Source organism: Nuphar pumila, chromosome 10 (genome assembly GCF_984573655.1).
Source record: "Nuphar pumila chromosome 10, dmNupPumi1.hap1.1, whole genome shotgun sequence".
In the NCBI taxonomy this organism is placed as follows: Eukaryota; Viridiplantae; Streptophyta; class Magnoliopsida; order Nymphaeales; family Nymphaeaceae; genus Nuphar; species Nuphar pumila.
In genome coordinates, this window is record NC_143258.1 from 104,718,794 (window position 1) to 104,790,882 (window position 72,089).

General features: G+C 37.5%; 2 protein-coding genes across 2 annotated transcripts; one reads left to right on the plus strand and one right to left on the minus strand.

Moving 5' to 3' along the window:
- The first annotated feature begins 14,668 nt into the window (after window positions 1–14,668).
- Window positions 14,669–16,365, plus strand: LOC149827749 (phospholipase A1-Igamma3, chloroplastic-like). The gene has a single exon (XM_090018237.1). It carries the CDS (start codon window positions 14,670–14,672, stop codon window positions 16,152–16,154), a length of 1,485 nt encoding a protein of 494 aa, XP_089874363.1. The 5' UTR covers window position 14,669; the 3' UTR covers window positions 16,155–16,365.
- A 14,823-nt stretch (window positions 16,366–31,188) lies between these two features.
- Window positions 31,189–52,176, minus strand: LOC149827750 (ATP sulfurylase 1, chloroplastic-like). The gene is made up of 5 exons (XM_090019593.1): window positions 51,631–52,176; window positions 32,837–33,242; window positions 32,487–32,747; window positions 32,325–32,411; window positions 31,189–31,654 (listed from the first exon to the last, which is right to left on the minus strand). Exons 1-5 carry the CDS (start codon window positions 52,161–52,163, stop codon window positions 31,514–31,516), a joined length of 1,428 nt encoding a protein of 475 aa, XP_089875719.1. The 5' UTR covers window positions 52,164–52,176; the 3' UTR covers window positions 31,189–31,513.
- Between the last annotated feature and the right edge of the window lie 19,913 nt (window positions 52,177–72,089).

Genomic DNA, 72,089 nt, shown 5'->3' on the forward strand with positions numbered 1-72,089 from the left:
AAAGCTCAAAGAACTCAAGGATCAACTACAAGAGTTGCTACATATTGGTTTCATCCGTCCATCAGTGTCACCTTAGGGCACACTGATCTTGTTCATGAAAAAGAAAGATGAGTTATTGCATATGTGTATCAACTATAGGAAATTAAATGCAGTGACAATAAATAACAAATATTCGCAGTCAATGATAGATTATTTATTTGATCAACTACAAGGTGCAACTTATTTTTCTAAGTTGGATCTATGTTTTGGGTATCATCAGCTAAAGATTTGAAAAGAGGATGTTGCTAAGACAACATTTCGCTCAAGATATGGTCATTATGAGTTCCTGATCATGCCCTTCGGGCTGATGAATGCCCTAGTTGCATTTATAGATTTAATGAATCGAGTGTTCAAACCATTCTTGGACAAGTTCGTGGTGGTATTCATGGATGGCATCCTTGTATATTCGGCCAGTAAGGAACAACACACAGAACACTTGAGAATCATTTTGCAAATACTTAGAGATCACAATTTATATGCTAAGTTATCTAAGTGTATGTTCTGGCTTGGTCAAGTCTCATTTTTGAGATATATTATCAGTAAAAAATGAGTGATGGTAAACTCAGCAAAAGTTGAAATGGTGACCAACTGGCATCCACTCAAGAATGCTATAGAAATTTGAAGTTTCTTGAGATTGACTAGTTATTACAGACGCTTTGTCGAAGGATTTTCAATATTGGCAGCTCCCATGACTAAGCTGACAAAGAAAAATGTGAAGTTCGAATGAAATGAAAAGTGCGAGAAAAGCTTCCAAGAGATCAAGAAGCGATTAACCACTACACATGTGTTAGTTTTGCCTTCTGGCACTGGAGGTTTTACCATTTATAGCGATGTGTCGCATAAAAGATTGAGTCATGTCTTGATGCAACACGAAGGGTTATCGTATATGCATCATGACAACTAAAGGTGCATGAAATAAATTATCCAACTCATGACCTAAAGTTGGCTGCAGTAGTGTTCACACTCAAAATATGGCGACACTACTTATATGAAGAACAATTTGATGTATTCATTGACTATCAAAGTTTAAAATATTTGTTCTCTAAAAAAGAAGTAAATATGAGATAAAGACAATATTTGGAGTTATTCAAAGATTATGACTTTGAACTAAAGTATCACCCATAAAAAGTTAATATAGTAGTTGACGCACTCAGTTGAAAAGCAGAATCAGTCGTGAGACTATCCATATCAAATCTACTGGTGAGCATTGTAGAACAAAAAGTAGAAATGAAATATCTTTCAGGTCGGTTGATGTTTGTCCAGACGACCTTAGAGTCAGAAATTTGGTACAAATTCAAAGAAAAGCAACTCTTAGATCAAGAGTTAGAAGGAATCAGGTCAACAATGATTAATGGTGAAGATCAAAATTTTAAAGTAGACAACCAAGGTATGCTAACATTTCAGGAACGTGTTTGTATTCCTAAGGACGAAGAACTTAGGAAACAATTGCTTGCTGAGGCACATCATTCTAGGTATTTCATTCATCCTAAAACTACAAAGATGTACATGGATTTGAAGAATAATTTCTGATGGAATGAAATGAACAAGGATGTTGTTGAGTTTGTCAATAGGTGCCTAATATGTCAATAAGTAAAGATTGAACATCAGAGGCCAGGTGGACTATTGCAACTGCTACCTATTCTTGTATGGAAATGAGTAGATATCACAATGGATTTTGTCACAGGATTTTCTAAGATAAGAGAGGGATTAAATGCGATTTGGGTGATTGTCGATAGACTGACTAAGTCTGCTCATTTTCTTGCATGCAAAATAATGTGTTCTTTTGAACAGTTGGCTCATCTTTTCGTAAGAGAGATAGTAAGATTGCACAGAGTGTCATACTCCATTATTTCTGATAAAGATTCAAAATTCACCTCCAAGTTTTGGCAAAGCTTTCAAGAAGTAATGGGGATTCAGTTGAAAATGAGAACCACTTTTCACCTTCGGACAAATGGGCAATCAGAAAGAACCATCCAGACATTAGAGGATATGTTGTGGGTCTGTACACTAGAGTATCACAACTCATGGCATAAAATTATGCTGCTAATTGAATTTTTCTATAACAATAGTTTCCAAGCCAGTATTGGGATAACTCCTTGTGAAGCCTTATATGGGAGAAGTTGTAGAACACCTCTATCCTGGGACCAAGTAGGTGAAAGAAAAACCTTAAGACTTGAGTTGGTGCGACAAATGGAGGAGCAAATCAGATTCATACGTGAAAGACTTCAAGCAGCTCAGACTCATCAAAAAAGTTATGCAGATAAGAGGCGACGTGAGTTGCAGTTTGAGCTAGGTGATCATGTCTTCTTAAAGATATCACCGTTTAAAGAGGTAATGAGGTTTGGAAAGAAAGGCAAACTAAGTCCAAGATATATCGGGCCATTCAAGATTTTGAAAAGGATAGGGTCTACAACCTATCAATTGGCATTACGCCCATCGCTTTCCAAGATATAATATATTTTATGTATCCATGTTAAGAAAGTACATGCTAGATCCTTCATATATACTGGATACAGTAGAATTAGTGTTGAACATCCAAAAAGATTTAAGTACTCAGAAAGAACCAATTGAGGTATTTGAATTTAAGAAGCACACGCTAAAAAACAAGGTTGTTCCAATAGTCCTGGTGAGATGGAAGCATCACAGTAAGGATAAGGCTACATTGGAGAATGAGGCAGATATGCGCGCATAATTTTTTCAATTATTTTTTATTTTTTTTTGGGGATGAATCTTCTTATAAGGGGGGTGAAATTGTAACATCGTCCCTGTCGTGAGGCGATTACTGGAGGAGGGGGAACCGCCACCCCCCTTCCTCTCCCACGAACTTGATCGTGGGAGAGAAAAGGGGGAGTGGAACAATTCCCCCATTTTTTTAAAGAGCGAAAATGGGGTGGGAGGTAACTAACGCCCCCACCCATGGATATAAAAGCTATGAGAGGCTCCTCCTTTCCCCATTCAAATCCAAACTCAAAGAGAGAGAGAGACGTTGGGCAAACGAGAGAGGAAGAGAAGAAGGCGCGACTCCACCAACATGTAAGTTCCTCCCTCTTACCGTTTTCTATTTCTGTTTAACAACCCATTTTTCATTTAACGCAGAGGTCACCAACAACCTGAAATTGTCGATGAGTTGCAAGGGTTCAGGGACAGAAAGAACCCTATCCCTGCCATTTAGTAAAAAGGGGTAGTTGAGGGTTTTCCCCTTGCTGTCACCAACAGAAAGAAAAGATGGAAGGGGGTCGACAACCGCAGGCGATCGGCGATTGCCAGTGGTGCCATCCCTTTTGCAGGAGACTGTAAAAGTTTGGCAACAGTGTGGTTGCCAGAACTGTCGCCCCTTTTTCAATGGACCTAACGACAGTCTGACAACAAGCATTGTCGGAACTGTTGAGGGTTTCATCTGAGGCAGACTCGGTCTGTAATTCTGCAGACCAAGTCGGCCAACAGACTCGATTTGCACTTCTGCAAACTGAATTGACCTCCGGTCCAGGTGAACCAGACTAAGTCTGGTCAACCTGACCAAGTAGGTTTAGTTTGGGTGTGCCTAGACTAAACCAAACAAAAAAATATTCGACAGATCGACTCATTCTGCACAAACCGAGTCGGGTCTATGTAAATCGATAGACTAAATCAGGTTTGTATTATTAGACAGACTGACTCAGTTTAGAGAGATCGAGTCTGGATCTATGTATGGTGATAGACTGTCTCGGTCTGTTTGGACCGAGTTGGGTTTGAATTAGTTAGCAGACCGACTCAGGTTTGTATTTGTGGATCAATTCAGTCTAGACTAAAGTTGGCCTAATATAGGTCAGACCGACTCAGTTTAGACTGAGACAAATAAGACTTGTAAGGTATATAAAGATTTGTGTCCGCGTTATTGATTGGGTGCGGTGGAAAAATCGAGATAGCGAAGACTTGATTTTTTTATTACGAATTGGATCCTAGTTTGAACCCAAAACTTAAGTCAAATCACAAACACCCAAGTGAATTCAAAACTAAGTGGACTTAGTAGAGTTTAGTCCAAAATCTAAGAATGTCCAGTGTAGACACCATACATGTGTCAAACTATCACAAATAAGTTTGGATCGAGTATACCGGATCCAAGATTCAATTAGAATTTTGGTTAAAAACCTAATTGATCTATTTTGAAAATAGTGTGGATTTGGATTCAAAATTTAATACGAAGTTGACATAGTGTAAAGAAGTGGTGTAAAAATGAAATAGATGTTATTATGATTGGTTAAAAAAGTAAAAAAGACCATTTTTCCCTTGGTATGCCTACATAGTAAACAAAGCATAACTTGGTACTTCGAAGTCAGATTCAGGTGATTTTTCAGTACTTGAATTCTACTGCTTGAGTAGAATTCATTAGTAAGGATGTGAGGACAAACTCTAAAAGAATGGAGTCAGAGTTTGACATTTAAAAAAGGGTATTTTGGTAATTTTGATAATAATATGAGGTATTCATTAATTTTAGATCAAAGATTGCGTGAGACTAAGAATTGTAATTAAGAATTCTAGGTAAGTAAACATTTACAAATTCCTCCTTAGTTGATTAAAATACATGCTAGCTAGTTTAGGCATCTTTTAATGTGGTTCCAAGTGCCTTAAGTATGCTAGTTTTGTTTATTGCGAATAAACAATGTTTTGCATGCTTAGGAATTTATAAAGTTCAAGTGTGATGCTTAAACCTGATCATGCATATTTCTTGATTTATAAAATAAATATGGCATGACATGATTGCATGTAAGAGATTGACGTGTTATGTGAGAATTGAGGGTAGAGTTCCAAAGTCTCAAGGTAGGTATTACGCAGGAAAAATATCATGTTTATGCCTTGAGAGGGACATTGTAAGTGTCATGAATTAATCTGTGGTGGGTTGTCATCCTTAACAATTCAGACATGTGAACAAGTGTTAAAAGGTAGTTTGTAGATATACATTGATGAATGTATAACACACTTACTTCAAGATGTGAATATTGAGAGAAAGTAATGCATAGGATGTCCACATAGAATATGATGAAAAACTTTACTAAAAGGCATGGTCTGGGGCAATGTTAAGGTGTGTGCCTCGTAAGTAACTTGAGAATATCTCAGACGTTCTTAGGTGACCCTTAGGGGTTAAAACATTGCCCACTAGACACGTGTAGGATGTAGCATGAACAACAAAACCTTAGGGGCAGGTATAGTTCCTTGAGACACCTTGGGGGCATGTATAATCACCCTGGCTCTTTGGCTAGCTACTGATTGAGCTTCTTCACTCGCGTCTTGCAACCGTTGAGCAACTGCAATACCTGTGTCAGTAGTCTGGGCCAGTTTAGACTACGTTGTTGTGAATAATTCATATATCTGGCCAACAGTGTGAACTCTGAGTTGTCCACATGAGTTTCTACGCCCGAAGCGGCTATGTCTGAAATAGCTGATTAGAGTAGAAGATGTGTTTGAAAATGATAATAGAGATACAGTAAAACAGAGGGTAAAACTCGTAAATAACATGTGTGCATAAGTAACAAACTAAACTAAGACTAGGAGCTTAGAGCTCACTATAGTTGTAATGGTCGTATCTATTTATAAATGAAATCTTATTGGGTTGTAAACTCACTCCCTTCTTTTGGTAACAATTGTAAGTTCAGGAACTATTGTTACTCACAGAACCTAGTATCGGACTGCGACTCTACCACATCAGAAGTATGGATGACCTTTTACTTTTTATTTTGCTTTTGTCTTTGAATGATTATGATATTATAAATGAATGTATGGACCTTTAATTATTAAATAAAAAAAATTCTGGTATGATTTTGAGTTGTTTTTAAGATTATTGAGTGTTTTCTCTCTAAGAACTAACGTCCACGAACTCGGGCTTGAGAGGCCACATATCAGGTCATTACAAGAAGTTTGTCCGTGAGACTAGAATTATCGATAATCCACCATGCGTTAATGAACTTCCCATGGGAGTCACGGATCACGTAACCCACTTGCCATATGTAACGATAGATGTTGAAAATATTGATTTTGCTCCATTATGCAGTAGGGGGAGTCCACTGGCCTGCATGGCGCCACCTCCAAACAACAGGTTGATCTACATTTTTACATATTCTCAAACCATGTTCTTTAACAACAGAGAAACATGATTTTTTTGAATCTGATGCACAATGAATTTTCTTTCTTAAAAAATGATGTGGTTGTGAATGCCCCAGATTTTCAAAGTAGTCATTTGAAAGGCCATCAATCAGGCCTGGTACAATGGTTTGGAGGACAATTGGCACCGACCCCACCTTTGAAATGATACTTGGATAGATCCGTATGGGAGACACCATTGTCCAAACATACACTCTTTGAGAAACCGAACATAAAATGAAGAGGTGGTAGGTTGTCTCCTCTATTTTACTACATATATAACTATGGTTCATCATGTTGAAACCTAGTCTTCACATAGGGTCTTGACACGACAATGATAGCTACCCTCAAATAGTGCCTCTTACACCAAATCTAGTAAGGAGATATTTGGGGTGTTGGGCACGAGTTAACTAAAACGCTGCTTTGGTGGATAGGGAAATTGCATTTCCCAGTGTTATGTTGTCACTACAAGGATGCATTCATTAACGTATGTTATTTTTTATTCACCTCTCATGTTACAAAAAGAACAGAAATGAAGAGAACGATTAACAAAAACAAAAGCATCGACAAGTGTGTTGTGCCTATCGATGTGTCTATCTTTCTCTTCACAGTAAGAGTGGAGAGTGTAGCAGTGTGTGCGGCTCCTTCCATGGCGGATCTCCACCATAGTCTTCCAGCTTTTGCGCCTCCAATTCTCTCCTGAAACGCAGTGATGACACCAAGGCCAAGGAGGACGACAAGGTCGAGGCCGAGCCCTACCACCACGATCGATTCTGGGAGCGGACCCACTCCTTCATCTCCTCGCTGCCCTACGACAGGGACCAACTCACCTGCTTCTACTTCCCTGAGCTCTTCTTCAAGTTGTGGCTCCCCGTCATCTCTGTCAGCATTTTCTTTGCCTTCGCCTTCGTCTCCATCCCCATCCTCTGAAACCGCCTTGTGAGCCCTCGTTCCCCCTTTCCTTTTCGTTTTGTGTGATTCGTGGAATCGAAAATTAGACCAAATTTGATTGTTTCTTTTCTCTTTCTGTGTGAATTCTTGGGTTTTTTTTGTTATGATTTATTGATCATTCTTTGAGGTTTAGGGATCACATTCTTTGTGCATTGCATTTTTGCTCTACGAGATTGTGAGAGATCTGAGTGATTTTCTCTTTCTTGTTAAGTGTTTTTTTGTTATTGATGAATGATGGGTACCGCCTTGTTGGGTGATCTATATGCTTATCTTTTTATGCTTGGTGGAAAAAAATTAGTTCCATTATTTTTTGAATATTTTTGTGCTTGTGTGATTATTTACTGTTTTGATTCTTTTCTTTTCTTTTCTTTTCTTTTTATTGTTTGTATGATGTTTGGTAGGTGGCTTGCTGTTGAAGTGGATGTTGGTTTTAATCTTTGTTCTTTTAGCGATTATGTTATTTATAATCATTTTGTTTTTTATTGCTAGTATACATGTGTATTAATTAAAATCATTTCTAGTGTTCTGAACCGCCATGTTTTCACCCTTTTGTTTCTAATGTATATACCTCTTTGTCACTCTCGAGTGTTTTCAAAAGGTCTTACGACTTAAAAACCTTGTGTATTGGGCCCCTCTCTCCCCCTCTTTATATACTTTTCTTTCAAGTATCTATAAAAGAAGTTTTATTCATCCTTGTCTCCTTGCTCACTTTATGTTTGTGCATGCACGCACTCTTGCTTTTGCTCCTGCACATATGTTGTGAGTTGCTTGTATGCTTAAAAGGCCTACTTTCGGTGTTTGTGATTACCCAAAGCTACATCACGGGGGCCTTAGCTTCTAAGCTCATGACAAGTTGGTACCAGAGCCTTGTCGATATTGGGATTGACAATGGCGTCGAAGAAGAATGTCATGACTCCTTCAAGCAGTATGGTTCCTCCTAAAGAAGACTTCATGGTCGATGATCGGGTGTCAGCCATCTCGCGTGATGTTGCCGAGCTGATTGGGACAGTGACCAACATGAAGAAGTTGGTCAATGAGACTTGTGCTACTTTTAAGGATCTCAACACAAAGATCAAGACAACAGTAGAGGGAGTGAAAGACTCTGTAGAAAGTCTTGCCACTAGATTTGATTATTCAATGAGAGTTGGTTCAACATTATGGTTGCCGAATTTGATGTTGTCTGATAGAAAAATGATCAATTGGAGCGACAATTGAGGACTGTCCCAGCTGGTGGTACTACAACGCACGTAAATAGGCCATGTTACACTCTACCTGAGCCTGCAAAGTATAAGGACACTCGGGACTTGAAGGATCTCGAGAACTTTATTTACGAAATTGATCAATTTTTTAAAGTTGCAAGAATAGATGGAGACACAGATAGATTGTGCACCACAACAATGTACTTTGCGGATGAAGCAACTCTTTGGTGGAGACATCACTTAGGTGATGTTCAACATGGAATGGTTGTCATAGTCTCTTGGGAGGACCTCAAGAGGGAACTACACGACTACTTTTTGCCTAAAAACCAAGAAAAAATAACCCGCAAAAGGTTGCTGGCATTGAAGTAGACAAGGTCAGTTCATGACTATGTCAAGGCATTTTCTTCGATAATGTTAGAAGTCAAAAGGATGAATGATCAAGATTGGTTGTTCTATTTTAGTAACAGGTTGCAAGGATGGGCAAACAGGTTGCAAGGATGGGCAAACATAAAATTCATTTTGCACGATCCTTCAACGCTAGCTAAAGCGCTAGTGATTGCAGAGAAGCTTGTTGAGCTTGATAGGAACAACACAACATTTCAAGGTAGACAACAGGAAAATGACTATAACAATCGAAGGAACGATCATGAGCAAAATGCTGGCCATGAAAACCAACAGAATCAAGGTCGACAGGATGGCCAAAATAATAATCAGAACAGGAATAACTTCAGGGTGGTTACTATCATCATCGTGATTATCGTATCTGCCATGGTGATCACTAGGCCGATACATGTTCCACCACGATTGGAGATAACTGCATACCCCGAGCTACAAATGTCATTTAGGGTGAGAAAGTTTATCAACCTGCAGAGGCGCCCACTATTGGGGCAATGCAGATGATGAATGCAGTGAAGGTGACAATTATTACAGAACCAGTCGTATGCAAAAAACTAATATACTTGGAACTTTTACTCAACGAAAGAATCACCAAGGCATTGGTAGACACAGGTGCCACATATAATTTTATCTCGCATGAAGAAGCAGAATGGTTGGGACTATAGTGGGAAAAGAAGGAAAGCCGCATGAAAGCGGTTAACTCAGAAGCTAGAGCCATCTATGGTGTTGTTCGTGATGCGCCAGTGCAGATCTATAACTGGCCATGAAGGATCACGTTATCAGTCACACTTATGGATGGTTTCAATGTCATCTTCGGGATGAAATTCTTGAGAAGCAACAAGGCAGTGTTGATGCCTCACCTCAACACTATCAGCTTTAAGAGTGATAATCAACCTTGCATGGTTACTACGATATCGGTGAAGCCTTGCGAACACTTGGTGTCTGCACTCCAGTTGAAGAGAGGCATGCACAGTGGTGATGAGACTTTTCTTATCACAATCCGTGCCACAGATAAAGTGGAATAAGTCGCTAATGTCCTAGGGGCCTTAGTGCCCGTATTGGATGAGTTTGGTGATATTATACCTGCTAAACTGCCAAAGAAGCTACCTTCGAGGCGTGAGGTAGACCACCAACTTGAGCTAGTGTCGGGTATATGACCACCCACAATGACTTCCTTTCATATGGGAAATTCTAAGCCACAAAAATTATGTAATCAATTGAATAGCATGCTTAAATCAGGAATCATCCAACCATCCAAAGCTCCCTTTGGAGCGTTCGTGCTGTTTCAGGCAAAGCACGATGGGTCAAAGAGTCTGTGCTTCGATTATAAGGCACTGAATAAAATGACTGTGAAGAACAAGTATCTGCTTTCTTTGATCATAAACTTTTTTTATCAGCTCAGAAAGGCAAAAGTCTTCTCTAAGTTGGACCTGAGATCATGCTATTGGCAAGTCAGAGTTGCTGAAGCTGATGAACCAAAGACTACTTGTGTGACACAATATGGGGCGTTCAAATTCCTTGTTATGCCATTTGGCTTGATGAACGCGTCTGCCACCTTCTCAACCCTGATGAACAAGATTTTTTACCCACACCTTGATAAGTTTGTTGTGGTGTACTTGGATGTCATAATGATGTATAATGATTCTATCGAGCAACATGTTCGACACCTTCAGATTATGTTTCAGACTCTTAAAAACCACAAGTTGTATGTCAAATAGGAGAAGTGCCTATTTGGTTAGAAAGAAGTTCACTTCCTTGGCCATATTGTGGGAGGAGGCACATTGAAAATGGAGCATAATAAGATTGAGGTTATTCAAGATTGGGAATCACCTGCTAAGGTTTATGAATTAGGCTCTTCGTTGGGACTTGCCAATTATTATTGGCAGTTCATTAAGGGATATTCGCAAATCATTACAGCACTTACATATCTGCTGAAGAAAGATAGACCATAGCTATGGTTTGATGCATGACAAAAAGCTTTCGATAGGTTAAAGTGAGCCCTAATAGAAGAACTCATACTAAGATTGACTGACTGTCACTAGCCGTTTGAAGTGCAGACTGATGCATCTGACTTTGCAATCGGAGGGGTGTTGCTCCATGAAGGATATCTCATTGCATTTGAGAGTCAACAATTAAATGATGTTGAGCTTTGATACATTGTGCATGAGGGTGAGATGTTGACGATCATGTATTGTCTTTGCACATGGATGCACTATTTTTTGGGGTCGCAATTCATTGTGCAGACTGACAATGTTGCGACAAGCTACTTCCAGACTAAGAAAAAGCTGAGTCCAAGATAAGCTTGCTAGGAAGATTTCTTGACAGAATTTGATATGATCCTTGAGTACAAGCCTGGCAGGACCAATGTTGTTGTTGACGCCTTGAGTCAGAAGATGGAGCTTGCGACTTTCCTTGCTTGGGACGATAACATTAGCCAACCGACGGGTGACCTTCTTGAGCAGGTTCAACAAGCTTTAAAGAGTGATCCAATGACCCCATAGCTGATTGTGTTGATAAATAAAGGAAAGACGCAGAGATTTTGGTTGGAAGATGATTTGCTCCGCTCAATGGGCGATCGTCTATATATCCCACTACAGGATACTCTGCGAAGACGCATGATGCACGAGTAATATAAGACCACTTGGGTGGGTCACTCAAGACAACAAAGAATATTGGCGTTGCTAGAATGCACATTCTATTGGCCACAGATACGCGACGATGTGGATGCTTATGTGTGGATTTGCTTGATCTGCCAACAAGACAAACCCATCAACCAAAGACCTGGTGGACTACTGGAGCCCCTACCTATGTCAAGCCGTCTGTGGGAGTGCATAACCATTGATTTCATTGTGAGTTTGCCAAAAGCATAAGGTTGCAGTTCTATTTATGTGGTTGTGAACAAGTTTTCAAAGTATGCTATCTTCGTGCCTGCCCCTGCCACCTGCTCAATTGTTGATACCGTTAAGTTGTTTGTGCAAAATGTGATCAAGCATTAGAGAATCTCTGAGAGCATCATCAGTGATCGAGATGCCCACTTCACTGGCAAATTTTGGCGAAGAGTATTTCACTTGATTGGGACAAACTTACATTTCAGTACAAATTTTCACTCCCAAACCGATGGGCAAACATAGATAAAGCATGCTGAAGGAATATTTGTGGCACTTTGTCAGTACCAATTAAAGGAATTGGGTCGATTTACTTGATGCGGCTCAATTCTGCTACAACCTCCAAAAGAGCGAGTCATCCAGTCATAGTTCATTCGAAGTTGCAACCAGACAACAACCGAAGACTCCGCACTCGCTTGCCGTGCGAGGACATGACAAAGCGCATTATGCATACATGTTCATCAGTAACTGGCAGAATCAGACAGAATTAACAAAGACATGCTTGAACAAGGTGACCAAGCACATGAAGAAGTGGGCATATAAGAAATGTCGGCCAACAAAATTTTGTATTGGAGACAAGGTGTTGGAGAAGCTTTTTTTCGATCTTACAACTATCTTTCAGGGCCACCACTGAGGCCTCATTCACAAGTATGACGGCCCCTTCACCATCACCAAGCGCATTGGGAACTCGGCATATCCACTGAACTTTCCATCAAACTTTCAGGTGCATCTGGTCTTTCACATATACAACCTGAAGTCGTTCCACGAAGATGAAGAAGACCCTTAACAAAGCATGCCTCAACATGCTCCCATTCTGCAGCGCACACCATCAACGATCAGCGTCCCAGGTAGGGAATCAGAAGTCATCCTCAACCACTCCAACAATTATCTTAAGAAAGTCAAAAAGTACCTAATGCAATGGAAAGGCCTGTCAGAATGTGAAGCCACTTGAAGGAAAGCTGCCAACATGTTTCAGCTTTATTAGCTTGTGAAGGATTACCATGAACAATTGGCGTTGAAGACAACACCAACTTAGGCGGGAAAGCGTGTTCTGGACCATCGTGGGGGCCTTCACTTTTAAGCATGTGATAATTGATAAGAAATACAATTTTACTTGAAGGTTATTATGTTCTTCAAATCCAAATCCATATTGAAGGCAAAAATTCATAGTTTTAAACATAAATTCGTAATTTGATTCATATTCAAGCAAAAAAACCATAATAAACTTGTTAAAACATGTAAAATGAAGAACAAAATGTGTCATACGGTCCAAAATGAAGTAATTCAACGAATTATCCATGACTGTTCAAGTTGTCTGCACATCGTCATAAAACAACAAACATTTGAAATATAGCATCTAAGTACAGTCCAAACAAACTTTGAACTAGAAACAGTTGTTAAAAAAAGAATTTTGTTCATTTCGTCCAACCTTGGACAAGCCATCAAGCATAGGTCCCAACAAAAAGGCTAATTGAACCTATTTCATTATTCTTGAACCTGAATCCTATCGGATCTGCAGACGTAACGAAGAGTCACCTTTCATAGAAGGGACATAATTCAGACGGATTTTAAATAACATTACTGGATCGTGAAAAGGGTTGAAGACAACTGGTTACGTCAAGAATACAAAACGATATGGATTTGATCAAGATACAAGTCAAAGCACAGCCGTACTAGTGCACGTCAGGCTACATTATTTGTCCACAGCAATGTTATCAGTATCGGTATCCGATCGGCTATTTTTTAATAAATATAAAAAATACAAACAAAATTTAATATTATTTTTTAAAAAAACACCTTAATGGTTTTGACATGTGTCACGTTATAATTGACACATAATAAATTTTATTATTTTTGGGCCGATACAGAACAGAACGATTCACTTGAGTATTGGGTTTCGGCGATACAGCTGAATCGGTGGCCAAAACGATACGGGGCCGATACCGATACTGACAACATTGGTCCAGAGGTTCAACCCATGTACGTGGAATGCTATTCCAAAGCAAGAAGCAAATACGTACCGGTACACGTACGTCTTAATATATTATTTTTCTGGAAGTTTCCTAGCCGTCCGTCTAACCTCGAACGTTTGACCATCCAGCCAACTGAGTACTCTTATTAAACTGCACTAATCGAAATTGGCTACGCATATTCATCTTGACTCGGGCCAACATAGCCAAGTCTTACATGGTTCAGTACTTTTGAGAATGAAATGGACACAAGATCTTGTATAGGAGCATGCATGATTCTGATACACAAACCAATCGAATCCACTAGGCACAGTCGACGCATGGTGCCGGCTTGGCTAACTTTAAGGTGATGATAGATCGACGACGTGAATTTGGCTCGAGCTTCTTCGAACCGAATCAAGAACACGACCAACTCAAAAAGATCAAAATTGGTTATATATGAGCCATGGTCAGACCTACTTAGCCTGGGTGCAGCTCGGCCAAGTCGGTTATACTTATCTTTACCAGTTTCAAAGATAGAGACTATATATGGACCAAGTTCGTGAATTCTGGTAAACCGTCAAAGGTCTTGCCGTGAACTCAACGGGAACCTACCCAGATCGTTGGTTATCCTGGTTCCTGAACCCCAATTCCCAATATGGTCTAATTTTCTAAAAAAGCATACAAAATAAAAAATAAAACACTCCCCACGTGCTGGAGTTCATATGTAGGACCCCAGAAAATTGCATGGACCAATGTTGAAATCGGTCTGAATCGGCGAATCGATCCAATGACAATTCAAAATGGCATCTACCATCAGCACCAAATGTTTTTTCCGTGCAAACAAGTAACATTACAGCACAACTTTTATGACTAGAGGATGACTTTTCAGCTTGTCACGCCTATAAGTTAGCCTCTTGTGCTGCACCAATCATCATCAGAAAGAAAAAAAGGGAAACCGTCTTTGATCCTAACAAACACTTCTCTCACGGGCCAAATCAATAATTCTTCCTTCATTTCTTCACCAGCATCCCTGAATCCTCCACAATAACCATATTCTTTTCTAGGCCTGCCCCTTTACCAACCTGAGCACTCAAGAGCCACTTGTTATCATTAATTGTTTGTTTCCTTCACTCATGGCTTCCTTTTCATCATCTAGCTCCCTCACAAAAGCTGATATCACCTCTACCCCTTCATCTCAAGTTTACCCTTCACCAGCCAAATCCGTTTCTTTCCCTTCCTCAACCACACCTCCTGATGTCAGCCCTGCACAATCCGCTGTCTCCCAAGCCATCTCCACTATGAGCCAATGCAATCAAAGTGGAGCAACAACAATGAAGAGCATAGCAGAGGTGTGGAGAGAAATCCATGGTTCTAATAACTGGGAAGCATTATTGGACCCCATGGATCCATTGTTGCGTTCCGAGATCATTCGCTATGGCGAATTCACTCAAGCTTGCTATGATGCCTTCGATTGGGATATGTTCTCCAAGTACTGTGGATCTAGCCGGTATGACTCAGCCTCTTTCTTTGAAAAACTCGGCATGTCGGATCGTGGGTACCGGGTCAATCGGTATCTCTATGCTGCAAGCAACCAAAACATAGGGAAATTCTTCCGGCAATCCAAGCTAAGCAAGGCATGGAGCGCCAAGGCTAATTGGATTGGCTATGTTGCAGTTTGTGATGATCCACAAGAGATCAAACGGCTAGGAAGGCGTGACATAGTGATCGCATGGCGAGGAACGGTCACACACATGGAATGGATTGAGGACCTCATGGATAAACTCCAACCCGCTAAATTTGGTAAGGCAGACGACTCCATCCAAGTAGAGGCAGGGTTCTTGGACCTGTATAATGAGAAGGAAGAGTGTGATTCACCATGTCAATACTGTAAATACTCAGCTAGGGAACAAATATTGTCAGAAGTCAAGCGATTGGTAGACTTGTATAAAAATGAAGAAGTGAGTATCACAATAACAGGGCACAGCCTAGGTGCAGCCCTGGCACTTCTGAGTGCATATGACATAGCTGAGATGGGACTCAATGTTAGACCTGATGGGACCAAAATACCTACAACGGTGTTCTCCTTTTCTGGGCCCAGAGTAGGCAACACTAGCTTCAAGGAGAGGTGCATGGACCTAGGGCTTAAGGTACTTAGGGTGCTCAATGTTTATGACAAGGTACCAAAAGTACCAGGCCTACTCGTGAATGAAAAGTTTGGAATAGAGAAGTTTGTGGATAATTGGCTGGGTAATTTCCCATGGAGTTATGCTCATGTAGGTGTTGAGCTTGCTCTTGACCATACAGTATCACCATATTTGAAGGAATCAGAGGACATAGCCAACTTCCACAATTTGGAGATGCTTCTTCACCTTGTTGACAGCTATCATGGGAAGGGTCGTGGCTTTGCATCATCAACTGAGAGAGACGTAGCTCTTGTTAACAAGAGCTGTGATTTCTTGAAGGAGGAGCTTGAGCTGCCACCCAATTGGAGGCAAGATGAGAACAAAGGATTGATCAGGAACTACGACGGGCAGTGGATCATGCCGCCACGGCCTACGGCTGACGGGCACCCTGCAGACACTCACATTCATCTGCAAAAGGCACTAAGTATGCCTTAATGGTATAATCATGACATATTTGTTCATCCATATGCTTGGATCGTGTTAGAGTAGCGCATTAATAAAAGCAAAACAAGTTAGAACTTGCTTGTAGTTGTAGGGTCCATCAATATCATTTAGGGTACCGTGGCAAGGACAGTTCCTTTTGTTTTGTCCGATGCACCCGCATCGAATGTGATGTAATAAACATTTTCCTTTTTCTTTAGGCAAATCCACCCATCTCAAATGTGATGTAACAATTTCTCCCTCTTGTTTATGCAAATGCCCCCACCTCAAGTGTGATATAAAATTTCTCCCTCTTGTTTATGCAAATGCACTCATAAGTCATAACAATTCCTCCCTCTTGTTTATGCAAATGCCCCCACCTCAAGTGTGATATAAAATTTCTCCCTCTTGTTTATGCAAATGCACTCATAAGTCATAACAATTCCTCCCTCTTGTTTATGCAAATGCCCCCACCTCAAGTGTGACGTAAAAAACCAAATTTGATGTGTTCAGTTGAATATATTAAGTATAAACATGATACGTGCATGACAATTTAGTAGAGTTCGGATCCAAAGCAGGTTATATGTCCCCCCCCCCCCCCCCGAACAGGGCAGTTAGCTACATCTCATGATCGGGGTCCCAAAGAGCACCACGTATGTAAGCATGTGCGTCTCGTATCCCCATGTTTGTCAGCATTAATTAGCGTTGGAGTTTGATAAGATTGCAAAGACTTAAGTACCCTATCCTCCATTGGTGCAAAAAAAAAATGACGGTTCTTGAAAAGGAGTGGTTGTAAAGACTTAAGTGCCCCGAAGATGATTATTTAAGACACAGTCTCTGCACTGCAGGATTATCCGAGAAAGAAATCTCCCCTGGATGAGGCCATGAACATCAACCCTCTCACTCTCTCTCTCCCTTCTATTTCTGCTTCTGTGCACATCCATTAGAAGATCATATATTGCTCCATCAAGCACCGACTGACCTGTACATTGACTCTTGTGGAGCCTAATTCAGAGTTTTTACCCTTACAGGAGGAGGGTTTGGGGGCTCCTCCCAGTGTGGGTATCATCATTCAACTAAATGAGTTGTAGATCCTGATTCAGAGTTTTTACCCTTACAAGAGAGGGGTAAAACCTCATCTCACTCACTCTCTACTTCTGTGCACATCCAACAAACGATCCAACATTTCTCCATCAAATATCGACTGACCTGCACACTAACTGTAGCATCGTTCAACTTGATGAGTTATGGAGCCTGATTTAGAGTTTTTGCCCTTACAGGAGGGGGGTTTGGGGGCTCCTCCCAGCGTGGGTAGCATCATTCAACTTGAAGAGTTGTGGAGTCTGATTCAAAGTTTTTACTCATTCATATTTTAAGGCATTAGATCTCATTTTTGAACATCCGCGCATGTGCAGTTTGCTTTCATCATGTTCAGTTGCTTTCTAGATTACACTTTGAATTCTGGTGCATTTTAGATCTATCGATTTGTATATAACCAGAGCTCATTTTAATTTGAATTTTTTACTGAAACTTCATGCATATGTCTTCATGCTCTCCACCAAAAATCAGATCATTCTGAGTTTGTTTGACCCACTTTAAAAATCGAGATTCAAAACCTGTTATTTTGCACCGTCAGGATTTTAGCAGAATCAAGACCAACTTGCGGAAGTGATTTCTCCCTAACCAGAGATGATCTTTCCGATCCGTAAAAAGGGTTGTTTTCTAAATTGAATCTAGTTTGTTCATACCAAATTTCAGCGATTTCTATGGTGTTTTCATACCAGTTTAGGGTCAAAAACCATAACCCTGTCACCCTATGTCATTTTAACGGCTCAGATTTTGATCCATTTTGTTTGAATTTTATTTTTTAATGGGAGATCATTTTTCAATTCTGTAAAACGGGTTCTCTTCGTTTATGTGTCTAGTTCATCCCTGTAAATTTTCAGAATTTTTCATGGTCAATTACTATTTTATTTTGATTAAATACCAGAACCTTGTATCCAGATTTTATAAATGTTCTGATTTTGGCCCCCATATCATGACTGTTGTAGCACTTCTTCAACAAATCGTTATTTGATTGGCAATATTCTTCAGCAAATTGTTGTTATGATTTTTTTGAGTCTCTACTATGATTTGTAGTATTTTTGGGTCTCCAACGAGCCTCACAATGATTTATAGTGTTGTCCGATCTTTTAACTATGATTTATAGTGCTTTGGGGTCTCCAACGAGCCCCACAACGATTTATAGTGTTTTTCGGTCTTTTAACTATGATTTATAGTGTTTTCGGGTCTCTAACGAGACCCACAGCGATTTATAGTGTTGCTGGACCTCGCTATAGCGATTTGTAGTGTTTCTCGCTAAACACTACAGCGATTTGTGATACAAATCGCTATCCGAATCAGGACCAACTTGTCAGGGTCATATCTCCCTAACCAAAGATCAGATTTCAAATCCGTAAAAAGTGGTGTATTCGTTATGAAGTCTAGTTTATTGTTGTAAATTTTCAGCGATTTATATGGTCATTTGATACCCCATTTGGATCTAAAACCAAGCCCCTATCAGTTTGCCTTATTTGAGTGACATAGGTTTTTATTTCATTTTGTAAGAGTCATATCTCTCCAACGGAAGATCATTTTCCAAATCCGTAAAAAGGGTTTTTTTCCTCTATGTGTCTAGTTTATATTTGGAAAGTTTTATAACTTTTTATGCTCATTTGATATTTCAAACTTGTTAAAAATCGAGACACATAGAGGAAGTTTCAAACTTTTTAAGTTTTATAACAATTTATAACATGTCTCAGTTTTTAACAGATTTGAAATATTAAATGAGCATTAAAAGTTATAAAACTTTACAGATATAAACTAGACACATAGAGGAAGAAAACTCTTTTTACGGATTTGAAAAATGATCTTCCGTTGGGGAGATATGACTCTTACAAAATGAAATAAAAACCTATGTCACTCAAATAAGGCAGACTGATAGGGGTCTGGTTTTAGATCCAAATGGGGTATCAAATGACCATAGAAATCGCTGAAAATTTACAACAATAAACTATACTTTATAACGAAGACACCACTTTTTACGGATTTGAAATCTGATCTTTGGTTAGGGAGATATGACCCTGACAAGTTGGTCCTGATTCGGATAGCGATTTGTATCACAAATCGCTGTAGTGTTTAGCGAGAAACACTACAAATCGCTATAGCGAGGTCCAGCAACACTATAAATCGCTGTGGGTCTCGTTAGAGACCCGAAAACACTATAAATCATAGTTAAAAGACCAAAAAATACTACAAATCGTTGTGGGGCTCGTTGGAGACCCCAAAGCACTATAAATCATAGTTAAAAGATCGGACAACACTATAAATCATTGTGAGGCTCGTTGGAGAACCAAAAATACTACAAATCATAGTAGGGACTCATTAGAGACTCAAAAAAATCATAACAACAATTTGCTGAAGAATATTGTCAATCAAATAACGATTTGTTGAAGAAGTGCTACAACAGTCATGATATGGGGGCCAAAATCAGAACATTTATAAAATCTGGATACAAGGTTCTGGTATTTAATCAAAATAAAATAGTAATTGACCATGAAAAATTTTGAAAATTTACAGGGATGAACTAGACACATAAACGAAGAGAACCCGTTTTACAGAATTGAAAAATGATCTTCCATTAGAAAATAAAATTCAAACAAAATGGATCAAAATCTGAGCCGTTAAAATGACACAGGGTGACAGGGTTATGGTTTTTGACCCCAAACTGGTATGAAAACACCATAGAAATCGCTGAAATTTGGTATGAACAAACTAGATTCAATTTAGAAAACAACCCTTTTTACGGATTGGAAAGATCATCTCTGGTTAGGGAGAAATCACTTCCGCAAGTTGGTCCTGATTCTGCTAAAATCCTGACGGTGCAAAATAACAGGTTTTGAATATCAATTTTTAAAGTGGGTCAAACAAACTCAGAATGATCTGATTTTTGGTGGAGAGCATGAAGACATATGCATGAAGTTGCAGTAAAAAATTCAAATTAAAATGAGCTCTTGTTACATACAAATCGATAGATCTAAAATGCACCAGAATTCAAAGTATAATCTAGAAAGCAACTGAACATGATGAAAGCAAACTGCACATGCGTCGATGTTCAAACATGAGATCTAATGCCTTAAAATATGAATGGGTAAAAACATTGAATCAGACTCCATAACTCATCAAGTTGAATGATGCTACCCACGCTGGGAGGAGCCCTCAGACCCCCCTTTTCTGTAAGGGTAAAAACTTTGAATCAGACTCCACAACTCTTCAAGTTGAATGATGCTACCCACGTTGGGAGGAGCCCCCAGACCCCTCTCCTATAAGGGTAAAAACTCTGAATCAGGATCTACAACTCATTTAGTTGAATGATGCTACCTACGCTGGGATGAACCCCCGGACCCCCCTCCTGTAAGGGCAAAAACTCTAAATCAGGCACATAAGTAGAGAGAGAAGGGAGAGAGAGTGAGAGGGTTGGTGTTCATGGCCTTCTCTAGGAGGAACCCTTTACCTCCCTTGATTTCTTCTCTAAAGAGAGAGAGGGTTTTATAGTGTTTTACGAAGAAGGAAGAAGAAGAAGATGACGATGGAGCAATGTAGGATCATCTGTTGGATGTGCACAGAAGTAGAGAGAGAAGGGAGAGAGAGTGAGAGGGTTGATGTTCATGGCCTTCTCCAGAAAGGACTCTTTGTTTCCCTTGATTTCTTCTCTGGAAAAAAAAAGAAAGAATGTATACAAGGCTCTTGTAAGGGCAAAAACTCTAAATCAGACTCTATAACTCATCAAGTTGAACCATGCTACAGTCAGTGTGCAGGTCAGTCGGTGCTTGATGGAGCATTGTAGGATTGTCTGCTGGATGTGCACAGAAGCAGAAAGAGAAGGGAGAGAGAGAGAGGGTTGATGTTCATGGTCTTCTTCAAGGGGGATTCATTTCTCGGATAATCCTACAGTGTAGGGACTGAGTCTTAAATAACCATCTTCGTGGTACTTAAATCTTTGCAACCGCACTAGACTATGACGCTAGTTGATGTTGACAAACATGGAGATACGGTCGCATGTGCTTACATACGTGGTGCTCATTTGGACTGTAGCAAACTAGGGGGTGGGGGGAGGGGCTGGAGGGGCATATAGCCTGCTTCATATTTTTATGGGGCCAATCACAAAAAGTATTTTATAAAAAAGAAAAAGCACGCAAGACTTGTTAAAAACCATAACCCACTTTTCTCATGTATCGCCAACAGCATCTTATCTACCCTTTTCCTAAGATAAATTCTCTCTCTCTCTTAAACGGTTCCCTCCTTCCTCTTGAGTTAGTTGCTAATTCAAAAGTTTGTTGCATTTATAACATATTACTAAGGTGTTTAATCCATCTTTGATGTGTTCCTCGGCTTAGGTTCAGGTTTTTGGGCAGCGGGTAGGCTCGGTTAAGATAAAGTCTAGATCAATTTAGGTAAACAGGGTTAGGGTTTCTTATAGGGTTTGGTAGAAAAATCAGCTCAAACAAAATCACAAAAAAATATAAATTTTAAGAGATGATTCTTGACACCTTAAACTAAGTACAGTCAAAATTGGTGGGAGCAAGCAACACTGGAACAAGGCGATATGATTTTTGAAAGTTAACAGATAGACAGGACAGGAGATGGATAGACTGAGTTTTTTAGACAGATACACTCAAATTGTAAATTTGATTTCTCAGGACATCAATAAATCGTGAGATTTGAAGGGTAGATACTATCCAATTTGCATAATCAAATACTTTATGGTTTGGGGTTGGTGATATTTAGAATTTAAGCTAATTTTCAATGTTTGTCAAGTTTCAAGTTAAGCATATTTGGATCCGGTGGGTTATAGGCTGGGTTTGAGTTTCTGAAAGGGGTTGATTCGACTTATTTGGCTTAGGCTGAGTCGTCTAAAGTATGCTACAAAATTTGGGTCATCTTGAGAAGGTCTAGGCTCCACGTAATTAGGCTTGGGAATGCAGAAAAGTTGCAAGGTCGATGCAGTTATTGGTTGCAGGAGGACAAGCCTTGGTCCGCTTAGTAGGCTAGACCACAAGGGCCACTCACTAAGATAGGTCAGCATGGAGAGAGAGAGAGAGAGAGCCGAAAGTAATTCAACATTACCACTCATGAAGATCAACAAACTGTTGAACCCATGAACTGAACAAGAGCAAAATTAAGCTAAAAACAAATAAAGAAAGCACAAGAGAAAAGAACATTAGACAGATAAAATGGGCTCACACTGAAGCCGCTTGCCCATATTGCAGCAAAGGAAATGTAGCGTCAGCAGGAGGGAGCGAAAGATCACTAAGATGCAAACGCAAGATCGCATAAACATCTACCAAGATTTTATGCACCAGGTTATGAGTGTTAACTGGAATATGACGAAAATGAGCGTCGTTTCGTGCCATCCAAACAAACCACCAAGAAGTAAGCAACCACGTCCGCCAGATGAGCCTCTACCTCTTGATGCGCCTAATACAAACTGGCCTCAAGATCAGATCTAGCGCAAAAGACTCCTCCTTAACCAATACTTTTGGATGCCTCCAGGTCCTGCTAAAGATTTCCACAAATATTGGGCAAGACCAGAACAAGTGAAACGTAGATTCTTCAGCAGCCTGACAAAGCACACACCAACTCGGGAGCTGAATGCCCCACTTCTTTAAATTACTGTGGGTTTGGATCCTATCATGCAAAATTAACCAAGCTAGGACTCGAGAACGGGGAGAAAGACCCTTCGCCCAAAGCACATCCTCGGGCAACCAATCAGCCCCCAACGGAAGCAACGATCTATAGACTTTTTTTGTGAGAAACTCTTCGCTTGGCATCAAAGCCCATTGCAACCACTGACCAAAATTTCCAGAGTCCTCAAAATGGTCTCTAAAGCAGGCTAAAGCCCTCAACCATGATTTACGCAAGTGCGATACAGCCAAACCTCGGGTTCCCAGACAAACCGGGGTAAGAGCCCCATATTTAGCAAGAAGCAAACTAGCACAAGGGTTATTCGGTTGGTGGGGCAACCAACATTGCTTGGCGACAAGAACAATGCTTCGCAGTCTGGGTGCAGGAATGCCTAAACCAGCCATACATTGAGGTAAGACCACTGAACACCAACCAATCAAATGAAACTTACCCTTGAGTTGACACCCAGACCATAGAAAACCTGTCAGCAAGCGTGTCAACTGCTTCTCTACTCCCACATGCATTACAAACATAGACATGAAAAATTCTGGAATAGTTGAAAGAACATGTCTCACTAAGGTTAGACAGCCAGCGATGAAGAGATAAGACGACTGCCACGAAAGCAATTTGTGCTTCACTTTTTGAAGCGTCGGAGCCCAAGCAGCTGAATTGAGGTGCTTCACTTGTAACGGCAAACCCAGGTACATAATAGGCAAGTCAGAAATAGTGCAATTAAAAATTCTTTTTTCAGCTGCAAGCATATTGGCATTAACATTGAACATGGTAATAGAGCATTTGGTCTCATTTAGAGAAAACCCGGATAAGGAGAGAAAGAACTGAATGATAAGCTTGAACTTAAGCATCTGTTGAACATTTGCACGACCAAAAATGATCATATCATCAGCATAAGTAAGAATATGACTCTAGAAGTCGGAAACCTGCAAAGGTTCAATGAAACCCGATACAGCAGCTCGCTTAAGCAAGACCACAAGACCCTCAGCAACTGCATTGAACAACAAAGGCGATAGGGAGCACCCTTGCCGCAAACCCCGTCCTAGCTTGAACCGGTCTCCTCTAGGGATGGCAGTGGGGCGGGGCGGGGCGGGGGACAAGGTTTCCACCCCCGCCCCGCCTCAAAATTTTATCCTCCACCCCCGCCCCGCCTCCGCGGCGGGGATGGATTTTATCCTCCACCCCCGCCTTCATCCCCGTTTCATGTCCTCCACCCCCGCCCCGTCCCCGTCCCCGTCCCCGCCCCGTCCCCGTCCCCGCCCCGCCCCCGCCCCGTCCCCGTCCCGACCCCGCCCCCGTCCCCGACCCCGCGGGATGAGCGTGCTCGTCACCGGCGCCGCTGGCTTTGTCGGCACCCACGTCTCGCTCGCCCTCCGGAAGCGCGGTGACGGTGTCGTCGGCCTCGACAACTTCAACGACTACTACGACCCCTCGCTCAAGAAGGCCCGCCGTCGAATCCTCGGCGACCACGGCGTCTTCGTCATCGCCGGCGTCATCAACGACGCCCGGCTCCTGGCCAAGCTCTTCGACCTCGTCGCCTTCACCCACGTGATGCACCTCGCCGCCCAGGCCGGAGTCCGGTACGCTATCGAGAACCCGGCGTCCTACGTGCACAGTAACGTCGCCCGGCTCCAGGGTTAGGAAATTAGGGAAGGGAGTTAGGGTTAGTAAACAGTTCATCTGAGTTGGGGGCGGGGATGGGGCGGGGTCGGGACGGGGATGGGCCGGGGGCGGGGCGGGGATGGGCCGGGGCGGGGCCGGGGCGGGGATGGGGCGGGGCGGGGCGGGGGAACGTGCCAGTCCATCCCCGCCTCCACCCCCGGACGGGGATGGATTTTAACCTTCATCCCCGCCTCCATCCCCGTTTCATACCCTTCATCCCCGGTCCAAACGGGGCGAGGCGGGGCGGGGCCCCGCTTTCCCCCGGTCCACTGCCATCCCTAGTCTCCTCTAATACCATTGATATTTAACATGGCCGGGGTATTTGAGAGAGAGAGAGAGAGAGAGAGACTTCTTTGGAGGTGGAGGAAAGTGAGATAGAGGAGAGAGGAGAGAGAGTGGGTCATGCCCTTAGAGAGAGAGAGAGAGTTAAGAATAATAATTCATTCTCATTCAAACTTTTCAATACACAAAATGAGCATCTATAGGGCCTCACTAAGAAGACCCATCATTTAAAGCAAATTAAATAGAAAAAGCCTAAATATAGATAAACATATTCTCACCATAGATGAAACCGCATTGGACTCACTTAACTTAAAGTCTCTTCTCCCAAAATTAGGTTAGCCCTTTGACTTTTCATGGACCACAATTAAAGAGGGTTGCACGAGTTAATGGGAGAGCCATCAAAGGGCTATGTCTTTCTTGGAGAGCTTTAAGGCTGGTAGGGGCACAAATGAGGTGGGGCCGACTTGCTTTCATGGGCATTTTATGAGGTACGTCTCACCTGTGGGTCCCACTTGAATAAATGATGAGATGAGGTGGCACCACAAGGATGGGTTCCACTTGTTTTACTTCACTGATCTAATGTGGTGGCGTCTCATGGGTGGGTCCTCCAAATTGTGGGCGCTTGGAGCTTGAACCCAAATCAACATCAATCGGATCCACTACAAGTACTGGGTGCAATGGATTGGGATTTGGGTTTGCCACACTTGGATCCAGAGGTAATGATTTTAGATCCATATCAAGCTCTTGGGATAATGGGTTCGGATTGGGGGCTTCCATAACTAAGTCTGAATCATTCCTTCCCTTGAAAATTGCATAGCCCACTAAGCAAGATTCCACTTTGAAGTTTTCTGTCCAACTCCAAGGTTGGCACACACCTTAGTATTATTGGCAGACTATCTTCCAGCCTTTAGCATCACTCTGCAACCATGTATCTTTCTCACACGAGCCGTGTGTGCATGTGAGCTTTAGAGGAGGGAGCTCACTTTGCAGGTGGTAGATCCACTTTTGGTTTTCACCGGATTTAAGATAGTGAAGTGGTCTACTTTAGACACCATGAGTTTCATTCTCAAGTTCCTCCCTACTGTGCTTGCTGTCACCGACCCTTTCTTGTATTTCCGGTGGTGAACCTGTTCGGATGTGCTCACATACTTGTTGCAGTCTGTCACCAAACGGCCTCCAGTGTGTTAGCAGTCCTCTTTTGCATTCCCGAGTTGTGGAGTAGCAGTGGTACCTCAGTCAGGTCCCTTTGCCCGCACTGAGTTTTAGCTCCACCGATTTTACTGAAGCTTTTGGCTTGCTGCAACTCTTCGCTCCCAATCATAATTTCTGGTTTTGACCGGATACTGCAATGTCGTTCTTCAGGATGAGAGAACCTTGGAGGTTGACATGCAGTTGCAGGTTCTCGACCTGTTTGGAGCTGGGCTGCAATCAGGTTTGTCATGTTCAAGTGCTGCACACTCAAGTCCTTCAGGAGTTCCCACTTTGTACTCAATTCGAATGAAAACTTTACTTACATTAGTTGGTCTTTTTTACAGCTAGTGTCCCATCTGGTGCTGCTGTAATTTTGAAACGGCAAACTACCAATTACGACATCTGAAAGCTACCCGCATGGAGTGACTTGTTATTCTCCCAGGTTAATGCAAAAGAGCTGCATCTGCGACTCCTGGACCACCATACTCGCAAAGCTACACTCAAACCGATCACCCTCATTCTTCAGGAGCAAAGATTTATCCCGATCATGTCCAGGGTCGAACCTAAGGATGGGTGCCATGAGCTTAGCCATAATTTCGAGGCTGGAGGTATGAATCGATCACGAAGGATCGAATGTAGCTGATATTTAATTAGATTCAGACCAATATTGTTTAGTGCTGATCCGACCATCTTCACCGGACCTTCTAACGAAGGATATTCCATTGGAGTCATTCCAATGATACCCAACCGCCCACATGGGACATCCAACAAGGTGACATCCCAAGGCTGAAACCCAGCAGCATGAGAGGCAGCTGCCATGTAGAGTGCTCTCAGGTGACAATTACATTGTGTTTGATTTTTTCGGGTGATAATTACATGGTGCCTGATTTTTTCAGGAGATAATTATATGACCACGGCATCTAATTTGTTAGGCAACAAAAGGGTAAAACTGTAAGAAAAAAATCAAGTAGCCATGTTTGGCATATTTTGAGTAGTGAATTGATCATGTCTGACATATTTATCTAGTCTCGGCCAAAACAAAGAATGGTGTCAAAAGTGAGTACCATCTATGACATTTCCTGCATTTTTTTCAATTGAACTAATATTTGGAGTTCAAATCCTACTACTTCCGGCTAGCTTGCTTGTTCTCTTGAACACCTCAAGCTCAGCTTGTTTACCAGCACCACCATGGTGCTTTAGAAAGCAACCCCAACAGTTGCATCAGTCATCGTGATATTCGACATATCAAAATCCATGTCTCCAGCTGCATCAAGAACAACTCCATCAATGACTGCCTAAATTTGCTGAGAAAAATGAGTGCTTCAGTTTCCAATGCTACCCATGTCTGCATGCCAAGCATAAATGAACATCTCAGATCAACTAAGCGAGGGCATTGTATCATCATTCATGTGAATTTAGTGCTTAACTCACTGGGTTCTGCCACGCATGCATTAGTTCATGGATACCATTTTAGTGATCCAATCCAAGAGAACCCATGCATGGCAGCACCAAGAAGGCCAATGTAGGCTACTTCTAACTAATTATACAGCAGAGAAGGAGCCACTCAACCACAAACACAATTCCAGACCTATTTAGTTTTTCTCAACCTATGTCACAAATATCGCTAATATTTTGAAAATACCGTGTGTGAAATTTTCAAACGCCTATATTATACCAAAAAAAAAAAAAAGGAATGGTCACCAACGGGCCCAGGTGGTTGGTAGGAGCTGTCAGTGCACGTCGCCTTGTGGTGGAAAGTTGCAGGTACAACAAGGATGAGTTCAATAGCGACGATGTTTCTCACCACTATTGGTCTATTCATCGCTGCTATAGGTCTATAACGGCGACAAATAATGGCTGCTAATTTTTTGCCTTAATTGAGTAATAACAACATTTATAGGTTGCTATTAATGTGTGACCCAACACCGGTGATGAATATTATCGACACTGAGAACACCATTAGCAGTGACCTATCCTATAATTGTGACTTATCTATAACAATGACATTTTTGTGTCATCGTTATAGCCTATAACAAAAAGAATTAACTCATTGTTATACTCTATAACTGTGAGAAGTAAGTTGCCATTTTAGGCTATGACGATGATAATTATATCGCCGTTATAAACTGTAATAACGACATAGTGTTAAGGCCTATAATGGAAACACAAAAATATCATCGTTATAGGCCTTAAACTTAAAAAAATAAATTTTTATATTAGTTTAATTTTTTTTATATTACATTAAATAAAATGAAAAATACAATTCAAATATACACTTAAAACATCTCCAAACATGTATTCATTCAAATATAAATATACACTTTCCCAACCTCTTCAAACATCTATTCAAATATAAACATACACTTCAAAAATACATTTAAATATTCATTTTCTCTAACCCCCTCAAACATTCAGCTTTAAATATACATTCAAATATAAACACACTTCAAAAATACTTTCAAATATTCATCTTCTTTAATCCCCTCAAACATTCAACTTCAAATATATATTCAAATATAAACATACACTTCAAAAAATAACATACATCCTCTCCAACCCCCTACCCTACATCCTCTTTAAACCTGCAATAAATACACTTCAAAAAATAAACATATTATAAACCTGGAGCATCTATCGGATGTTTACATTGCATTGAGTTGCATATAAATTTCCTTTTCTCATTTTCTGTTTGATTAAGCTAATGGTCACCAAATTCTTGCCCTTCAAAGTTATGTATTATCTCAATGTTTTCAAGTTCAAAGTGGCAGTTTAAAAAGAAAAAAATACTAGTTATGACACAACCAAATCTACTTGGAGTTGGGTTCAATACATGCAACAAGAAAGAGAAGATAAGGAGAAGGAAGAAGAGAAAAAGAGGGAGACCTTCGAGAGGGAGGTCGGGGTCCGACGACATCACCGAGCAAGGAAGAGGGAGGCTGAAGAGAGAGAGAGAGAGAGAGAGAGAGAGAGAGAGAGAGAGAGAGAGAGATTCAAAAAAGTTTGTGAGGGAGGCTAGGATCCGATGGCATCACTCAAGCAAGGAGGATGGAGGTTGGGGTCTGATGGCATAACCCAAGCAGAGAGGAGGGAGGCCGAAGAGAAAGAGCGAAAAAAAAATTTTCAAAAGGGTCCCTCGAGCCCTAATTATAGACTCAATAACAGTGACATATATTTAATAGTGACATTATCGGTTGTTAAATATTATTGTTAAAGTGGTTTTAACGATAATATTTAACAGCAAAATAATATTATCATTAAAGATGTATCTTTAACGACATCAATTATGTTGTTGTTATAGGTATGTTTATAGCGACGACATATGTATCGTAGTTTATCAATAGTGGCAACATTTATTATTGCCGTTAAAACATCACCGCTATCGACCCTCATCCTCATAGTGGCCATATAATGTCATTGTTATAAATATACCTATAACGGCAATGTCTATGGTTGCCGGTATAAATCTCTTTATAACGGTGACATAGGTAACAGCCATATAATGTTGCCATTACAAACATACCTATAACAGTGATATCTTAAGGCACCATTATAGACATATCTATAATGGCGACATTTATCCAGGGCCAAGGCATTCATGATAATATCTAAAGTCACCGTTATTGCTCAGTCAATCGACGACTTTTTATGTCACCGCTATTGAGATCATTCTTGTAGTGAGGTTCAAAACCGAGTGGTATGATGAATAATAACTGGTGGGGGTCTGCCTAAACCCAGCTTGACTTTCAAAAAAAAAAAGGAATCATCTTCCAAATCGATAGCTCAGGCAATCCTCTTCTACTATCATCTCATCAGATCACGATATACATAAAAATCTCATAGCCCCAGTTGCCTTTACTTGCCAAGAGGACATTTCTTCATCTACTAGGCCTAAGGAAATTTATGGCCCTTAACATGTAAGGTGCGCTTTGATGAATGGGAGAAAAATCAGTGGCAAAATGGAATCCTATTTAGTGAGGCTAGGGCTGTCAAGGGGTCCGGTCAGGGTCGAACTGGACCCACCCATATAATTAATGATCGGGTTCAGGTTTTGGTTTTGCATGGTCACAAAAATGGAATCTTAAACCCAGACTTACATAATAAATAAATAAATAAATATATATATATATATATATTAAAAATACATATAAAATATTTGGGTCAGTTGGGTGCCCGGCAAAAATCATAACCCAAACTCAGCTCACATATTGCTCGGGTTGGGTTTAGGTCAACCTGAATATTATCAGGTCGGCATTTTGCATTCCCATACCTGGAAATTCGGGTTCAGGTCGGGTCGGGTACCCAATACAAACCCCGGTACCCAATACAAACCCGACAGGTTGACAGCCCTAAATGAGGCTTATTAGAAGTTTGGGACATGAGAATTGTGATATAGGCCTCAATTTCTAAGAAATCAATTGCCACCTTTATAAGTTGTAGCGCTAAACACCATTTAAAGGGAAAATATTGTCTACATTTGTGGTTTCCATACCCCTTAGCTGAAACTCATAAGGGAGGTCATGATGACCAAATCTAACCCGATGGTTGTGTTCATCATGGAGAAAATACCAAGAATTGAGCCTTGGTAAAATTACAATTCATTGGGAGATGAAAATTCGTTGTAGGTTGTTGATTTTTTAGCCCCGGAAATTCTGATCCACATTGGAAAAAGATGATTCAAGATCCAGTTTCTACTAAGCCAAACATGTAAATCACATCTGGAGGGTCAGATGTAGGAAAAAAAAGTTTGAGTGTTTCACTGGTGGGCGTGGAATCCACGAGTGTAGCCAACAGATTCTCCCATTTAAAAGCTTATTTCCTTTCCAAAACTTAACAAAACTATGAGACCATCTTTCGCTTTTTTACCTTCTACCAAAACAATTGGGGTGCAGACCCTCCGAGAATTCTCATAATTGGAAATTCTCACATGGGTCATCCATGTAGTTCAGGGTTCAAAAGCTACACATTATTAGACTTGCTTGTCTTTTCTGCTGTCATGTACAATGTTATTCAGATACAACTGAAGCACAAGTTCGAAACCCATGCAAGATCGAAGCTGGAGGCCAGCTAATGTGTGGTCCGTAGGGGGGGGGGGGGGGGGGGGCGGGATTGTTTCCCCTTGGGTTATCCAAAGAAAAAACTCCAACTGAAAAACCAAATGACATTCCATAACACATTGTTAGATAGCCAAACACAACCGCACACTATTTTATTCAGACAAGGGTCAAATTCTTTAGCAAGCACGGAATTTGAACCAGAAATTCCTAGTGACAACGCGCTGCCGTCAAGATTCCGGTGCTCAATCCCAAATGGTATCACCCATCAAGGTTTAATGGGCAGCAAACTATTACAAACACAAGCATCACAACACACGGGTTTATCTATGGTTGCTCAAGACACTAACTTGAGCTTCATAGAGAGAGCATAAAGCTTTGCACTGCCATTATACAAGAAAAGTCCATAGTATATGTTCCCAATCTGGAAGTGTTCCAACCGTAATGACAATACTAAGCAGGGACAGGTTCGCGTTTTCTCTCACTACTGTCTTTGGGAACAAGAGTATCATAGTACTCAACCAACACCTTCCATCCACCAGGGCACATGAATCCATCTGGAGGATTTTCTCGATTCTTTGCAAGAGTACGCATCTGTAAGATGTAAAAGCGATTTTTCAGCTAACAGAATACAAGTTCAAATTTATCAAGAATGAAACACATTTAAAGCCTAGAACATTTTGTAAACCAAGAACTTCTAACTTGATCCCAATTTATTGTAATTTTAAAGATTTTATAATGTCTCAAGGTAATGCAAAATAACACACAGAGTTTGAAAATAAAGCTAATATTTATCAGTGGGGCAACATGGTATAAAGATATGCATCAACTGAAATCCTCACTAGTCATGAAGGGATCCTTGGCCTCATCCAAGAATAATGACAAAAAAACAGGAAAAGAGGACCAACTTTTATCATTTCTTGATATTTATTTATCCACTTCAAATTTTCTTTTAGACATCAACAAGCCTTGGCGAGGCAAACTATCACTGACTGGTTATAAAAGTATTCACAAAACTATCATGAAAAATCTCAGTTCATCAAAGAATCCCTCATCATTAGAAATTTAAATAATCCAAAAAAGCTTAAATCACCTCAAAAATTCAGAAGCTTAAATCACCTCAAAAATTCAGAAGCTAAAGTTGAATTTGCCACAATGGTTTTGACCAAGTCATATAAGTGCAGGTACATGCAATGCTTATTCAAGCAGCTAGTTGTAAATAAATGTCAATCTTTGTATATGGGAATTTAAGCAACAAACTCACCTTAGTTCCTGAGATGAATAGAAAATCCTGGGATCTTGATGGATCAAAGAAAGCCATTTTTTTCTGTGTCTTGTCATATGCAGCTACCTGCACTCAAATTTAACTCCATTATCAACATGAGGATGGAGAGACATTTTACAGATATAAGAGTAGAATACATACCCTAAATGGCAGTATGTTGAGTCTTTCAAGTCCAGGCGCCATGCTTAATACCATTTTCCCATGATCAGCATCATAGAGATCTCGCTTTTCAATGGGATGACCCATGCCAGCTGGGTCTCTTCCCACAATGTAAAAGTTGGCACCTGCATTTATGCGAGCCTTGGCATGCCACTGCACCTCAGTTGGACCAGCATAATGCATGGGGGAAGGGAAAATTGCCACGACTGTTGTCTCTGGATCTAGAACACCATCCTCAAGAACCTGTAGAAAAATAATGCAACCAGTTTTTGAATTTCTAGGCGCAAACTGGAATTTGGCTGTTAAATAGAGAGTAGAGATAGTAAAATGACCTTCTCATGTTGCTTCATCCTCCAAGTAAGAGGAACATCATCTGCTTTAGTGTAGCCCCCCAGAGGATGAAGAAGCAAAACTGGATTTTTGTAGCCCATCTCTAGAAGGCGTCTACGAGTGTCAGTCATAAGTAAGGCATGACCATTGTGAACAGGATTCCTGAGTTGGAAGGCGAACACTGCATCTGCATTTCGTTTTGTGAATTCATCACGCAGCCGAGCTGGGGACAGCCTATATTGATCCAGACCATCATTGTACTTGATTGGCTGTATCACTTCCAGGTCTCCACCTATGAGCCAGTCTCCAGCATTGATTATTGCCTCCTCCACATAAGGAAGTCCACGGGATGTGGTTCCCCATGTCCTAGCAATTCGTTCTTCTTTGTTGTGTTTGAAGATCTCAATGCTGAATAGATTAAGGCAAAACAAAATCTTTTGTCACTGAAAATGAATAGACAGGTCAAAGACTTGTTTCAATAGGAAGCCTTTGCGGAATCCCCATCAGATTTGGTTTTTCAAGAATGGTTGAGTCATGGAAAAATTGCTGCATTTTCCAATTGGTCAACGGGAGGATAAACCAAGATGGATGTTAACATCGGATGAGGAGTTTGTTGTCTCCTTCTATAAAGCTTTGCAATTCCCAATGATGCTTTGGCTTCCAAAGAAGGCACTTTGGGGAAGTTGCATCCCTTTTAGAACCCTCTTGGGTTGGCAAATACTATAAGGGAAGATCAACACAGAATGCCGACTCAAAAGGTGGGGACTCTTTCTTGCAAGTCGGTGCATTTTATGCCAATGTGAGGAGGAAACACTATTGCACTTGTTTTGGGAGTGTGACTTTATGAGAAGTATGTTGAACCGTGCATGGGGGGGCTTCAATTTTAATTGGGTAGATATTTGCTTCCCTAGAGACACTTTGGTTGCATCGCATATGAATCTCAAAGGAAAATGTTGGAAGTTCATATGGCGGGTATGGCTGCTATCAACTTGGAAATTAATTTGGTCTGAGCAAAATCATCATATTTTTAGAGGTCTATTCAGCGACTATGCGGCCACACTTGAACTATTGAGGTGGGAGGTTTCCGATAGAGCACACTCCAAGTGGCTTGGGCAACAGATTGACTGGATTGGGAAGGAGAGAGGGATCTTCTAGTTGCAAAATATGTGGTTTCTTAAAATCTTGTGTTTCATGTTTTTTGCAAAATACTAAATTTCATGTTTGAATGTCTCTTAACGTATGTGTGGACTATCTTTTGGATTTCTTTTTTTGTGATGTGATCAAGCATAAAGATTCAAAAGATGTATTGTGAGATCCTTTTTTAATATAGACGTGTTTTCTATGTTCTCATAAGCTCTTTCTATTATCATGTAAATGTATTATTTCATGCATGTTTGAGTGATATTGTTCTATTAATTAAGACTATTTCAAATGACTTGTGTTAGATTAAGGCATTTTTAGGTATATACCTCAAATAGTCTTTATTGAATAGCATAAGCATGACTTGTTATCATACACTCAAATCTTTTTTTGTGCTTATCTTAGTGGTTTCTTTCTTGTGTATCTTGGAGATTGTATATTCATTGCATTGTGAAGAAAATCTCTTGTTAATGCAATCATACGTGGGTTCATAGTTATGTATGTTATTAAAATCTCTATGGCTTTCTGAACATTTTATCAATAGTGACAACATTTTTATGTTTATGCATAAATCTTAGTTGGCTCTTTGTATCTCACCCACTACTGTTTTGATATTTGTGTGATTGTGCACTTAGCTCTTTGGAATCTCTATATGTTGCCTTTGATTGCCTTATAGTAGATTTAGATCTAAAGATTATATATGTTATTCTTGTCTATTTAATGAGATTTATTGGATTTGTTTTATGAGATGTGCCTTAGTGCACTTGTTTCTTGAGTAATGGACTTATGATTTTTTTAAAGATTCTCAAGCATCGTAATTTGTATGCTTTAGTTATTCAATTTTGTAAAAATTGTCATAAGACATCCTATGTGGCATTGCATGTGATTGCATCGATTAACATATTGATTGTGCATCTAAATGCACTAATTCTTATGATAAGGTTTTCATCTAACTTTATTGGATTTGATTGGAAAGTTATTTTTTCAAATCAGTTATTTTTTCAAATCAGTTATTTGATATGAACTCATCTATTTGTAAATTGATTTCTATGAGTATTTATTGCCTTCTTATGACATTGATTTTGTCCATCACAGAATTTTATATATGATGCATCATCTCTCTTTGCCATGTTGTTGGGTCAGGGTTATCCATTGAGGTAAGTTATGTGTGCATCTCATGTCATCATATCAATCTAGACTCCCAAGGGTTATGAGTGGTGTGTTGTCACTTGTCTTAGGTCTGATTGATGGTTGATTGGCCTCTGAACTCATTATTGTTGGTATTCCAAGTTAGCCGTTGAGGTGAGTTATGTGTGCACCTCAAATCATTTAATCAATTTGCAATTATCAAAGTTTATGATTGTCGTGTTGACACCAGTCTTGGATCTGATTGACAGTTATTTAGCCACTGGATTCATATATGCTTTCGTTGATTCAAAGATGTTTGTTGGGGTGAGTTGTGTACACCTTATTTTATGTCAGTTTAGATTGTCAACTTATGGTTTGGCTTTAACTGACAATTGTTTGATCTCTGGATCTGAGTGTTAAATCACTCATTTGTTGTATAGCCATTGTTATTATGGATGCTTGTAACTCTGTTTATCTGTGATGGTTATCTATTTTTGAAACCATGGTATTTCGAAAGATAGTTAAAGTTGATATTCTTATTAACAACATTAGTATATTTCCATTATAAGTTTTCTTACCTCGATTGTATCTAAGCAACATTATATATAGATAAGAGATGTTTGTTCACACCTTCGTGTGTGTTTTTAGCCCATTGGTGGCATTGTTATTATACTCTTGTTCTAGTAGTTGATACTCATGTTAAGTATCATTATATATAGATAAGAGATGGTTATTCACACTTTTGTGTATTTGTTTAGCCCATAAGTGGCATTGTCATTATACTCTTGTTCTAATAGTTGATATACTCATTTTGAGTGTCATTATATATAGACAAGAGATATTTTATTCACACTTTTGTGTGTGTTTTTAGCTCATAAGCGACATTAAAATTATGTTCTTGTTCTAGTAGCTGGTACACTTGATTTTTGAGGATTGGAGGTCTAGTGAGGTGATTTCTTGTAGTGGTCAAACTAGTGTTTTAATTTACGAAATTCATTCATTATGATGTATGAGATTTTTTAATCTCTTCATAATTTTTTCTAAACTCATTTGCTCTTTTATGAGAAATGGTTGAAATATTTTTATGCATTACTTTAGTTGCATGAGTTATTCCATAATTGATTTCTTGCATAATTTGCATAAATTTATGCTTTTTCAAGCATATATTCAATAAAGAATATATTTTTACTTGTTTGTGTTGCCCTTCGTTGGCTCTTTGTGTTGTCCCATAGTGGACTTCTGCTTTTGCACTTTTGTGCTTATATTATGCCTTCGTGCTTTTATATTGTCCACTCTTGGACATGTATGTGCTTTTGTACTTTGTTTTTATAATTCCACATACTCCATTACATGTTTTTCTAAGCATTTCATTAATATGCTCATAGTGACTATTGTGTGCATCTGATTGTTCTTGAGATTGATCTCACCTTGTATTACTTTTTGATAAAATTGGTGTTTGTATACTCCTATTGTATTTGTGTGGATCCTCATTGGGATCCCTTTTTTTCCACTTGTTTTCTAAACATATGTTATCTCTTAAAATTGGTCCATAAGTGACTTTTTTTTAGTTTTATGGCTAATATTGCTTTTAAAATGAAATTGATCTATGTGTATTTGATTTTTCTTAAATCTTTTATTGAGTAATTGAAATCATTTCTTAATTTCCACTGTATAAAAATGATTAGCTATATCCTTGTGAGTTACTTGTTCATGATATTGATAATGTTGAAAATTTATGTCTCTTATACAGTAATCTGCCTTTTGTGAGAGATATATGTGCGCATGATTTTCATGAATGATTAAAGTAATAAATGACTATCATGTTTGAAATTAATAATTTTTTCAAAATTAATTCTTTCTCTAAATGTTTTTTTTTTGAAAAAATGTTAAATTGACTTATTTTCTATATATTATATCTTTGTGTGTTTGGCCATCATCTCTCCATAATATATATATATATATATATATATATATATATATATATATATATATATATATATATATATATATATAGCTATCTCTTGTTAGATTGCTCTTGTTTTGTTGTTTGTATAGGTTCTCCAAATATTAGTGCTATTGATGATTCTAAAGACATTTCGAGCATATCAATAATTGATGATATTAAAGATCCTTTGTCTAATGGAACATATGATTGAACACCATCTAAAGAAGCACCAAATGAAAGAAATTGTGAAGTTTATGAAGACATTTTATGTAATAGGTTTCTCATTTTGTAATTTGTCTCACTGTAAGTTTGAGAGAGGATGTTAAGAATGATGTATTCTTTTATATATATATATATATATATATATATATTAATATAATATATAATATATATTTATATATTTTATGTATATATACAAATATACATTATATATGTTTAGTCAACATATGCTCACTAAAGTCAACATTGGTTGACTTTTAGCCATTGGATAGAAAGGGTTTTCTCTTCTCCCTTTACTCTCTTCTCCCCTCTATAAATAAGTGGGTGTGTGCATATATGAGGTTAGTGAGAGTGATGGGTGAGGCTCTTTTATAATTTTTCATTTCTTCTGTATTATTTGAATTTCATACTTAATGAAATTGATTATTTTAAGCCTTGTGTTATATGGGTATTTCCATTGTAAATGAGTGTTTAACTCAGAGTTACCGGAAGTGCCTAGGTAAGTGGGGAAGCACGAAATGTCATGCTTCCGAAATGCGCAGGGAAGCATCATTTTTTAATGGGAAGTGTGCTTCCTTTTTATGGGAAGCGCGCTTTCCCCTTGCTTCCCTCATTTTTTTCATTTTTTTTGTATTTTTTATTTTTTCACTTCCCCCTCGCTTCCGGTTCGCTTTCTAAATCGCTTCTGAGACGATTCCTGATTCTCTCCTAAGTGGTCCCACGCTTCCTGCTTCCTAAAATTTTGAAAGTGCCTCGCTTCCCATATCGCTTTCTGCTCCCGCTTCCTCAACTGGCAACCATGGTTTAACTACATTATATTCTTAACTCATGGGACGCATTCAGTAGTGCATTGGGATTTGTACCATTACGTGACAAGATGTTTGTTGAGATCAGTTGTGTGCACCTTGTTTTTTGTTAGTTTTGATTGTCGGCTTATAGTTTGACTCTAACTAACAATTGTTTGATCTCTAGTTTTGTGAATGTGTTGTATTACTCATTTGTATATTTGGTCATTGTTATTATGATGGATGCTTATGTTTATCTATGATGACTATCAATTTTTGAAACCATGGTATTTTGAAAGATTATTAAAATTAATATCTTTATTGGTGACATTAGTTTGTTTTCATTACACTATCTTACCTCGTGTGCTTTCTCCTATTATGTCTCTTATTTAAGTGTGTGTCATTTTATGTAGACAATAGATGTTTTTCAATGTGGTGAGTTGTGTGCACCCATTGATGTTATTTGCAATTTTACGATCATTTGTGAGGTGAGGTATGTGCACCTCTTGTGGTTGTAGCTTGTTTGTATTTTTAGGGAGCTTGTATTGCCTATGCATGGCTACAAGAATGATTAGGTTGATATTTGTGTTCAGTTTGTTGGTAGATGGTCACTAACATTTGTATTGTGCTCTTGTTCTAGTAGTTTATACACTTGAATTTTAAGGTTTGAAGGTCTAGTAAGGTGATTGCTTGTGGTGGTCGAACTATCGTTGAGGTTTGCAAAATATAATTTCTTTATATTTGTGGGATTTTTTAAATCTCTCCATAAAATTTCTATTTTTTTTTCAATCATTTGCCCTTGTAATAGAAAATGGTTATTGAAATATTTTCATACATTTTGTATTTAATTGCATGATTAAGAATATTTTAAATTTGTCCCATGATTGGTTTGTCTTGCGTGATTTACATCATGATATGCCTTGGTTGTATAGGATGCTATATTTTGAATATATTTATAGATATTGTTTCTATTGTTGAGATTTAAATTGTTATGATCAGTTTGAGTCTTTATATCTCTTCGAGACAATGTTTGCCATTATTTCAAAATATCTCTTGTTATGATTTGTATGCAGGATTTTGAACTTCCGCATTATTTTCAGTGTGTTTAATATGGCTACTTGTTTTTTGAAAAAACCTTCTTCATGCATTAATTATTGTTTGAAAATCCATATTCCATGCCTTTTATTCATTAATATGATAGATATATGTGTATTGACTTTGAAAAATGCATGCTTTCATTAATGTTTAAAGTGATTAATAAACTTATCTTTGAGATATTTTATGAATGCATCTCTCCTTTTCTGATAATATGCAATTATGTTCTCTTATTAATTAAGAAGTCATGATTTCTTAAATTAATATTTTTTTTCAAAATTAATGCTGAAATTTTCCTTTTTAAATAATTTTGAAAATTATTAAATTATCTTATTGAATATTTTCTATATACTATATTTTTTGTGTGCTTAGCCTTCCTCTCCACATAATATATATAGTTAATATTAAAATCTTATTTTATGATTTATGATATATATATATATGTGTTGTTTATAGTTGGGATGTTTTCGTTAGCTCTATTTACATGTTCTCAAGTATTGATGATATTGAAGACCCCAAAGACTATTTTTATAACAGAGCATATGTTTGAAGATCAAGAGCACCTCTTAAGGAAACAACAAATGGAAGAACTTGAAGTCAAAATAAAAACCTTTAATGTAATGGAACCTTTATTTGTATTTGCAAACTTACGGTGAGTCAATGTAAATTTGAGGGGTGGTGTTAAGATGAATGTAATATATATATTATATATTATAAGTCAACTTAGGTTGACTTTAACTAGCCGTCTCCAACGGCTAGATAAGCTCTCTCTTTACTCTCCTCTTTTCTATATAATGGTGGGTGGGTGTATATGTGAAGGTTGAGAGAGTGAATGGGTAGTTTTAGGTCTATAAGTGAGTGTACTTGTTTAGTGAGGGTATTATGTATTTTTTATTTTCTCTATTAATGAAATTATTCATTTATTCACATTCCTTGTGTTTCATGTTTAGTACTTATGTTTTTGGCCAATGCATTATGTTTTAATTCTTGGAGTTCATTTTGGAGTGCATCGGGATCTGTGCCATTTTGTGACATAAGACATCTAGGAGCTAGATATACTCTTCTATATCACTTGGGTGCGAGTACATGCACGAGTACGGAGGGTATGGCACAATTTCAAAAAATGTAGGTACAGGAACACGATAAATACAAAATAAACTAAATATAATCTAAATATATATGCTATATCTAAAATATTTATTATATACTGAAAAATAATTATAAACTGAAAATATAATTATAAATGATAAATTAAATACCAACGTGTATGTACGAACGGTAAAATGGTGTGTTCGGGTGTCGACGCGTGTCGACATGGGTACGGAGGGCAAAATGGAGTGTCTAGGTACCATAGGTACTATGTCCCTTTATATATATGTGTGTGTGTGGGTAAGGAACCCCTTGTCAGAACTCATAGTGGGAGGTTGTTTTGAGTCGTTTGACCAAATCTAACTTCATAGATATGTTCAACACGATCAAAATAGTAGGAATTGACTCGGATCATATTTTTAGATATAAAAACTATGATTTTATTGTCATTGAAAATTTGGTAAAATGTAGGTTGTTTACAAGGGAGATAGTCATCCCACTAAATGGTCCACCCAGCTGTCCTCACCTTCAAAACTAGTATTTAGAGATGTTTTTTGGCAAATCTGATTGTACAGATGTGATCTTCATAGTGGAAACCTATAAAGAATCTTGAATCAATTTTTTTTGTTGTGTAGATAAGATTTTGTAACAGAAAAATTCATAAATTTTAAAATTGTTGATTTTAGATCCAAAGACTCTTGAATCAAATTTGTCGGTGTGTAGATAGGATTTTATCACATGAAAAAATTTATAAATTTTAAAACCATTGTTTTATAGATCCTTGCAAAATCCTATTTATACATAAAAAAAAAAGTTGACCCAAGAGTATGTTTATAGGTTTTCCACCATGGAGATCACATCCGAACAATCAGATTTGCTGAAAAACATCTTGAAATATAACTTTTGAATGTAAGGACAGGTAGATGGACTATTTAGTGGAAGGACCATCCCCCCTCCCATGTTGTGAATGAATTGTCACAAACCTTGTAGATGTGTTCGGGATGGCCCGTTTGCTAGAAATCGATACTTGAATAATGCATTTTCGATGAAAAATGTGATTTTTGAGGCTTGAATATTTAAAAAAATCCAGGTCATTGATTTTCCAACCCTATAAAAATCTACTCAATTTTCATAATTGAATGATTTAAGAGCTTATTTTTACAAAATAAAAACACATAGAACATATCTATAGGATCAAATTAAAAAGAAAGGGTCTCAGTTCATCCAAAACAGAGTTGCCAGTCAAGGAAGCAGGAGCGGGAAGCGAGGCACTTTCAAAATTTTAGGAAGCGGTAAGCGCGGGACGACTTAGAAGCGAACCAGGAAGCAACCTAAGAAGCAAGGGGAAAGCGAAAAAAGAAAAAAAAATAAAAATGAAAACACAAAAAAATAAAAAAAAGAAGGGGGTGCGAGGGGGGAAGCACGCTTCCCAACACATTTTGAAAGCACCACGTTTTGTGATTCCAAAACGCGCTTCAGGATAGCACGCTTCCCCATGCCCTATGGCGCTTCTGGTAGCCCTAATCTAGAAGCATGGACCATTGTATATATATATATATAGTGGGTTCAAAATCCATGAGTGAAAAGCTTTAATTTTTTTGGCAGATCTGACACTAGATATTATCCACATGTTTGGTTTAATAGAAAGCAGCCTTTGGATCATGTTTCCTTGATATGCATGTGGTTGAAGAATGAGCAGCCTACGATGTACTGAATTTTCATCCTTCAAAGCATTGTACTTTTACATCAAGAAAACATGACAATGTTAATTCCTACTATTTTGACCATGCCGAATATATCCATGGAATCAGATTTGGTCCAAACAACAGCCCTGTAGGTCTCAACTAGGAGGATAACATTTGCTACCCTCCTGGATAAGGAACCCCCTAGCTGGAATTCATAGAGAGAGGTTGTTTTGACCAAATCAGACCTCATGGATGTATTCAACATGATCAAAATACTAGTAGGACCGGATCCTTGGATCATATTTTTTTAATGTAAAAATATGTTATTGTAGGTTGTTGATTTTTCAACCTTTGTAAAATTTGACATACACGTCAGAAAAACATGATCCAAAGGTCAGTTTCTACTAAACTTAATTTGTAGATGACATCTGGAGGGCCAGATGTGAAAAATAAATAAAAATATTATATTTTTTCACTAGGGGGTTCCTTACCCATAAAACATTAATATATATATATATATATATACATATATATATATATCATAATCACCTGTATCATTAAAGGTAATTTCTCAGCGAGGGTATTTCTAGGAGATATTTTCAAAAGTTGATAAATTTCAGGAATATCTTGGTAATATATAAAAATATATATAAAAATTCTAAAAAATAAGTAAAAATATAAAAAAGTAAAAAGTAAAATAAAACTAACACAAAGACCTTATAAAACCTTTTAAAACTCTTAAAACATGCTTATACTTTTATTTCCTATGTTACCCTTTAAAACTTTTTAAAACCCCATGTTTTAAAGTTTTGAATAATTTCCAAAATGCCGTTTTTCTAGAAAGGGTCCCTAATAACACTCGATTTGGGGATTTTCTCAAATCTCACCCAATAGTCGAGTTTTTTTTAAATCATTATGTTTTTATTAATAGAAACTAATATTAATTTCTTTTTGTTTTTAAAATTCTATTTTTCATATTTTTTGAAAACAAGATATTTTGAAAAAAATCATGAAATGTGCAAAACCCATCAATTTGATTTGGTTTTTGAACCAAATCAAACCAAATTTTGAGGCCAAGGTTGTTTTTTTTATTATAGTGATTTTCCAAATTTTTATCTTTAATAAATTTGGGGCCTTATTTAAAAAGAAAATTTTGAAAATAGACAGAGCTTTCAATAGCGATATTATCGCGAGATATATAATTTGCTGATATATTGAAAAAATATCACAATTTATTCCCGATATTATTGACTACCTTGAAATAGTTGATAATATCATGATATTTTCAATATATTGGTGACTCTGATATATATATATATATATATATATATATATAAGTGCTTCTATGGTGGTATTGTACCACCATAACTTATGGTAGTATACACTTGATTTGCATAGATCTAAGCTCCAAAAACAAAATCTAACCTTTGAATCATGTTTAGCATGCTCTACTTACTATTTTCATGTGTTAAAGTTATTGAAATATGATGTTTTATACCATTTCTAAACCACCCTTATTTTCATGAATTGCAAGCATTGAGTTTTACTATCTCAAAAATGAAATCTTATGGTCAGTGTTGTTAAAAATGCACCTCAAGGTGCAAAAAGCATGCCTAGCCTCAAAGCGAGGCTCCTTGTGGCTTGAGGCACATATAAAAAGCAAAAAGATCTTGAGGCATACGCCTCAAGGTGAGGCACACCTATTTTTTAAATGGTGAAATGAGAGCTTTGACCCCCATTTGACCAATTTTTGAGGGCAAATAGGGAGGCCCCCAACCCTAATTAGGGTCGGGGGCCTCCCTTTTTTTTTGTCTCTCGCGCTAGTTGATGCACACTGGTTTAATTTAGTGAATTGTACACTCATGTCAGTTGTTTAATTCCTTGTTCTCTCGCTCTCTCTACTCTTTTCTCTCTCGTCTCTCCTTGCACTCTTCTCTCATGTCTCTTCCTGCTCTCTCGTCTCTCGCTCTAGTCTGCTCTCTCATCTCTCATTGTTTCTCGTCTCTCGCTCTCCCTCTCCCTCTCCCTCTGCCGACAAGAAGAAGAGAGGTATGCAATTTTTTTTTCTTTTTTCCTCTTTTTATCTCTTACTCTTCATCTTTTTCTTCTCTTTTTTCCCCTTTTCTTTCCCCTTCCCTTTTCTTTTTTTTCTGTTATGTTTTCTCCTCCTCCTCTGAGCTCTCGCCTGCCACTCTCTTTGTTTTTCTTCTTCTTCTTTCCTTCCATTTTTCTTTTTTCCATTTTCAGTTATGCTGCCAATTTGGTTTTATGCCTGGAAGATCAACTATGGAAGCTATACATCTTCTTAGACAACTTATTGAAAGATATAGAGAGAGGAACAAAGATTTGCATATGGTTTTTATTGATTTAGAGAAGGCATACGATAGAGTACCTAGGGACGTTCTCTGGTGGACAATGATGAAGAAAGGTGTTTCTCTCAAGTACATTAGTATAATTAAAGATATGTATGAAGGAGTAGTAACCAATGTCCGCACTTGTGGAGGGGTGACAACCAATTTTCCGATAACGGTTGGGTTACATCAAGGATCTGCTTTAAGCCCTTTCCTATTTGCGATAGTGATGGATGAGCTTACGAGATCAATTCAAGAAAATGTACTGTGGTGTATGTTGTTTGCTGATGATATTGTTTTGATTGATGAGTCTAGAGCTGGGGTTAATGCTAAGTTAGAATTATGGAGACAGACATTGGAAGCTAGAGGTTTTAAGTTGAGTAAGAGTAAGACTGAATATATGGAATGTCGGTTTAGTAAGCAACGAAGTAGTGATGGGAGTGTAGTGAAGCTTGGTGAGCAAGATATACCGGTGAATGATTATTTCAAATATTTGGGATCCATCATTCAAAAGTATGGAGAAATTGATGGAGATGTAAATCATAGGATAAAGGTTGGGTGGATGAAATGGAAAAGTGCTACTGGAGTGCTGTGCGATCGTAGAATGCCATTGCGGTTGAAGGGAAAGTTTTATAGGACGACTATTAGACCCGCTTTACTATATGGTACAGAATGTTGGGCTGCCAAGAGACATCATATTCAAAAAATGAGTGTAGCTGAGATGCGGATGCTTAGATGGATGTGTGGAAATACAATAAAAGATAAGATTCGGAACGAAGAGATACGTAAGAAGGTAGGTGTTGCACCCATTGAAAATAAGATGCGAGAGAATCGTTTACGGTGGTTTGGACATATTCGGCGAAGGCCTAATGATGCTCCAGTTAGAAGGTTAGAGAAATGGGAAAATATATTAGTTAAAAGAGGTCGGGGTAGGCCTAGGAAGACTTGGATGGAGATGATAGGAAAGGATATGAATGCTTTGAACCTCACCAAGGACATGGCGTTGGATAGAAATGATTGGAGGAAAAGGATTCATGTGGAAGACCCAAAATGAATTTCTTTTTTGGTTCATATCGCTGACCCCAATTGTTTTGGGATGAAGGCGTAGTTGTTGTTGTTGTTGTTGTTGTAGTTATGCTGCCAATCCCGTTATGCTGTGTAGTTTTTTTCAATCATATTAATCTTGTTATGCATTGTAGTTAATCGTGCCAATCTTGTATATAATCTTGTTAATCTTGTTTTTCCTGTTATGTTGTATATTTTGCTATCAATTCTGTTATGTTGTATATTTTGCTATCAATTCTGTTATGTTGTGTAGTTTTTTTCATTGTTTCTAAGTTATATAGTTAGTTTCTCAATTATATAATCCGATTCTAAGTTATATAATCAGTTTCTTAGTTGTTTTTACATGTTAATCTCTTATTTTTTAGTATTTATTTGAGATTTTCTATTTCTTATTGGTTGTTGCTTCATCAATAAAGCACTTTATTTATTTATTTATTTATTTGTATTTTTAAATTTTTTTATAGTTTTTTTAATCATGTTATGATGTGTAGTTTTTTTTTGCATCAATATAATTAGTTTCTAATTTATATAATTAGTTTCTTAATTATATAATTAGTTTCTCAGTTATATAATCAGTTTCTTAGTTACTTTTGCATGTTAATCTTATATTTTTTAGTATTTATTTAAGATTTTCTATTTATTATTGGTTGTTGCTTCATCAATAAAGCATTATTTTATTTATTATTATTTTTCGATATTTTTTATAGTTTTTTTAAGTTTTCAAAAAAAAAATTGAGACTTATGCTTTACGCCTCGGCTCAATTTTTTGTGGAGCGCCTTGCTACGCCTCAACGCTTTTCACAACATTGCTTATGGTGTATTAAACATGAAAAAACCTTCTAATATATTAAATAAATCATGTTAAACACCTATGTGTGATTAGATTTACCATTTGATGACTATATTTATGTAAACAAGAGTGTGTACCACCGTATGAAATCATGGTAAATAACCGCTATATATATATATATATATATATATATATATATATATATATATATATATATATATATATATATATATATATATATATGAGAAGGAGAATGGTCTAGTTAAGACCCTCTAAAAAACATACTTTCAAGTATTTTTTGCCCAATCTGAACCACTAGATGTATTTATCATTGCTTATTTACTAAGAAACAAGTATTCTTTCAATTTTTTTGATGAAAAAATGTAAATATTTTATCATCAAATTTTAGTATAATATCAACCATTGATTTTTTTAACTCCGCCTGTGTATAACTATTTAGTTATACACTGCCGGTCCCAAGCCCGAATAAAGGAGGAGGGTTGCGGTAGGCCAGTGACAGCCAACATAAAAACTTAGTCATATCCTATGAATATGAACCAATATGAGAATTTTGTTGGGGTGTTCCCAATTGAGTGACGCGTTGTACTCTATAGGCTCGAAGGCAGTGATAAATGGGCAAGGGTTGCTAGGTCGTCGCCCAGAAGCGACGCGTCACACCGGCGCCCGGGTGTCGTGTCAAATAGAAAAGGGTTCCCTCACTTTGTTGGACGGGTGGGGGTAAAGAAGTTAGTCCAAGACCATAAAATTAGGTTAGCCACTTGGAACATACGACCTTTAACTGGTAAGTTGGTAGAGTTAACAGATGTTATGTGTAGGAGAAAGATTGATATTTTATGTCTACAAGAGACCAAATGAGTAGGTGACAAAGCAAAAGTGATAGAACCATGGGGATATAAGATTTGGTATACAGGAATAAATAGGAATAGGAATAGGAATGGAGTAGGGATTGTTATGAGTCGTGAGTTTATAGATAATGTAATTGAGGTCCGTATGAAAGGTGATAGGATTTTACTTATTAAATTAGTATTAGGTACGGATATTATTAATATTATTAGTGTTTATGCACCTCAAGTAGGTTTAGATGATTCCAATAAGCGTCAATTTTGGAAAGATTTAGATGGAGTAGTACAAGGGATATCTTATGGAGAAAAGCTTTTCATCGGCGGTGACCTTAATGGACATTTAGGCATTAGTAGGGATGGATTTGAGAGTATCTATGGAGGCTATGGTATAGGAGAAAAAAACGAAAGTGGAGAAAGGATTTTAGATTTTGGTTTGTCCTATGATATGATTGCAGCAAACACTTGGTTTAGGAAGAAGGAGTCTCACCTAGTAACATTTAAAAGTGGGGTTAATACGAGTCATATAAATTTTTTCCTACTTAGAAAGAGAGATAAGGGTTGTTGCATCGATTGTAAGGTTATACCGAGAGAAAGTGTAGCTACACAACATAGAGTCTTAATTTTAAATCTTAGAATTAGACAATGCCGCAAAAGGGATAGACATAGGATAGATCCTAGAATTAAGTGGTGGGCACTGAAAGAAACTAAACAAGGAATGTTTGTAGAGCAGGTAGTTAAGGAAGTTGATTGGTGTCTCGAAGAGGATTCAGAATCAATGTGGAATAAGATAGCGGGTGGCATGAGAAAGGTGGCTAAAGAGGTATTGGGTGAGTTTAAAGGCGGTGCACCACTAGGTAAGGATACATCATGGTGGAACAAGGATGTCAAATTAGTTATTAAGGTTAAAAGAGAGTGTTATAGAAATCTAAGAGTCGTAATAATGAGAATTTGGAAAAGTATATGATAGCAAAGAAGGAAGCTAAAAAAGTAGTTCGAAACGCAAGGGATAAGGTATATAAGGAGGTTTATGACAAGTTGGATACCAAAGAGAGCGAAAAGAATATTTATAGGCTTGCAAAGATAAGAGATAGGAAATCGAGGGATCTGGGTATGGTTAGATGTATCAAAGATGAAACGCAAAGGGTTCTAATCAAAGATGAGGAGATTAAGGAGAGATAGAAAGATTATTTTGATAAGCTATTTAATGGAAGTCATGCACAAGATCTTGGAGACTTCTCCATTCCTTTTCATGAGATGAATCGTGACTTTATGCGCAAGATTCAAAAGAAAGAAATTGCAGAGGCTTTGAAGAAAATAAAATCAAGAAGGGCAGTTGGCCCAGATGGTATACCTATCGAGGCTTGAAAATGCTTGGGAGAAAAAAGTTAATAATAGTTGACAAATCTTTTTAACAAGATTTGGCGGACAAATAAGATGCCTAATGAGTGAAGGAAGAGTATTTTGGTGTCTCTATATAAGAATAAGGGTGATATACAAGATTGCACAAACTATCGTGGTATAAAACTCATGAGTTATACTATGAAACTTTGGGAGAGGGTGATTGAGTCTAGGTTGAGGAAGGTTGTCATGATATCGGAGAATCAATTTGGTTTTATGCCTGGAAGATCAACTATGGAAGCTATACATGACAACTTATTGAGAGAAATAGAGAGAAGAATAAAGATTTGCATATGGTTTTTATTGATTTGGAGAAGGCATACGATAGAGTACCTAGGGACGTTCTCTAGTGGACAATAATGAAGAAAGGTGTTTCTCTCAAGTACATTAGTATAACTAAAGATATGTATGAAGGAGTAGTAACCAATGTCCGCACTTGTGGAGGGGTGACAACCAATTTTCCTATAACGGTTGGGTTACATCAAGGATCTGCTTTAAGCCCTTTCTTATTTGCTATAGTGATGGATGAGCTTACGAGATCAATTCAAGAAAATGTGTTGTGGTGTATGTTGTTTGCTGATGATATTGTTTTGATTGATGAGTCTAGAGCTGGGGTTAATGCTAAGTTAGAATTATGGAGACAGACATTAGAAGCAAGAGGTTTTAAGTTGAGTAAGAGTAAGACAGAATATATGGAATGTCGGTTTAGTAAGCAACGAAGTAGTGATGGGAGTGTAGTGAAGCTTGGTGAGCAAGAAATACCGGTGGATGATTGTTTCAATTATTTGGGATCTATCATTTAAAAGTATGGAGAAATTGATGGAGATGTAAATCATAGGATAAAGGTTGGGTGGATGAAATGGAAAAGTGCAACTGGAGTGTTGTGCGATCGTAGAATGCCATTGCGGTTGAAGGGAAAGTTTTATAGGACGACTATTAGGCCTGCTTTACTAATGGTACGGAATGTTGGGTTGCCAAGAGACATCATATTCAAAAAATGAGTGTAGCTGAGATGCGTATGCTTAGATGAATGTGTGGAAATACAATAAAAGATAAGATTTGGAATGAGGAGATACTAAGAAGGTAGGCGTTGCACCCATTGAAAATAAGATGAGAGAGAATCGTTTACGGTGGTTTGGACATATTCGGCGAAGGCCTAATGATGCTCCAGTTAGAAGGATGGAGAAATGGGAAAATATATTAGTTAAAAGAGGTCGGGGTAGGCCTAGGAAGACATGGATGAAGATGATAGGAAAGGATATGAATGCTTTAAACCTCACCGAGGACATGGCATTGGATAAAAATGATTGGAGGAGAAGGATTCATGTGGAAGACCTAGAATGATTTTCTTTTCTGGCTCATATCGCCGACCCCAATTGTTTTGGGATGAAGCCGCAGTTGTTGTTGTTGTATCAACCATTGATTTTTTTTACCTCTTTAAAATACACATTTGAGCATAGAAAATATTAATCAAATACATGCCCCCTATTGTGTAAACGAAAAAAGGGGTAGGATCTGGTGAGTCCTAACCTAGATCTGACTTTGAGGTACGGGTATCGGGTTCGGACCCAAGTCTAATAGGGTCCACAATAAGGAAAGTCATACCTGGGTTCTATAAGGATTACATGAACCAAACTTGGTCCATACCCTATAAAATAATATTTTTTATCTCTTTTATATTGAAAAATCACAAATCTTAATCGAAACTCGAATCGGGCTCGGGTCGTATAAAATTTCACAAACCATACATGGCTCTATATAATAATTGGATCCTTTGTATCATACTCAAATTCTAATCGGGCCTTCTTACCCTATAGGTTTGGTACGGGTTGGGTCCAAGTCAAACCTGACCCATTGAAACCCCTATATATATAGGAAAATGAGAAGCTTCCTGATGCCATCCATGTTCGACCTGTACCAGATGGGTTTTTTCCTAATTTTTTGCATTTTTTCAAAATTTTAACCTTACAGGTGTGTTCTACATGCTTGTTTTCATAGGAATCGAGTCTTGGATCATTTGATTATGATACGTAGATAGGTTTTTATCTATGTCACATGGGTGCAAGTATAGGTGCAGAGCAATTTAAAAAATTTTGGACACGAGATATATAGATATATAACAATAATAAGATTGCAAATTTTAAAGCAAAAATAAAAAAAGTAATTTTATTGAAGTAACAACACAAACTTACCAAAATATAATACATAAAGAAGCTTGTGAGTGTGATAACAACAAAACTTATCATAAATCTATCTCATTGTCTGAATTAGAGGGAAGAACATGATCGAGGTAGTCCATGTTGAGAGTATGCAAATCATGTGATACCGTCTTCGATATGGACCCGACCCGAGTCCAAATTAATTTTAATAAATGGATAAAAATAGACTCGGTCAAAGTTGATCGAGTCCAAAATATAGACGGACTTGGCCCCGGTGTGTTGACCGAGTCCAACACTTAGTTGACCATGTCCGAAGCTGCACATGTGTCGGGGCGTGTCGATGCGAGTGTGTCGACCTTTTAGTCAAGTCCGTGTGACTTAGGTTTTTATAAGGTTTCAAAATCCACAGTCTACAAATTTTTTTAAAATTTTGAGGGTCCAAACACCATTTTTTTCATCCAAAATGCATGATCAGGAGTCAATTTCTAGTAAATCAAGGAAGGTCAGATTTAAAAAAAAAAAGCCCATCCGGTACGGGTCAGGCAGGGATGAGGTCGGTATATATATAAAGAGAGAGAGAGAGAGAGGGAGAGAGAGAGAGAGAGAGAGAGAGAGAGAGATACTTTGTGACTTCCGTAACAGATAAATATAAATGGTTATCATATGTTAACATTGCGTCCATGTCAGACACCACCATCATATAACAAACAGACAATCCAGGAAAGAACAAAAACAGCTATATACAGTGCTTGGTGCAGCACTACACATTAGTACTGTGGCCACCCAAATGCCCCCTCAACACAGTAGAAAACAAAGACCCGTCCTGTTTCATCAATCATGGAGCTCACTTATATCCATCATAATCTAATAATAATATATCTCTAGAAACAAACAACGCCACCCAGCATAGCCGCCCCAAAAGGATTAAAATAAGTGGAAAATTAAGAAAATTAAAGAAGAAACAGAGGCCTAATGGTTCCATTCCACCGACCATAAAAGAAGGTTTTAAATAGATCAACAAAAGCAAATAAGGCAAATAAGAAAACCAGAAACAACAGAACACCCAAGTCACAGAAGCACTTACTCGTTGAGGATAGCGACCGGATTCCGGCCGGCCCCGTCGAATAGGGCGACGCTCCTCGCGTTCCCGATCGCCTGCTTCTGCAAGTCGTCGACGGCGAGCACGATCGGCACCGACATGTTCACGAGCGAGCCGTCGGCGAGCCGCATCGAGTTGAAATGAAGAGTTTGGAGGAACTCGGACTGCCTCATGAACCCGGAGAGCGGGCTAGCCCACCCCTCGCTGAGGACATGGGCCCACTCGAGGTCGATCCGGGAGAGCTTGATCCTCGGTAACGAGAGGGCCTCCCGGCGCCTCTCGTCCCGCCTGGGCTCTGGGACCATGAGGTCGACGAGGCGCCCTCCGTCCGGCTCGATCAACCCGCACCGAGCCGGGCGGAAACCGCGCCGTTTTTGCCCAGAATCTAGGGAGAAATCAATTCCCAGGTGGAAATTGAGCGATTTGGGGAATTGGGTGATCGTTTTCCTGCGCTGGGGAGTTGGACTTTGGTAGGAAATGGCGGGGGTTCCGGCGAGGAAGGTTGCCATGGACGCCATTGCTGATGGTTGGGGGGGTGGGGGGAGCACTACAAGGAGCCCGGTATTTGTATGTGATGGGGCGGCGGCTCCTGTCCCTCACAATTCAAAATATGACGATCTTGTCCCAATAAATTTTTAATAACGGATGTATTCTCCAAGGACCAAGGTTGAAACGTTTCTTTATTTTATGGGCGTTTGTGAGAAGGGGCGTTGGTGGTGTATGCTTGACGAGGATTTTACCAAGACTGGACAAGAATCACTTCATCTATAAGTTTAACGCGAGGGAGTCCGGCCCATTAAGTGACATCAAAATAACTGAACAATATATATATAACTGAACATATTAGGCCCCATTTTTCGGCCCCTTCTGCTCTATAGTTTTGAAGTGTTTTACGATAGATCTGAACCGTTAAATGTGTTTATCATTCTCGGTTTAGTGGAAATCGACTCTTGGATCATGTTTTTAGCTGAAAAACACTAGTGCCTTAATAGCCATTGACTTTGGATCACCAGACAAACCTGTATACACTTCAGATTCAGGTGATCCAAAAGCTGGTCCACACTAAACAAAACCTATAGATCACATCTATGGTATTGGTATTAGATGTGAAAAAAAAAAAAAACCTTTTTTTTAAGGGGACAGAACAAGAAAGTGGGTAGAAGGAGCGCATTATATATATATATATATATACATGAAAACCGAATGGGTTTCCGTCAAACAAGGCCAGGTCGTGCATCTAAAAAACTCCAAAAAAGGTTTTTAGCATAGCCACCGCTAAAGGTTGTTAAACACACACACACACACACATATATATATATATATATATATATATATATATATATATCACTAGAATAGGATAACCAAAATATGAGATTTGGAAATATGGGCAGTTTCAACACTTTTTTTGCAAATCCAACCATGTGGATGTACTTGGCATGATAAATTTGCTAGGAATCAACTATTGGATCTTGTACTTTCTATGAAAAATATGATTTTTGAATTCTTGAATATTTATGAAAAATATGAGTCATTGATTTTAAAACATTAAAAAAATCTCATTTATGCAACAAAATCTGATGATATATATATATATATATATATATATATATGTGTGTGTGTGTGTGTGTGTGTGTGACTAGAATATAAAAACTAAAAATATGAGAACTACACTGCAAACCGTGATTTTCATAGATTTTTTGGTTTTTTCTCTAAAATCTAACCATACCAATGTGATCTACATGTTTAGTTTTATAACGAAGCAGGTTATATGTCCCCCCCCCCCTCGAAACACGCAGATGCGTGTTCTCGAGTCTGAATGAGCGCCACGTATGTAAGCACGTGGGGCTCATTTCCCCGTGTGTGCCAGCATCACTTAACATCAGAGTCTAGTGTGTTTGCAAAGACTTAAGTACCTTTTTCCGCCATTAGAGCCACAAAACGATGTTTTGAGTAAAGGACAAAAATATCTTCCTGCCAAAAAGGGTTAAAATCATCATCATTTTTGCCCTAAGGACTAAACTCCTCTGCTTTAACAGGAGCTCCTCGCAATATGTCGCCCTAAACGTTCTGGATCACCCTTTGGTGATGCACCATCTGCTGTAACAGGAGCTCCGATTGATGACACACCATTTGTCGTTGTCTGTTGTCGTTGGAGCACCCTTTGTTGTCGTCTGTTGTCGTCGAAGCACCCTTTATCGTCGTTTGCTGCCACCAGAGCACCCTTTGCCATCGTCGTCGTCTATTATCATCGGAGCACCATTTATCGTCGTCTGTTCGTGAGAAATAGTTGAACTACCAGAAAAATCATCATTTGGTCTATTGTTCATCATGATACGAGGGTGCAAACGTCGAACTGAGTAGACAGAGAATAACGATTTGTAACAGGGATAATGATGACAACGTCAAACTGAATAGAGTAGTGATTTATAATAGAAATCAGATAAAAGAGTAACGATTTATAGTATAAATCAAATCAGAAAATAGCGATTTACAATAGAAACCAGATAAAAGAGTAGCGATTTAAAGTAGAAATCAAATTAGAGAGTAACGATTTACAATAGAAATCAAATAAGAAAGTAGTGATTTACAGTAGAAATCAAATAAAAGAGTAGTGATTTATAATAAAAATCAAATCAGCGAGTAGCGATTTACAGTAAAAATCAGATCAAAGAGTAGCAATTTACAGTAAAAATCAAATAAGAGAGTAGTGATTTACAATAAAAATCAAATTAAAGAGTAGCGATTTACAGTAAAATTTTTACCGTAAATCGTTATTCTCTGATTTGATTTCTACTGTAAATCGCTACTCTTTGATCTGATTTTTACTGTAAATCGCTACTCGCTGATTTGATTTCTATTGTAAATCACTACTCTCTTATTTGATTTCTATTGTAAATCGCTACTTTCTTATTTAATTTCTATTATAAATCGTTACTCTCTGATTTGATTTTTACTATAAATCGTTACCCTTTGATTTGATTTTTACTGTAAATCGTTACTCTCTGATTTGATTTATACTGTAAATCACTTTTTTCAACAGAGAGAAAATAAAAAAAAAAACCACAGTCACCCAGAGAAAAATTTTATTGCTCTTTTCAACAGTTTCGGGACCCACACCGGGGGAGCCCCCGGATACCCTTCCTACATGGGCAAAAACTTTGAATCAGGCTACACAACTCATCAGGCAGGAACGAGAAGGAGGTCATGTGTTGTAACACAAGCTAAAAACAAAGGCAAAACGTGCAAATCTATTTATGGGGAGCGGGAGGACATTTTCATCCAACGCATATCTATCTTATCGGAGAATATTTTCATCAAAAGCATATCTACCTTTTTTTATATGTTATTTTATTATAGGGCAACATTGGCATATGAATTATCACGGGTCCCAAGATATTTCTTCGTACACACAGGAACACTCGAATTTGTGTTTCAGGCAGAACACACACCACCCTCTCGTTTTATAATGACCCGCTTTTGAATCATCTTATTATGATGCATAAATGCGATTTTTTTATGGTTTTAAAATCAACAATTTATATTCTTCATAGATATTCAAGCATTCAAAAAATACATTTTTCATCGAAAATGTCCAACCAGTGGCGTAGCTAGGATTCATGTGAGGAGGGGGCAAACATGGGTGTAGCAAAAAATATATATTTGGTGTGATAGTCGAGGGTTCGGGGGTAGCGCCCCTAATTTTTTTTTGAGATAAAATAAAAAATGGCTGCAATTATTAATAAAAATCTATTTCATATGGATGAATCAAACTATTTACTGCAGTCAGGGCTGGGCTACAAAAAATGGATAAAAATCTATTTCATATGGAATCAGGGCTGGGCTAGGACTGCGCTTTAAAAAAAAAATTAACAGTCTTGCCCCCCCCCCTCGCTACGCCTCTGTGTCCAACAATTGATTCTTAACAAATTTACTATGCCGAACACATGGATTTGCAAAAAAAAAAAGCATTGAAAATGCCCATGTTTCTAGTAGTCATATTCTAGTGACTATATATAGTCGCTAGCATATGAGAACTCCAAATATGGACATTTTCAACACTTTTTTTTTCAAATCCAACCATGTCAATGTGCTTGGCACGATGAATTTATCAGGAATCAACCATTGATAGTGTATTTTCAATGGAAAAATGTAATTTATGAATGCTTAAATATTTATGAAGATTTTGAGCCATTGATTTTAAAGTCTTAAAAAAATATCATTTATGCATAAAAAAACGGATGATTCAATAGCAGGTTCTTATAAAACCCAGCATGTAGGTCACATCCGAACAGTTAAATTAAGAGAAATGAACACAAAATCTATAAAAAATGTTGTTCACATATTAATTCTCATATTTTCAATTTTCATATTCTAGTGGATATATATATAAAGAGGAGAGAGAGAGAGAGAGAGAGAGAGAGAGAGAGTCTAGTCACATATGAAACGCACCAATCTAGTGGCTAGCCACTAGGTTTTCAAATCTGCCTTGGTTTAGACTAAGACGGGGGTTTGGCTTGGACCTAGTTTAGGTTGAAGATAGCTGCTTGAGCCCACGGTATTGGATCAGCCACATGTGACCAGTGACTTGAACAAGTCATAGTTTCTAATTTAATTTATTAAAAATAAATAGCAAACATATAAGTGCGTCTATTATTTTATATATATATATAAGTTTTACCATATATCATCAATAATTAATATATGTAAATTATAATTAAAAAAGTAGATAAGACTTGGCTGAATCAATGCTAAGACTTGGTCGAGTTAAATCCCTAACCGAGTTATACCAGTTTTGACTGAGGGGGCAACTCAGCCGACTCACTGTGTGTGCCAATTATGTTTGAGTCATCACACAGTTTTGACTCTGTGGAGTTGCTAAGGAATAAGAAATTTGAAAGTAGGTTGACCTAGGTCATTAAACCACATTGGCCAAAGGTGCAATTTTCTTGGAAGTAGAGTGATCAAATTTATTTAACATGTTATTTTCAAGTGTCTTGGTGATGGGACGAGAAGATAGATTGACAAATTAATGCAATTATTTATGATGCCGTGTTAGAAACTGTTGATAACGTGTTTTTGGATAACCACTGTTGATAACACGTTAAAATAACTTTAAAACAGGTTATTTGAATACTCTATCTTCCCCTTATTATCTCCTTTTATTATTCGGAAAGTTCTTACTTCTTTTGCCTGCTTCTAACTTCTAACTAGAATTTGTATTGTTTCTTTCGGAAATTAAATTGCAATTTGGTCTGACCACCTTAAGATTTTGTTATGTTGTTAGATTTTAACTCGAACAACTTGCATAAGCTCCAAAGGGGTTTGGCGTAGTGGGATGGGGCCTAGGCCGCTAGATGTGCAATCTAGGTTCACATCTGCGGGCATCACCCCCTTGCGTAAGCTCAAGCTGGTGGCTCCTTTCACCGAAAAGCGACCATAAGTATGGCAGGCATAGTCCACTGCGACCATGTCTCTTACTCAGAGGGTGTGGTTCCTGCCTTCTTCATAAAAAAAAAAAAACTCAAACAACTTGTAAGCTTATTGGAAATTGTGAACTTTGGTTGGCTAGAGGTAGAGTTTGATACGAACCATAGTTTACAAATCGTTAGCACTATTTAGAAAATATCATGATTTTATTATATGTTTTTATAACTTGATACCAATAAATTCTCAAAAAAAAAAAGATTGTTTTTCAAGATATGATATGTTTTTATAACATCAAGATTTAGTCTCAATGTTGTAGTGATTTAACAAGTTTTTATTTTGTTTTTAAATTTAAATATTTTTTATATATTTAGAATTTTTTTCTATAAGCCGACATTTTTTTTTAGAAAACCTGAGAATTTAATTTACTGCAAGATTGCTCCTCAACGAGAAATTCTTAATAACGAGGTCTTTGACACTTATATAACTCGAGTTGGTAGAGACTGAAAAACTTGACTTAATTCAATAATAAGACTTTTTCTTTTTTCTTTTTTTTACAGGATAGGCAAGCTGGGGAATAACACTCCATAGGATTTGAACTCGAGACCTTTCAGTTATGATAGTCCGACCTTCATTCAACTCCAACACAGCAATAAAGACTTAAAGTGAGTCTTTTGCTCCAATAATGAAACCAAGCCAGCTTAGTCAAATAAGTCAAAGGCCAAGCCATCCCAAACTTTTGGGACTCAACTGGCTCAATCAACCACAGCTCCAGGACATTCTTGGTTCACCATGCTGACCTTGCCTTTTGACTCAGTTCAGGCCCAGTTTCACACTGACTCGAATCTGGTTAACCTTATTTAAAATGACAAACATATCCCTAAGATTAATCATTTCTCAAGTGTATATGACAAGATGGTCATATTTTAAATGCTTAAGGGTATCCATGACATTTTATTCCTTTTTTAATCCCAGACTGTCGGGGGGATGAACCTGGTCATGTTTTTTGTCGGTGGCATGAACCTTTATTTAAATGACATTTTTCACATGCTTTTGGGGCTTTTCAAAATCCAAACAAGAGAATGAGTTGGGACAGCACAAAAGGGGTGTTTGTGTGTCAGGGAAACGCACGCAACCCTGTGCATTTTTGTGGACTCACCATCGCCTTTTTCCCCAGAAACTGGAGCTTGTTTTCAACCTGCCACCCCTTTCCACGGAAATGGATTCCGTGGTGGATATCCGAAGAAAGCTCTACTGGAAGGTTGCGCCGTGGTGGATATCCGAAGAAAGCTCTCTTCCACGATGCATAAACATGCCCAAAGAGAAGGTCAGATTGGTTTGAAAAATGAGTTAAAAGGCCACACGGCAAGTAAGAAGACACGTATTGGATGGATTGTTATGTAATTTTGTTGTAAGGACAGAGTTGTTGAATTTTGAGAGGCGGCTACACGTTGACCAGGAACCACTTGTACTTTTGTGATCAAACATTTTCAAGACCAGCTGCAACATTGTACAAATATTTGTGCATTAAGCAGCTGATCAGGTAACACCTCAATTTTTATAATTCAAAAATTATATTTTTTATATTTTTTAAATATTTTAATATATAATAATAAAAAAATTCATCACGTCTAAAAGTTGGTGTGTAATTTTTCATATTCATGCATAACTATACGATTGTAAAAACTTAAAAGAAATAGACCTCATTATGTATAAAATGAATCAATGTCCACAATTATTCAAAATATTAATTATTTTTGTTCATTGACATAATAATCAAATAATAAATCAGAGTCTAAAAATCTTATAAATGCAAAAAAAAAGTAGGCTCAATCTCCGTCACAACCTCCCGCCTTCGCATGTGAGATATTCTTCGTTACCTACAAAATATTAAATCATATAAGGTCAGACAACACATGTCTCAGTAGAGTGAGATATGCTAAACTTGTAAGACAGAAATACAAAGCAGAAATTTCAGTAGAAATTTTATAGTTTAGCATTTGAAATTAACTGAAACAATTACACAACTAGTCATGCTTATTCAATCAACCAAATTAAATAAGAGCGCATCAATTCATATATTTCAAGAAGTTAAAATGCATAAGCAGTTAACATGCATGATTTATCATATGCCGAAGCCCTTCAATGCGTACATACATTCTTATCTTTAATTAAATTTTCTTTTTTAAATGATGTATGTGATACCTGACTAATGCACATACATCTTAAGTTATCACTTATTAGCCCTGCTAATACAATACAGGCTTAGATTCTCAGATCAAGACCATAGCTCAGGCAATGTTTTACATACAGGGGTGACTTTAGCCTGGCCAGACTCATTCACTAGGATGGGGTGAGGGACGTTAATACGAGAGAGATTCTCAAAACCTTTCAATCCGATACAATAGTTTTTTTCATAAGTACCTTACCCTCTACACTGCAGTCTAATGCAGAGTTTTTTCCTATAAAATCGTAGGAGAGGAGGAGCAACCTTCCGTGCTCGAAACATACTTACCCCACAAAGTTTTGTACCACCTGCCACTCCCCCAACAAGTATTTTGAGTTTTAATGTCACATGATTACTTGATTACATACATATTTTTCATGCAGCATCAAAACTTGAGCCACTTTATGGGCAATTGATGCATTCTTATAAAACATTGAAATATTCACTTAATCATACTTATAACATAAACTTGAGCATATGCGTAGATGAAAATCTTATTCATTTTTATGCTTTAATTAACACATATACATGTATATGGTCAATGCAATAAAAAACATGAATTTGAGCACCCACATCACTGAAACATTCATATCATCATCATCATAACATGAGCATACATGAAACCAACACAATATTCGAAATGTAAACATAAACTTGCATTCATTGGACCCTTTGATTCTTCATCTTAATGTGTAGGCTTTATTAGGCATCATGCCTAACCATTTATTAGCAATTCATGTCTTAGGCATACTTCTGCATAACATCAAACTTATATACATATCCACATAACACATGATATTCGAAACAAAAAAATTTATATGAAAAATATGTGAACAATGCATATGTCGACCCTTGGTTCAAAGACCGATCTTGATTAGCAAAATCTTTAACTTTGTCCGACTGTTACAAAGTTCACAAAAAAATTTATGTTCAGTGAATAGAGTTTATATTTTCATAGTATGTAAAAAAAATTGTTAGCTTTCCGTAGCTGCAAACCATTCATGAAAATTCCTCCATATGAGAGAGTTATGAACGTTTTACTATAAACATACCATATTTTGTTCTGACTGTCATAGGGTTGTGCTCAGTCTATGAACAAAGCCCAAAATTTCACAATAGATATAAAATTTTGTTAGCTTTCTAACGCAATAAACCATTCATCAAAACTCCGCCGGACGAGGGAGGTACAAACGTTTTACTGGTCGAAGGTCTAGCCAGAAAACTGTAATTTCGGGTCTATGCATTTGGGTCGAGCCAAACCGAGCCACCCGAATCCGTACACCCGTGATTTTTCTTGCATAATTTTAAAATAAAAACCATAATAAAATATACAGGTAGATCTGACATATTCTATCTAAGATAAATTATATTCTTTCTCAGTTTTTTGGCCAGAAAAATATGCCCATCTCGCATATGCTTTATTTTCTTAAGAATAATTTTGGCAAAATACATAATAAATTAACCAAAATATGTAATATACATAAAATAAAGATTTAAAAAATCTATAAAAATCATAGAATATTCACCTAATCATAATCTATAAAAACCCATCAAATATTGCATGAATCTAACCATGAAATTCAAATTCTTTGTAAATTTACTGATTTCTTTTCTAAAAAACCCGATATTGCCAAAATCGTAATATCTCAAGATTTCAATCATAGAAATTCACAAAATTTTACAGAAGGTCTACAACAACATATCCTACCAATAAAAATCAATACTTGCTAAAAAATTATAACATAATGTGAGTATTTATAAATTTTACAGATTTCTTTTCTGAGAAACTGGTTTTTTATGAAAAACCTGATTTCAAAGAGGGTTTTCTTTTGAGAAAAACTTTCTTTTTCCATGGATCTTTAAATCTGAGTCAAACTCATGGTTAGGAGGGTCTGATCATGGTCTAAACTTATGAAAAATCATTAAAATTCATGACAAGAACTTAGTTCTTGCAAGAAAAACATAAATCACCTACCTCTTGTCGCAAAAACATTTTTTGTAGGATCCGACAGTTCTTTTTGCACGATCTGACCAATCCGCACCTTCTACCAGCTAGAGAAGGGCCTTAGACACCCTTTGAAATCACGTAAAGGCCTTTCTTGAACCCAAGAAAGAAGAAGAAAAGCCCTAAGGGGCATGAGAAAGAGAGGAAGAAAAAAGAGAAAACTAATCTTATTAATCCTTCTCATGAGGGCCTCTATTTATAGATGAACTTAGACAGTAGTCCTATCTCTAATATAATAAGTTAATATTTATTAATTTATTTTATTAATAAAATAAGATAATAAATTACACAACCTAATTCAATAAATTTTGAAATTACTTAAGCTATAAAAGAAAAGTAGAGACTTTTTACCCTGTCTTGGGCTCTAGTAACAAGGTAACCTTTCGGGAAACCTACATACCCAAAGACTCATCAAAATCGAATGTTTAAATAGTCGATTTGATAGCCTTCAAAACGTAGATCATCGTGGTGGTCTTAGATTTAATCATACGCACATAGATTGGAAAAAAAATTTAGTCGATATCAAAAAACATTAATTTTTGACCTATAATTAGGCATGAACTTTCGTCACTGATAAAATGCTCAAATCAATACCAATTCGGGTTTGTAAATAATCGATTTCGATGCCCTCAAAATGAGAAACATCAAGGTAAACTTTGATTTAATAGATGAGCCACTGATTGGCTGAATTTTTTGTCAAAACAATAATGACATCTGATACTATTGGTCCAATCTAATATGATTAAATCCAAATCCAAAATCCATAATATAAAAACATACAAATAATTTACTTTCTTTTTTTAGTCCAAATATTTTAGCTTTTTTAATTATTTTTGAAATATTCTTCAGAAATTAAGACAAAAATTCATAATTAACTGAAATCAAGAAAGTAAAAAATATCAAGAAAATCAAGAATATAAAAAAAATCAAGAAAATCAAGAATTCACGATTATAGTGATAAATGCACCAATAATTTATCATTTATTTATTTTAATTATCAAAGGAAAATCTCGGGTTTTACACCCTCCATCTCGAGGACAGGGGGACCTAAGGCGATCAGGTGCTTAATGCACAAATTTCGTGTCATGATTGCACCAAATTTGGACTCCATCTCTGACCACTAACATTGAAAAGGATACATGACTCTCTCTTTATATATATATATATATATATATATATATATATATATATATATATATATATATATATATATATATATATATATATAAAGGTGGTAGCTGCCTACCACATTCTCAGCGAGATGGATGCATGTTCGCTTGTGATTTTTATTGCCCAAAAACCCTTTAGCAGATGCACGTTCGCTTGTATTTTTATTGCCCCAAAACCCTTTAGCAGCATTCTGTCGTTGTCTAGCTCACCTTCTCTCTCTCTCTCTTATATATATATTGAACTTTTGCCTATTGCCGCAAGTGAGGTAACGAGCAAGAACTTCTTAACATGACAGGTCTACAGTGACAAAGAAGTTTGTCTTTTGGAAAGACATGGTAAAGTCTGATCCACACTCTTGCTCTGGCAGAAGAAATATCTTATTTGTCTCTTTCATGTCAGATCTGATTTGTAGTAGTGCAGTAGTGTTGACAAAAATTTTGGAATGTTGAAAAAGAAAGACTTATCTAGATTCATAAAATCCTTTTCAAAGATACGAGAATGTCATATTTCAGTTTTTGCCATCTTTTGCCCGAAGAAAAGATAATGCCAAAGCAAATTTTTTATTTTCATAGTTAGATTTGCACCATCACAAATAGAACAAAAATAAAATATATATGAGTATCTAAATAAAAGATTAAATAAAATCAAAATAAACAAGATAAGGATATAAAAATTACCTTTTTCAAACTTGGGGGTCTGTTTAGCTTTTATGCTCATTTTCATTCGTCAATACCAGCACATAGGTATGAGGGTTTCTTAATAACGTCTGGACAGAGTGCAGGCAGGGCTTGAGTAGGCTTGTTCTGCAAAGCTAGCACTTTGGTATCTAATTTCCAAATGATCAGGCTCCAAGGGTAGGAACTTATTTATAAGTTTTTTTGGACAAGATACAAACTACTGGATTCTCGAATCTAGATCCAATCCAAATGGATTCAGGCCTATCCCCATTTATCTAGAATGATCCCTTACTTCTGAGAAATGCACAAAAGAGAGTGAAACGGTTAGGGAATAACTTAGCCGCGCATTTGGCGTAGTGGACGACAAAAGGATTTTGTTGTCCAAATATCAGACGTCAAAGTCTTTTGTCGTCCCTAAAGTTGGATGGGTCAAACAAGACTGGACGACAAAGACATTTTGTCGTCCTCAATACCAGACAACAATCCCTAAAATTTAGAGATTTTATTATATTTTGGGTATTTTTGATATTTTTATTGAATTTTCCTAGAATTCTAAATGTTATATCTAATTTTTTGAGGGTTTTCCTAAACTAGGGTGAGAAATGACTCGGTTTGGGGAATTTTGCCTTAGGACATGAAAAAACATTTTCCAATAATGTTATTATTTGGGCATCTTAGAAAATTTTGGGTGTCTACAACTGCTCCTCTTTGTCATTAATCAATCTGATTCAATTTATGACAAAGAAATAGATGTGCACAAATTTTGAAGCACAACTGGGTTGTCAAGAACATGCTTAGTCTCGCCAAACAAGGTCGGTGTCAATTTTTTAAAAATCACTGGGTTTTGAAGACCATTTGGGTCCCTCTGAATGAGGTTAGGCCTTTTTTTTTAGAAAAACTGGATTTGCTAGGACAATGCTTGGTCTCGTCGAACAAGGTCAATGCTAGTTTTCTAAAACTATTGGGTTTTGGGAACCATTTAGGTTCTACCGAACGAGGTTAGGCCAATATTTTGGATAGAAAACTGGGTTGTCAAGACCAATATTGGTCTCGCTGAACGAGGTCGGGCCAATTTTTTTAAATCACAAGGTTTTAGGGATTGTTTGGGTCCTGTCGAACGAGGCCGAGCCAATGTTTTTAGAGAAAAACTAGGTTGTTGGGGTCGTGCTTGGTTTCATCGAACAAGGTTAGGCCAATTTAAAAACCACTGGGTTGTGGGGATTATTTAGGTCTCGCCGAATAAAGTCGAACAAATATTTTTAAGAAAAAAACTTGGTTGTCGGAACCATGACTGGTCCTGTCGAATGAGGTCGGTGCCAACATCCCAAAGGAGAAGTTGGAGTGTCGAGACTATTATGGGTCTCACAGAGCGAGGTTGGATCAATCCGAGGATAACTAGATTGCCAAGACCATTTGGTGGTCTTGTCGAGCAAGGTCGGTGCTAATGCAAGGACAACTAGATTGCCGAGATCATTTGGTGATCTTGCTAAACGAGTCTTGTGGTATGAATGCATAAGCAAGTAAATAGTACATGTGTTGATCTACCAAGGAAGTAAGAACCTCTAGTGCTCTGGGCAGGTCGGCCGAGTCTTTCCAAGTCGGTGCCAGTGTCAAAAAAAGGGGAAGAACTAGGACATGGAGACCATTGTGGGTCTCTCCGAACGAGGTTGGGCCGGTTCAAAAACCACTTTATTTATAGTAGATAGAAAAAATGTTGGGCTTTAGGTAGGGATAACACAAGAACAATGTGGCTCCCTTTCATGCCTTTTAAGCGCATTTTGATTTTTGATGCATTTTGATGATTTTTTTTTGAGAATTTATGGAGAAAACATCATGAGTCTTGTACCTCTTGTGAGTTCATGGATAGGATGAAATTACCCTAGTAAGGCTTTAGGGTAGAGATATTCTTCCTAAGAAGATCAATTTAGACATAAAAAATTTTTCCCTAGTAAGGAGAGTCAAGCATACTTCGGTCAGGTAGCACCGAAGAGATGACAAATCTTTCTATATACTTCTTAGAGTCAGGAACCCTTATGTCTAGACTCTTTGCTACATGCAATGAGCTTTTATGATATGCAGTCAGACATGCATCTGTAATAGAGTGAGTAACCTATGACAACTATGAATGATTGATGATATAAGGTCAGACATTATTGCTCTTTCTTCAAAATATAAAACCTTCCTACCAAGTTGATTCCTGTACTTGAGATTCCTACACTTTAAGCTTTTATTTTTTCAGGCTAGTATAAAGTAGCGACACTTAGCTTTACTTAGATTTTTTTCTCTAGTTTTGCCTTGGTTTCAAGCTACTAGTTATAGAGATATGAGATTAGGTCTCAAGGCATTCCAATTTTGTCTAATGGTCCCCACTAAAGCTTGAACTTTAAAGGACTAGGGCTTTATGAGAACGTGTTCAAGTACACATCTTGCCCCTATGTAAGTTCTTAGAGTCTTTGCTTTTAAATTAAAAGGAGCCTATTTCTCACTTTTGCCATTCTTTATCCTAAGGCATGTCAACCATGGGTCTCATGGTTTCCTGGTCTAGGAGAGATGCCACTATCTATCCAACCTTTGTCTCCAACAGGCCATATGACTCGAGTCTCCCACCTTGCCATAGGTTTAGAAATAAGTATTAGCTTTAACCTAGCAGATGTTTTTCTATTCCAACATCTACCCTTAAGAAAGTTTCATGATCGAAGCCTGCCACCTCACTATGGACTCAGAGCAGGTGTTAGCCTAAGTGCAGAATTAATTGTTACGTCTTTTCTCTTCTTTTTTTTTTTTGGCATTTTTCTTTTTGCACTTTTCATTTCTTTTTTCTTCATGCTTTTTCAATGTTTTTTTTCTATTGAGATAAAAGAAAAGGGCTCCTCAGAAGCTAACCTATAAAACAAATTCGTATCAAAAGTATTCAATATCCAACCCTTTTCTTAGAGAGTTTGTTGCCTAGGTGGGTTTCTATAGAATCCACATTCATGCATTGATAATAATCTCATGCCCCTATAATTCATCCTTATATATTCATGGGCAAGAATTATTGGATTAAAGTACCTTGACCTCACTGTATCACTGCCTTTTTTTTTTTGAGAATTGGAGGTCCTACGTGATATATTCTCATATGCAAGGACACACTTGCAGGAAGGACCATTGTGAAGAGAGTTGAATCTGTTTTGGGACAAGATCCCTAACTTCTAATGCTATGCCTTTTATCATGATGAAGCTATATCCTTCTCCTATGGCTATTGGAGTCTAGGTGAATTGGATTGTCAATACCATTCTAGGTCTTGTCGAATGAGGTCAAACAAATTCAAGGACAATTGGGGTGTGGAGACCATTTTGTGATCTTATCGAATGAGGTCAGACCAATGTCCAGGACTACTGAGATGTGGAGACTGTTGTAGGTCCCGTCGAATGAGGCCAGACCAGTGTCTAGAGGTAAATCAGGCTTTCAAGACCATTTGAGTATCGTCGAACGAGGTCAGGTTGGTCTAAGAGTAGAAGTTTGGATGCTTGGCTACTAGAGGTCTCTTCTTATATAAAAGATTTAGACTTTGAATGACTTTACGATGCCGAATACATCCATGCTCCAAAAGCGCTTGGAGTTGCTTCTTCAGCTCCTCAAACTCACTTGGCACTATATGATACAGAGCCTTGGAGACTAGAGCAGTCCCCGACAAAAGCTCAATGCCAAACTCTACAACACAAAGTGGAGGAAGTCTCAATAATTCATTCAGAAAAACATCTGGGTAGTCACACACTACCTCCAACTCCCCCAAAGATGAGACCTTAGGCACTATAAAAGTTAAACTCACAAGAAAAACAATATCTCCTCTACTCACATACTTTTGAGCCTTTAGAGATAAAACAACATGATGTCCTAAAGAAGGTCTAAACACATGATAAGCAATCTCGAGACAATCAGGTCATGATAGGACCATTGTGCCCTCACGACAATGGATAATGGCATAGTGCTCGTAGAGCCAAACCATGCCAAGGATAACATCGAACAATGTCATGTCAAGCACAATGAGATTAGCAAGCAAATTTTGCCCACCTAATCCAACTGACAAAATTGGTAAATAATAAGCGCAAATATAGTTATCGCTTATATGATTGCTAACATCTAACACATGCTTGAAAGATTATACAGGCAACCGTAGCTGACTAGCAAAATGAGCAGAAATAAAGGAATGTGTAGCCCTGTGATCGTGGCATTTTTTTTTCTTTTTTAGGGGAAAAGAGAAGATCTCTCACAAGGTCTCACTTGACCTTTGGAAAAAGATTTGAAAGTTTACTCACCTCCATTTTTAGAAAAATACAAGAAAAAGAAGAGACATGATTCACTCGTCGGTACGAGGTTCAACCATTCCTGACGCCTTTACTAGGGGTAATCGAACCAAGGATCGAATTTATGCCTTTATATTACCTAAATTTATCTAAAAATTTATTCTAAGTCCTAAATGCACAATGAATCAGGCTTATGCTATGATTTTGAGTTTGAGAATGTGCATGCTTTTAATTTTTTTTCAGAAATCTGAATTTCCCAAGTGATTTTGAAGTTCAGAAATCAATTTTGATTTGGGAAATTGGAATTTGAAATGAATTTGAAAGTTTGAATTTTGAAGATTTTGAAATTGAATTTTGAGTTTTAAAATTTGATATCTAAATTGAATTAAAATAGAAAATCAAAATTGGAGTTTGATTTCTGAATTGAGAATTGAATTTAGAAATCAAACTTGGAATTGTATTTGAAATTTTAGGATTTATAAGTTCAAAAAAGGAAATTCAAAATTTGATTTAGAATAAAAATTGAGAATTGAAATGAAATTCAAATTTAAGAATTGAAGTTTTAGAATGGAAAATTTGAAATTGAATTTCAAATGAAAAAACTAGAATTCAAAACTTGGAAAAAGAAATAAAGAATTGAATTCAATATTTGAAATTGAAATGAAATTCAAAGTAAAAATTTGAAATTCAAAAATGGAAAATAAAATTGATATTTAAAATTGAAATAAATTAGCATTTGAAATTTGGAAATTGAAATTAAAACTTGGAATTGAAAATGAAATTCAAAGTTAAATTTAGAAATTTGAAAATAGAAAGTTAGAATTAAAGATAAGAATCAAAAAATTGGAAATTAAAAATAGATATTTGAAATAGGATGAAATTGAATTTGGAATTTGAAAAATAACTTTGAATTTAGAAATGAAAATTATTTTGAAAATCACTTGGAGATTTGAAAATAACTTGAATAATAATTTCAAAAAAGAATGATGCAATTCTATCTTAAATGATGAATGTGCTATTTCTTTGAAAAATCATTTGAATTTTAAGAAAAAATTTATACTTTATAGAATTAAAAACAAGATTAATTTCCATATATTCATGACTAGAGCCACACATATATTTTAATTTAATCTTTATTTAAAATTCTAATAAAGAAAAAGAAAGAAAAGATTTTGTGCCTTTATAGAATTAAAATAAAATTAATTTTTAACATATTCATGACTAGGGCCACAAATACGTTTTAAATTAATTTTTATTTTAACTCAAATAAAGGAAAAAGGGAATTATAAAAGAAATAATGATTTTTGAAAATGATCTAAAAGTGTAGACCAAATTTTTATTTAATAAAGAATAATAATTCTAAGTATTATTCATATTTCGACTAGGGTCATAAATATGAACTTTTCTTAGGATTATTTATCCTTCATCAAATGGTGCACATGCCATTCATGTTTTCCATAGTGTATTTCATAAATAAAAAAGAAAAATGAATGAAATATATCAATTATGAAATTTAATCTAAATGCTCATTCATTCTAAACTAAGCGTAAAATGAAAATTTTCATTAATAGATTATTACAACACTTGAATGAATTTACGTCAATTGAAAATAAAGAAAAGGAAAATTCTAAAAAATGAGCAAACATGTTAGAAATAAATGTAAGTGATTTAACTTCATGTGTCAACACGAGGTTGAACGCTTATTATTATTCGAGAAGAACACATCTGCTTCATTATCATAAAAAATCTTTAGTGGTCTCTCAATAGAGTCCACTATACCAAGATCCATAACAAAGCTTCTAATCCATATGGCCTGAGATAAAATCTCGTATAAAATCAATAATTTTTGCTTAATGACTTTAAAAAATTCTTTCACTATCCTACAATGAGAGATGACACTTCGAATATTCTTAGTCACTCACGATTACAAAAGCAACATGCTAAGATTATTCGAGCACTCCCACTTCTCATAGACATCCTTTTAAGTGCTCTCACTTCTTATAGACAACCTTCAGAGCAGTTGTTCTATTCTCTGTATGAGTGAGAGATTAATCGCACTATACGAGATTTATATTGAAAAGGTAAATATGAAACTTTTTATTATTCATCTTTTCTGAGACAAACATAATTGGGTCATTATCGTTCCACTTTGGTGGAAATGATAATACTCATAGTTGTTTCGTCTCCTCAATTCACAAGGAATTGACTTCAATTGGTGAAACTAGCAAATCATGTAACTAGAGTTACTTCATCATTGTACCTTTGGGTATGAACATACTTCATGGGTTGGTTTACACATCTATTATTACACCCTGTATGAATTTGGAACACAATAACCTACCTTTGGGTAAAATCATTGTTTCATAAAGTCACACACAATCATAATACTGAATCTTAGCACGGTCCAAAGAATCCTCAATCAACACAACTCAGATCACTTTGGTAGTTGCATGAGTCAATTAATCAAGATCTTTTACTGCAAACATATTTGTATTATAAAGCATGTCCATGCACATATAATAATGCATGTATATTCATGACAAAATATGTATTATATCATCAAAAAATATAAATTCATGCTTCACATTATATGCATAAATAAATTTTGATGAAAATGCATCACAAATGTCATGAATTTAGTCATAATTCATGCTTAAAATATTATGCATAAGTTAAATAACACAGAATACATGTATTAAACATGCAGAAGTCATGCTTCCTTAATAATAAACATATATAATGCATGAAAAAATAATAAAAATATGCTCTTATGGGTAAAACCTGGGGTCCTCAAGCTGGAACCAGTATAAAAGTGCTTTGAACCGGTATGAAACGGCCCTGAACCGATCAACCAAGGGCCTGAACTGATTTGAAAATAGTTGAACCAGTTTGAAACATGTACAATAGCTCATAAACCCCTAAAACCAAATGAGAAAATCTTTGCTCCTTTTTAGATTCATGAAAACATGGTTTCTACATTCAAGAACAGGTGAAAATTTGATAGGAACCGGTCAAAAATGGCTCTGAACCGATCCCTAAATGCCTTGTATCAATCATAGAACCGATTCAATTTTAAATGGATTTAAATAGTACATGGACCTTATTTTGAACCTGATTCAATTCAATTCAGATCTAGTTTTAATGGATCTCAGGTTAGATCTCCCAGTCTGGATCTAGTCTAGATCCAGAACCATAATGACTGGGTCCCGAGTTGGATCCCACAATCCAAACTCGATTTGGATCCAGATTCGATCCAATGGATCCTGTGTTGGATCCATATCCTAGGTCTAGTATGTCCAGATCAGATCTAGACCCAAAACCAAAATGGGTCCCCATCGGATCTAGATCCTCAAAATGATCCAAATCCAAACTGATCCAAACTGTACCCGAGTTGAATCTGATCCACAACCTGATCTAGATCCAGAATCGATCCAAATAGGATCCAGGTTGAATATGGACCACAACTCAATCTTGATCTAGATCCAATCCATACAGGACCCGGGTTAAATTCAGGAACCCGACTCGGTCGACACTTGGACCCGGTTCAAACAGAACCCGGGTTGAATCCGATCCTCAACCCAATCCAAATCCAGTCTATGATAGATCCGAGTTCGACCAATCCAGATCAGACCCAGAACCACAAATGGGTTTGGGTCAGATCAGATTCTTCTGGTATGGGTCCAATCCATACAACGGGTCTAGACCCAATCCACCCGGTCCATAACGGATTCGGGTCTAGATCGGGTCCTCCCCAAAACATATCCAATGCCTGATCCACACAGATCGGGCCACTTCTCGGGTCGGGTTTGCGTCTGAACCCGACCCACCCCGGAACAGGTCTCATGATAATAAACTGAATACTTTCGGTTTCTGAGAAACTGAAGTGATTTCTGAGATGCCCCACGATGTGCCGAACTATAAGCGTTCATCGGTGGTTCCGCAGGCAAAGACCACCCCACATTGATAGTCTGTCGATGGTGATTGTTCCCCACTGACGCCGACGAAAGGTAAGGGAAATGGTGATCATTTTTTATATATATACAGGTTAGTCGAGGATATCGTCGCCACCGGTGGCGACGATCGGTGGATGGAGACCAGTCGCTGTCTTCCATCAGTTGCAATGGCCGAAATCAAACAAAAACAAAATCCCCTGTTTTCCCTTTTCCTGCTGGCAGATACAACAACCATCGACGACCTCTAAGCTACCGTGCTGCCCAGCGCGGTCAGATACCCACCGACGAAGCTTCGCCCGCCTATCAGTTTTCGGTTGCGAAGACAGAACCGAAAGTCTAGGCCTGTCTTGCATGCATTGTGCCACAACACCGAGATGGGCTGCACGCTGGCATCATCGAAGCTCTCCAGCCAGACGACTGTGTAGAGAGCTTCTGCAGTAACGCCTTCAACTGTCGGCTACCTGCGGTGGTCGGTCCAAAATGTTGTCGACAACATGCGTCTTAATGTAGGCAATGACCTCTACCCCCGGTGGAGGCATCCACAACCTCCGACGGCTAACTATGGACAACCACAACCCACAACCAGTTTCGATGTAAGGTGGGTCCGGATGGGGTTGACCCCCTCCCACCTAAAATCAAAATAGCGGCTATCGCCTGGCGGCCGACCACCTCCAACGATGGGGGATTCTGACGAGTGTCGC

Coding starts and splice junctions, on each gene's coding strand:
- LOC149827749 (XM_090018237.1), top strand. CDS start 14,670: ATGGCTTCCTTTTCATCATCTAGCTCCCTCACAAAAGCTGATATCACC.
- LOC149827750 (XM_090019593.1), bottom strand. CDS start 52,163: ATGGCGTCCATGGCAACCTTCCTCGCCGGAACCCCCGCCATTTCCTAC. Junction 32,748..32,836: donor GGATGAAGCAACATGAGAAG/GTCATTTTACTA, acceptor ATTTTTCTACAG/GTTCTTGAGGATGGTGTTCT. Junction 31,655..32,324: donor TATTCATCTCAGGAACTAAG/GTGAGTTTGTTG, acceptor TACATCTTACAG/ATGCGTACTCTTGCAAAGAA.